A 70,568-nucleotide genomic window follows, 5' to 3' on the forward strand; every position below is an offset into this window, starting at 1 on the left:
TCAATTCTGTTTGTGGTGAGCCAACTCGTGTATGTGAACCGAATTGGTTCATTTTGACATATTTAATTTTGTGTAGTACTCATATATTTAAAATCTAAGATTTTACTTAAAATGTTTAAATTTCTTGCTTCAAAATAAATAATTTAACACTTTTGTATTTTATATAAACGTGTGAAAAATTATATAAACGGAGTAAATAAAAGTTATTCTAAACTAACAATTTCAACCACTTTCATAGAAGCAAGAGGAAGAATTTAATAAAAAAAAAGAACATAAAGAAATATTATATTTTAAAATATTTTAATTCTAAAGTTAATAATGTATGTTAAAATGGGTTTTAACCAACGAGTTAATCTGACTCAGCATAGATTTAAGTTGGGTTGAATTGAAAAAAAATATTCAGAGAACTCACTAACATTTCTTTTACCAAATTATATATATATATATATATATATATTTTGATACTTTAATCTTTAAATATAATCTTCATATTAAATTATTCAAACAACCGATTTATAAATAATTTGTTCTAAAATGTATAGTTTTTCTATTTATATTTTGTTGAATAACACGACAAAAAATGTGTAATATTAACTATATTTTTTTGGACTATATTGATATTTTATTAAAAATAATTCATATATATTAGTAGTGAGTATGATAAAGATATTGGTTCCTGATTTTAGTATTTTATCTCATAGGTTACTTAAAAGTTTATTTAAATATTTAAATAAAAATAAAAATAATTTTTTTATGTAAGTTGGTGAACCAACCTACTTAACTCACCAACGCATAATAAATTAAATCGGATTGCAAAATTTCTGATTTACCATAAAATAAGTCGAATTAAATTTACTTATTTTCAACTTAGATCGTGGTGAACCATGAGCCTAGTCGATTTTCTTAGACATGTGTACACAAAACCTATATGTTTTTCCTTTGTCTTCATTTTAAATCTAAAAATTTGAACAGAAGAAAACTGTGTTTTCGTAAACAGCGTTAAAGGTAGTTTCTTTCTTTTTCTTTTGATTTCCCTCAAGACAAGCAACGTAATATTCTTCGTGTCTCCTTCGTTTCTTGTTCATTCTTCTTACCGCCACACACACACACACATACTTCACTATAATGGTTCCAACACCACAACCCACAATCAAGATCTCTCACTCATTTGAGCCAACAAAGCAAACCACATTGATTGCTGTTCACTTCACTTCTCAAGCTCCATGTTCCATTTGTCATGCGTGTTTTCTTCTGAATCGTTAAAGGGGGCAGAAAACAACATCTTCTCTTGCTTTATGAAAGAAGGAGACAATGAATACTTCATTTTTCGGGATTAAGCTTCGTGTTTCTTGGGACGGTAACAACACTGTCAAAAGGATTTTCCCCAGAAACAAGAGATGCACTGTTTCTGTGATACATGGTTGTTACCCATTGAGGCAAACTTTTAAATTTTGTGGACAAAATGTAGACTTGTTGAGGAAACGCCATGGTTCCGCAAGTGGGTGGAGGAGGTTTAGATGTTTCAAGGAAAAGGAACCACCTTTTTCTTTTAGCGTGAGTTATTTCACACCATTGTGGAAAGAGGGGCTCTTTTTGGTGAGGGCCTCTGTATACACTGCTGTTATCTCTGGTTTGTTATTATTGCTTTGGTTTGGAAGGAACAAAGCCAAGGGTTTCGTTGAAGCTAATATCTTGCCCTCTGTTTGTTCAATTATCAGTGAGTGTATTCAGCATGATGTTTGCTTTGGCAAGGTTACAAAAATCTCGCCATTGAGTGTAACATTGGAGTCGTGTTCGTTTGGGCCACGTGAAGATGATTTCTCCTGTGGCGAGGCTCCCACTGTTAAAGTTCGTTTTCACCCTCTTTCGAGTCTGTGGAGAGGGAAATTTGTGTTTGATGCAGTTTTGTCACATGCGTGTGTGATGGTGGTGCAGAAGAAGGACTATAGTTGGTTAGGGATACCGTTGTATGAAGAGGGCACTCAGATGCGGTTGTCAACGGAAGAAGGACTTGATCACCGCACTCGGGTGAGGAGGGTTGCACGTGAGGAGGCTGCAGCAAAACACGTGAAAGAAAGGGATGATGCAGCCATGGAAGCTGCAGAGAAGGGTTACTTTATGTCTGAGGAGAATTGTGGTCCATCCAAGGGTGATGATGATTTAAAGGAGATAGGAACTCATTCATCAGAAGGAACAAACTCCAAGGGTTTTTTCTGCATGAAGGAGGGGGAACAACATGGTCATCGTTGTGTGGACACAGGTGTCGATTATGACATGAAACATGCTGATTTGGAGAAATCATTTAAGGTGAAGTTCCCCGGAAAAGGACTAAAGTTTTGGTCCAGAATCATTAAAGGGCATGAAAAACAAAAATGTAAAAGAAAGGCTAAAAGGAGTGACATCAGTGCATCTGGTATTGCTCTTAGGAAAAGAATTCTTGAACAAGGTGCATTTGCAGCAAATGCATATTTTCGCAGTTCATATGGGAAGTTTGAGCAGCCTTCATCATCTTCTAGATTTTTTCATTCTAGAGATCGTGATACGCAGTTGGTAAAAAGTGATGTTGACAAAAAAGCTGTATCTTTTGCCAGTGCTGATGATAATAGAAACAATGATAACCAAAATGGAACACAATTCAGAGATCTGGAAATCTGGTCTCCTTCATCAAATGAAAATATCAATGGTCATTCAAATGATTTAAAATTTTCCAGTGATCTTCCTTCAAAAACAAGTGAGAGCAAACACGAACATTTACAATCTAGCAAGGATGTCGCAGAACATGCCAATGCAGATATTCGTACAGAGAAAAAGGAGGAGTTGGGACATCACGTTGCACAAAGTCCAATTGATGTTAGTGCAACTAAGGGCCAAAGAGATTTGATTTCAGTGAAGCAAACGTCTCAGTTGGCTACATATTTTGAAGTTCCGTTCAAGACTTTGATTAAAAAAATTGGCTTCACCTCTTGTTTTAGAAATATTGAAAAGAGGAAGTCTGAAATGGGTCTCAAAGTTGAAGATACTGTTTCAGAACATGTAGATAGGGTAGATGTTCAGCAGTCTGAAGGCCTAAATAAAACTCTTCCTGTTACATTTGATTCTGTTCATGTTAGAGGTGCAACCGTCATGCTGCTTGCATACGGGGACAGGGAAGTCAGGTGAGATCTATTATGACTTATTATTATTATCACTTATTATGGAAAAGAAATGATGTACTAACTTATATTTTTAATATGATACAGGTGTTTAGAGAGGTTACGCTAATTAGTAGAAAGAGAGATTGAGTTAAAACTGTGTTCTTGAGACAACACAAATGCTTTATTTATAGTGAGAGAAAAAAAATCAACATACTAAGAGATTTGGCATCCTTTAGTAATGAAGATACGATGTAGTAATAAATAAAAACGTTCCTAATAATACGTGTATAATTTGGATATTCATGATTATATAGAATTTGCTCTTTTTTCTATAATTATAATACTGCCCCTCAAGCTGGAACATATAAGTTGTCAGTGGCCAACTTACTCCAAATAATCAATCCTTGGTCCTCTTAGAGACTTGGTGAATATGAAACCCTTCACTAGAGTTGATGCTGAACTTTTAAATTTGTTAGCATCTTGATAATCTTCATATTTTTGGATAAAAAGGCGAGATGTCAACTTTTTTTAAGTAAAATATTCTTTTATTGATTGTAAGCTTGTGTCAACTTTTTTTAAGTAAAATATTCTTTTATTGATTGTAAGCTTGTGCCTTGTAGGTGAAGTCATAGTTGTAAATATTGAAGAGCTGGTTTAATATTGGAATTGAAGTCTTATTTTGAAAATTATGATCGATATCAATTTAATTGTTCTCTATGCTTTACTTTCAGGGTGATAGAGAATGTCAATGGCCATACGAAGTTTCATAACCACTACAACTGTATAAATTTAAAACTGAGTGGAAATTGCAAGACTTGGAGATCAGATGATAAAAGTGAAGGTGATGGCTGGTTGTCTGTTGACGTTTTTGTTGACTCTGTCGAGGAGAAATGGCATGCTAATTTGAAAACTGACCATCTTTTTGTCCCGGTAAGGTATATATATAGTAACCTGGAGTTTCAGTATTTCGTCATCTTCCTTAATTTCAATTAATTTGTACGGCTGGCATGTAGTTTATGTCTGGATCATGTTCTATGCAGCTCTTTGAAAGGATACTAGACATTCCAATAACATGGTCTAAAGGGAGGGCAAGTGGTGAGGTGTTTCTCTAACCAAAGTTTAGTTACTTTCAAATTCTATTTGGAAATGTTGTAATGTTGATTTTAATTTCAGTTGTGATTAAATTTTAGTGTATTTGCTGAGTAATACTTGTTGCTGATTCTCAGGGCTGCTATAAACCTAAATGTGCCTCCTAAACTAGAATAATTTGTTTGAGTAAGACCTGAACAATGGATTTGTTTGCTGTGCTTCTTTCCCTCCTTATTAGCTTTTATCTGTCTCTCAACAAAGTAAAACATAGTGCTTTCAACGACGTATTTTGGTTTACCTAGATCCTAAAGGACATGTTGCTCTGCATCAGATTGGAACTATGATTTATCATTGGTGAGGCTAACTGAAGCTTCAGTGTCCCTGGTTATTACTCTGCTCATATGGTTATCTAGAAAATAGCTTTCTTTTGGTTATAATTCTTTCAAGTGTATTATATGTTTAATACTTAAAAGCTTAAGGAGTGTTATGCCCATTTATAGCCTTCTCTAACCAAGCATGCCTATATTGTGGAGGTCCTTTGTAACTTTTACCTGGATATGTCAATGGAAGGTGCTTCCCTTGTACAGATTCAACTACATAGTTGATTATTATATATTGTATTTATGTTGTTTTAGAAACACATACATGTTATATCTTTTGGCTTAGGTTTTGAAAATTCAAGGATCTGATGTTACAACAAGTTCTTCGTACTTTTGATAATTATCTTGGCAATGACAGGCTGCTGCTTCCTAATAACTGGATTTCACCTGCTTGATATATTGATTCCCTATATTTAGGTTCACTTGTGCATGTCGAAGGGTGAAGCTTTTCCAAATCTTTATGGACAGCTTGATGTAACGGGGTTGAATTTCCAAGTGTCGGATGCTCCATCTTGTTTTTCTGTATGTCTTCCTCTCATCTACACTAGGATATCTTGTGCAATTCTTTTTTGCCATTTGAAACTTCTTTTGTGGTATATTTTTTATCCTTCGTTATATATGCATTGTATTTTATATTGCTCAACAAAAGTATGCTTTATATTTAAAGATGCACTTGAGAAAAATAAAGAGAGAGCAAATATATTTTAGAGAGCTCATTCAATGAAAGAGAGAAAAGGGGTAAAGACACTTGTCGGACCCTAGGTACTTTTATTTATAACTCAACATTTTAATAAAGCCTATTTTAACACTCTCGCTCAAAATGGAGCACACAAATTATATGTACCAAGCTTAAAACAAGTAAGTTCAATTTGAGGCCCCTTCTAGGATTTTGTTAACACATTTGCAAGTTGATCATTGGAACCAAGAAAGGGAAGGGAGTAAAGAGGTATTACCAAATGTATGACCATAAGCACCTGAGTGAATTATCCACGGACTTTGTCTTTACAAATATTGTAAATGAAAGCTGTTGACAAACTATGATTTGTAGATGATTGTGCTAAGTTGTTGGATTTTAACCTCAAATATTATTGATATTCCTCACTAGAAAACTTTGGTTCAACAATCTTAGATTTCAAGATATTGACTGTCTTGTCAGAAAAGCCGTGGAAAGAGTATTAGTTTCTTTAGAATGACCATTATTTTACAATGCATGCATTGAGGACGACTCCTACCACTATCACCATGTCCTCATCTAATGACATGACCTCCTTTTCCACATGTAGATACCATAGCAGAGGATTTAGCAAATTCTTGATATTTTCTACCTTTGAGAGCTATAACATGAAGAAGTCGTGTTCTTAAGTTTTCAATGGTTTGAACTTCTTGACCTGTTAACATGTGATCCTGAATATAATCAAAATTTGGATTCATTGCATGAAGGATCGTGAACAACTTCCAAGAACATCTTCAATTCTTTAATACCAGATTAACCTTCAACAATAAAAGACGTTATATCACAATCTATTTGTTTAAGGGATGCTAGCTTGTGCGCAAAATCATAGAGCCACTAAGTGCCATTTGCAAAAATACACTAAGCTTTTTTAAGAGGTTGTGTATGTTTTTATAGTTGAGGGTTCCACAAATTGCCAGAATAGAGCACAAAGTTGAAAGTCCAATTTTTGTCATTGTGCAGTATTTTCTTATGAGAACTTGCTAACATCTTTTTCCGAGTGATCATAAAACCAAAAGCCAAGAAACCAAAGTTCAATAGAGGTTGTCCAAGATAAATAATTCCTCCCATTAAGCTTTTCTAACGTAATGATGGGAGAACTTGAGTCTGTTGGCTCATAAGCCATCTACGATAAGAAAAGAGGGGGTAAAGTGGAAACTCTACAAAGAAAAAAGGGAGCCAAACAATCCACCCGTGAGGAAGGGACAAATAGGGGACAACGTATCCAGCTGCAGCTGCACAATGTCACTTTGATGGTTGGAAGATGGCATGTTGGCAAAGAGGCTGTGCATGGTTGCGTGTGACTAGTTTCTGCCTTTGGGACCCACGGGGTTGGCCGTCATCCAAAGAGACTCTCCTGATTCGGTGATCTTCAGAGAAAACTGTGACAGTTTGACAACAGTAGATGATAGCAGACAATGGTTGGACAACATTTTCTTTTGCGGAAAAGACAGACATGCAAAGTGGGATCAACTTGCTCCAATACCAACTAAAGAGAGACTACTTTTTATAGAGCTTATCCAAGTCTCTCTTAGGTTCTCATATTTATATAGAAATGGTAGATTCATTTGAGATACATTGAAAGATAGAAAGATTAGAAAACAAGCATCTTTGGGTCCCTAGGTACAACTCAAAACAACTTTTTAATAAAGTCTATTCTTATAGATGCCTAATTAGACTTTTATTTATTAGTTTCTATATGAATATTAGAAGTGTTGTTTACTCGTTAAATATGTGACATTTTTGTACCAGAAATAATACTTTAGTTTTTGACAAACAACGATATTAATTGTGAAGAATGGGAAGAAAATAGCAACATTTGTATCTTATTTGATGTGATGCACTGAATGGATGTCTGAAATTATAATTTACATGGGATGAGGGATCATGTTTGGTACAAACCCTAGCTGTGTAGGTTTATTTTAGTTTTTATTTCTGCTAATGAGTAAATAGCCTGCCCCAATTCTTGGCGTGCGACTATGTATTTGTTGGACAATTTTATTTAATGCCAATTGGTTTTAGTTGAAATTTGACACGGTATGGCATCTTTGGAGGGGGTTTTTGGGAAGTCTCACATGTCTGTCTCAATTCTTATAATGTGACATATCTGTTGAGCAACTTCATTTAATACCAATGGGTTTTAGATTAAATCTGACACATACTAGTAACCGTTGATGACTACTGGACCTTTGGTCTCGTATAAAGTGCTTAGGCATATTGATCTGCAGCAACTACATATTTCTGTTGCTGGCACGCTTAAAATTAAAAGATGTTCTCTTCTCTTGTTTATGTTCCTGCACTTGCAGAACACATCAGGAAGTTTATGTTTTCGTGGTCAAAGTATATTTCTACATAATACAAGTGGCTGGTTTGGCAGTATTCCTCTAGAAGCATCTGGAGATTTTGGCATCCATCCTGAGGAAGGAGAATTTCATCTTCTGTGTCAGGTACTCCCTTATGTGTGTGTGCTTGAGTTCAAAATTATTTATTTATTGTTAGAAGATAGCAGGGTCACTAATAGAGGGCTTGGTTTTATACTATGACTTGACCTTATTAGTATTATAAATAACTGCATTAGGTTATTGGAAAATGTGAGTAAACTCTGATAACACATTACTGGCCGTCATTCTTGCATTTTTCTAGTCTAAAATTTTAAAAGTTGACATGGTATCAAAGCACTAGTGTTCACCTTGAGGAGTATTTCTCCATTCTGCTGTATTAGGTTCCTAGAACTTAGTTGTATGTTCTCCTTGATGTCTTTGAATTTAGAAAATAAAAATAAGAAAAAAATGTTGGACAAGAAAAATTAATTGTATTTCTTACTTGTGGAACCATTACAACGAGGGTAAATAAATTGAGATACTAGGCTGATTCTGTACACTGATTTGAACCTAAGAATCAATCGAGAATGATTCTTCATAAAAATAATGTTCATACCAGAAGAGAGAAATTATAGCATGTCCTGATTCTAGATGCACCAGAAAATTGCCTGGTTCTGTTTGATTGCACACTCATCTACGCTCTCCCTGTATTTTGGTGATAGATATCTTAGGGGATTTCATCTTAGAATTTGGACCGAGGACCTATCTCAACCTTACAAAACCTGTTTGTAAGGTGAGAATTGTTAAAACTATATAAGTTCTATTTAAGCCATATCTCTGGTCAACATGGGACTAAACCGCCATCCTTGAGACTACAATTAAGGATAACCCAAAGAAGTCATTAGTACTGTGGCCTAGGAGGTCCACCTCTTGGTAACTCTTTGGAGGAAATCCAAGTTCATTGTAAAGCAAGAACTTGCATGTGCTTACAAAGATCAAGTGCTGAAGCTAATACTAAGCTATGACTTTCACTAAAGGTGAATTCATATGTTATAAACAACTTTTAAAAGTTGAAATGTTGTGCTGTGAGAGCAAAGCTATGAAGCTAATTTGTGACAATCAGAGATTTCTTCTAACCCAATCTTCCATAAACAAACTGAACATGTAGAAATTCACTATCACTTTAATGAATACTTTTGGAGAACTTAGCACATACTTCGTCAGGTTCAAGTGGTCTGAGTGATACTGGACACTATATACTATTAAGCATTGGCTTAGGTTTGAGTCTTATGGATGGAAAAAATGTGGTTAGGACAAGGGATCCCACAGGTGCCCAGTCAGGTTTTCTGATAAAGTAGTCATTGGCAAAGCTGGTAGATACTTCTTACTAATAATATAGTTATGAAAAATTATCAGTTGGCTGATTTGTTCTCAAGGGAGGGGGACCAAAAATATTTTATATCTGCACTAAGCTCGATGCTTTTGGTCAAGGGGATGTGTTGGAATTATAGATAACTTGATTACAATTAGATTTAGCTCGCTTTAATGCTTATGTTCATTGTAATCTAGGAAAATAGTTTAATTACCCTTTCTTGTGAACAGTATTCTGTATTAGTTATTTCTGTGTATGTGTATCATTGAACTGAGTATGAAGCGTGCACTCTATAATGTTCACTCATAATCAGTCTTCTATTGTTTTTGTCTTCAACTATACTCTCCTCATTGAATTTGAGGAAAAAGTTACTGTTTTTTCATCTTCCCTAATACATTGTTGATCAACTTTCCAGGTTCCCAGTGTTGAAGTGAATGCGCTGATGAGAACTTTCAATATGAGATCTCTCTTGTTTCCTGTATGTTTTCTTCAGTTTGATGCATTAACTTAGACATGTTCAAGTTTTCTAGTAGGTTGAACGTTTCCATTTTTATATTTTTTTCTTTCTTTATGTTGCAGTTTTTAAATCTGAAAACAGTGCCATTAAAGTCATTCATAAACTTAGTTCATTGCTTTCAATTTTTCTGTTATTTTTAAATTGCGGTCCCACTGTACCATTATTTCTATATACTCACCATATTTCATAGCTAACACATGGCTTTTTCTAAAATTTAGGTTAGATTTTCCAAAGACTTTTGTGAAGCAGAAGCTGTCTATGACTTTCATAGAAGTTAAATAGATTTTTCAAAATTTAGACATAATGTGCCTGATGTCAATTTCCACTGTCTCCTAAAAAAGTAATTTGATTAAATTTGGTCCCCACAAGCGTCTCGTTCTTTTGTTTTAGTCCTTTTCAATTTGGTCTAAGCCAGTTCAATCTCAAAAGCTAGATCATAAGCTTTACTCTACAGGCAAAATGAGATCTCAACAAGCTCCTACTTGAAAACCTTACATTTTGATCCTTATATTTTTATAAAACTGATCTCAACAACCCTACCCATTCTTTAGCGGGTTGGGTCAATTGGATTAAGATTTTGAAAAACTTTCTTTTCTTTTATTATAAGTTGTAATTTTCAATTATCAACCTAATTAAAAAATAACACAATCTTCACAAAAATAAATTCAAGGTTTCGAGTAAGCCAATTAGTAAAGTCATAACAAGTTAATCCAAACTAATTCAAGACATGAAAAGAAAAACATAATGCAATTTGTCCAAAACACTAGTATTAGAGCGAGTCTCAAGTCACCCATACTAAACCTATTATCCAACCGCTAACCGAATTTAATTGGGTCAGGTTGGGTCATCAGGTAACCCGAGCCAATGAACATCCCTAATTTTTTTCATAATCAAAGTTTATTGATTGCAGCTTGCAGGATCAGTGACTGCCCTTTTTAATTGTCAAGGCCCTCTGGATACTCCTATATTTGTGGGAACTGGGATGCTTTCTAGGACATCCTCTTCTTTACATGTGGACACTCCTACAACTGAAGCATCTGAAGTACTTGCTAAAAGTATGGAGGCTGGAGCATTGGCAGTATTTGATCGTGTGCCTTTCTCGCATGTATCTGCCAATTTCACTTTCAACACTGATAACTGTGTAAGTTGAAAGTGATAATAATTTTGCACTCGGTGGTTCATAGTTTTGACTCGTTGTTTGGTAACACTTCCACTGCATAGCACAGATTGCTGATTTGTATGGAATCAGGGCGAGCCTTGTGGATGGTGGTGAAATTCAAGGGGCTGGGACAGTGTGGATATGCTCAGAGGTATATTATTACCTGTAAACTATTTAATAGTACTTTTTTTTTTTCTTTTCTTAGCCATGAAGTAGCATGCTTTTATTTAGCAAATAGTCACCACTTTCTTTTTCCAGTTTCCTAGAATGTATAGAGGTGATACCATGTTAATACAATGGTGGATCACCAATGTTTTACCCAATTTACAATGTTATATTTATTTCTTTACTTATTTATGTTGGAGAGGGACTTCTTGGAAGTTTTTGCTTAGCCATGTAATTTTTGTCACCATTATTCATACTCCTTTTATGATATGTTTTTTTAGGTAGGGGATGAATTTTGTCAAAAAATTATTTTCATTTTCTGTCACTTGTTTGCTATGGATACAAATTTATTCTCTCATACTTCATAGGTCATCCATAGTCCATATATGACTCAGTCAAGTAAAAATATCACATGAAAGGTAGTTATTCTCATTCTCACAAATCAGGATATTAATAGGTTTCATTGATTGGCTAAAACAAAATTTCAGAATGTGAATATCTTGTCCCATGTGTATGCCTCTGCACCAGTTTTCTTTACAGTTTTCCCTCACCCTGCTAGTGTGTAATAATTTGTTCTCAGGCTTTGGATGATGACAAAGCAATAGATGCAAACTTCTCAGGAAGTTTTAACCTTGAGAAAATTATGCTTCGCTATGTTCCCAGTTATCATCATTTGATGCCACTCAAATTTGGGGTTTTGAATGAGAACACAAAACTTTCAGGATCTCTTTTAAGACCGTAAGATTATTCCTTTATCACCACTCAAAATTGTTGATTATATTTACATTAGCAATGATTTCTCCTTTTCTTATTATCGACATTTCTTGTACTTCAAGTTGGGGCCTGTCCAACTTGTTAATATTGCTTTCCTTCTCAATTAGTTGTTTTATAATTTTTTTATTGCAGGAGGTTTGATATAAAATGGACTGCACCGACAGGAGAAGGGTCTCTTAATGATGCTAGAGGAGATATCATAATCTCCCATAATTTCATTACTGTTAATTTTGCTTCAGCTGCATTTGATTTGTATGTGAAAGTTCAAACTTCTTATTCTGATCATTTCTCTCTTAGAGAAGAGTTTAATGCATCGAGAGCCATTCCATTTATTGTTGGTGGAGTTGATTTTGATTTGCACATGCATGAATTTGAATTCTTTAGTTTGGTTACTCCTTATGTGATGGATTTTCCAAGACCTTTGATTTTGAAAGCAGCCGGAAGAGTCAAGTTTCAGGGAAACCTTTTAAAATCTAGTACCACTATTATTGAACAAAATTTTGACAAGAACAAGAAACATGTGAGTATGTTGGAGAAAGGAAATGCAGATAGTCTCGTTGGGGAGGTTTCAATCTCTGGTCTCAAAGTTAATCAATTGATGCTTGCACCTCAGTTGTCTGGGTCGTTGAGTGTTTCTCCCGAATATATAAAGGTGACGAATAAAAGTTTCTCCGCATAAAAGTTGTTTCATTTTGAGATATTATGAACTTAACAAACTTGCTGCCTGGTATTATCAAATTGTAGTACAGTTCTGTTTTTTAGGGATGGGGGGAGGTGTGTTTACAAAATCATGGACTAGGATTCTGTTAAAGAGATTTGAATTGAATAAATATGGGTGGGGATGGGGGATATAAGTTCTTGGTGAAGGTTTTTAGATTCGTGAGCAGTTAATTGGCTAATGATTAATGTGTTGGAAGAGCTGTTAACAAGTAATTGCTTGTTGACTTAATGAATCAGTTGAATGGTTAACTGTTCCTTACTGGCAATATTTTACCAAGATTCCTTTTTGAAATATCTATGGATCATTATGTTTGAAATTTTGATGGATGAAATCTCTAGATCTATTCCAGCAAGTGAATATGTTTCAATTAATCCTCTCTCTCCTGTCACACACAACCAAAATCGTTTTGAGGATGTTTGGTATATAAAGCCTGGTGAGAAGTTTCCTGAACCTGATTTATGTGCGAGTGTTAAGTTAATTTGTAGATTTTTGTTGGATCTTGCTTCTTTCGAAAATAAATTTAAAAGGTTGAATTTAGACTTCAGGATGAAACTCTCCCAGAGAATTATGCAGGCCCTGCTTTGCTTATGATTTTTGTCCTTTGGTTAAGGAAAGTGATTGATATGAACATAGTTTTATGTGTAGGTCAACTCATCCACATGTACACGTGAATTATATTAAATGGGATATTTCTCCTTTGTACAATTTATAATATTATTTATATTTGTATTTTATTTCAAAAGGATTTTTCCCCCTCGGGTATCCATATTTAAAAAATGTAGTTATTTAGTTAAGGGTATAGATGTTTATGTCTGTAAGTTTCAAACATCCTTATGAGAAACAATTTCAAATTGTCTGGCTTTATTCTACATATATGAGTTTTTCTAACTTCCATTGTTTATTGGAGTGTAGTTAAATGCCTCTGGTAGGTCTGATGAAAGTCTTGTGGTGGATTTTGTTGGCCCGCTACAGCTCAGTGGAGAAAGTGGTCTGAAAAGTGGAACAGTGTTGTCCGTTTCCCTTCATAAGGGACAATTGAGGGCTAATGTAGATTTTCGACCGTGTTATTCAGCTAGCTTAGAGGTACTTATATTCAAATATTAGATTGAATGATTGAATCTAGATATATTTGATTCTGTGCTGGCATATTTTTAGGCACCCTATGAGCCCAAACGTTAATGTTGATTTTTTTTTTTTTCATTTTTCTTGCTTTTGTGGGCTGTACTTTTAGGTATGTCATTTTCCACTTGATGATCTGGAGATTGCTTCTCTCAGGGGAACTATACGTAGAGTAAGCCATAATATTACCTATTTGACTTCGTAATGACTTATCATTCTTGTCTTTGCTAGACAGTTCTATGCATATTTTTATCATTTGACCCAGTTTTGTCTGGATTATACGGTTTTCAGTGTTCTGCATGAGTTATTCATCTGACTCAGGATCTTTTAGAGTAAATGCAAGAGGGCTTTGAGGACAATAAATGACTATTAGTAATTGATACCCATCCATCTCTAATGTTAGAAGATCAAGCATTGGTTATTTCTAGTTAATATCTCTAGCATACCTGCTTATGTAAATAAAGTCCTTTGGGCTTAAAGGATTTACTCAAAACAGTAGGCTCTAATTGGTGTCATGGATCAGCATCCAAAAAACTCATTATTTGGAGAAACTATAATATTTTTATTAATAAGGAGGTATCAGTGATGGTGGTAAAAGAAATGTACTTTTATTTAAGTATATAAAGGCATTACAATTTTTCTATTATTTGAAAACTGACATATACACCATAGTTTGTAAAGTTAATTTTAAAACAAAATTCCTAAAAATAGGGAGTGTATCTAACATGGGGCTTGTGGTGACTTTAAATTATTTTCTCCTGTTTACAATTACAATAAAAAGCAAACTGGATTTTTGACAAAAGAAAAATGGACATGAAATGAAGGAATCCCTTTCTATAGAGGTATGCGTATGTGTATTTTTAAGATAAAACATAGCAAAGCAAAGGTGCTCATAGAAGAATTGCATAAAATATAGACGAAAAATATGCAACTTTTGCCATTTCTATCAGATTTGTTGTTTTTTAACCTTTTGATCTCTCCCGTTTTCTGTTCATTCCTGCCTGAATAATACATGGTCAAAGCATGATTTAATAGTTAATGAAAATAATGTGGTACTTTTCAGCTAGTTGTCTTTTTCCTTTATTTCAGGGAAATATGCAACTTTTGATATGTTGCTACTTCATTTACTTCTGCCTTTTTCTGTTCAGTCTTGCCTGAATGATGACTAGGTTAATGCGTTATTAACGGTCATGAAATAAAAGTAATGTGGTTTCTATCTGGTTGCCCTTTTCTTTTTCAGGCAGAAATCCAGCTTAATCTCCCAAAAAGAAGAGGACATGGAATCATATCTGTACTTTGGCCAAAATTCAGTGGGGTGATCGGTGAAGCACTGGATGTGGCAGCTAGGTGGAGTGGAGATGTTGTGAGTACCTAAGTTCATTCTTTTAGATTGAGAAGTGAAAGCAAGCAATGTGACTGAATGCATGTGTCATTATACCCAATGGAGTGTATTGTTATGAGGAGAGGGTAACAATTACAACAAAAATAGTTGGCTAATCTCTATAATTCTTTGAATCCTATAATTGTTTTGTTAGCCAAAGAAATCTACAATATGTGACACATTCTCTCAAGTTGAAGCATGTATAAATCATATGCATTGAGCTAGATACAAACATAAACAATTAGAGTACCCCTCAAAGACTTAGTGAAGTCATTTGCTGATTAACTATTAAAGTTGGCAAAATTAGTGATTTCATTTTGTCAAATTCAATTTTATTATAATGGCAAAATTAGTAATAATGGCATTAAATAGTGGTTATGTTGCACTAATATCTGAACTGCACGTTGTGCTATGCTTGTTACTGATTGTCAGTTGATGCTCTATTGTTCAGATCACAATTGAAAAAACTGTTTTGGAACAAAGCCACAGTTATTATGAAATACAAGGAGAATATGTATTACCTGGCACTCGAGATTGTATTCCTGTTGACATAAAAGGAGATGGAATTTTAGAAAGGTTTTTGTCTGAGCGTGTTGGTAGTGTTATATCATCAATGGGTAGGTGGAGAATGAAACTTGAAGTTCCCAGAGCTGAGGTTGCTGAGATGCTTCCTCTTGCAAGGCTTCTATCTCGAAGTATGGATCCTGCTGTTCTTTCAAGATCAAAGGTTGTATTATGCTTTATATGTCTTAATTGACAGATTCTAAGTCAGTTGATTTAGATACTTTGCTTCTGATTCAATCTTTGTAACATGTAACTTGGTTAATTCAGAAGTGTAGCTGCATGGTTTATTTGTTACTCCTGAAAGGCGTGGCTATTATTGTTGTTTCTGATGCACTAATGTTGCTAATACTTTCTTTTTAGTTAGTAGTGTGTGTAGTTGAACCCGTTCAGTTAGGATACAGATTCATTGTTGCAAATATTGTATTGCTGAAACCTTTGTATGTGAAGTACTAGTTTTCTTGGAGGTTTAGTGGGGTCATATTGTTATTAAATCTATTTACTTTACTGGACTCAAAGAAAGTAAACCCAAAAGTAAGAAAATGCATACCTAATTCAACTTAGTCAACAAGAATACACTATAGGATTGAAGAACCTGAGTATATAAGTTTTATATCACTATGCTTCTGTTTCTAATCAGCCTCGGTTTTGTTATGATTGTAAATTAGTAGAGGTTTCAAGGTCAATAACATACTTGAAGTACGTTTTTTCCCTGTAATTGTCTGTTATATATGTTTTCAGGTAAGTATCTGCTGAAAACTTTAATGATTGTCAGTCATCCATTACATATCTAGACTTTGTGAAAGATTATATTTTATTGCTTGTCACCCCAAAACCTGCTGTCGATACTGTATACTTATATTTTAAGAAATAGAATTCTGATTGTGCATGTTACAATGTCCCTTGTAGGATCTTTTTATTCAAAGTTTACAGTCAACGGGATTATATTCTATGAGCACTCAAGAACTGCTTGAGGTATCATCGAACAATCATAATATTATACTTTATTTTCAAAGGGCACAATACTTCATGCATCCAAGTTTGTATTCCCAACATGAAGAGCATGTGTAATGTTTATTTATTGAGGACAGAAATTAGATGTACTTCTTCAGGTGTTATTCTTCAATCAAAATTGGGGTTTCACCTTGGTAAGCTATGTATTAAAAGTTTGCGATAAATTTCAATATAAATTACCAATGTAAAATGCCAACTCTAATTAAGAATAACACCAAAAGCTCCTAAATTGTATCTAAGTTTTGTACATATTGATTCATAACATTCATGATCCAAATGGCTTTCACTGCAAAATTTGTTTTTCTTTTTCTGTCATTAATGACATTTAACTTGCAGTTAATAAGGGAGCTTCACGTTCCGTCAAATGATGTTCTTGACCATCTGAGCCTTCCTGGTTTACTTGAACTCAAAGGTTGCTGGCATGGTTCCCTCAATGCCAGTGGTGGAGGGAATGGAGACACCCTGGTAAAAGTTTATTTGTTTCTGCATATTGGGAGTTAGCAAAATCTTCTACTTTTTGAAGATTGCCTTTCTATTCGATTTCAGGCAGAATTTGACTTTCATGGTGAGGATTGGGAGTGGGGAGAATACAAAACTCAGAGTGTCTCAGCAGTTGGTACTTATAGTAACGATGATGGTATACACCTGAAGAAAATTTTTGTCCAGAAGGATAATGCCACAATTCATGCTGATGGAACTTTCTTAGGACCTAAAACCAACCTTCATTTTGCTGTCTTAAATTTTCCTGTTAGTCTGATACCAACACTAGTACAGATCATTGACTCTACAGCAAATAATGTTGTTCATTCTCTGCGGCAATTGTTAGCACCCATTAAGGGGATCTTGCATATGGAGGGAGATCTTAGAGGAAGTTTAGAAAAACCAGAATGTGATGTTCAAATTAGGCTCCTTGATGGTGTCATTGGTGGAGCTGTTCTTGATCGAGCAGAACTTGTTGCCTCTCTAACCCCAACAAGTCGTTTTCTATTCAATGCAAAATTTGAACCTTTGATCCAGAATGGTCATGTACTAATTCAAGGATCTATTCCTGTTAATTTTTTCCAAAGTAAAATGTTACAGCAAGATGTAGAATTAGACAAGAATAGAGATACTTGGGTTTCTGAATGGGTGAAAAAGAACAAAGGGACCACAACCACCAACCATGCCAGAGACAAAAAAGTTTCTAGGCAAAGAAATAAAAAGGGTTGGAATACTCAATTAGTAGAAAAGCTTAAAGGTTTGAATTGGCAAACTTTAGATGTTAGAGAAGTCAGGGTTGATGTTGATATAAAAGATGGGGGAATGATGCTGGTAACAGCTTTAACTCCTTATGCCAATTGGCTTCATGGCAATGCTGATATCATGCTTGAGGTGGGTGTGGTGAATAAATTTTTGTGAAATAATTATTTTTACTTCTCTAAAGTTTTGTCATGTTGTTTGACCTAACAGGCCAGAGGTACAGTTGATCAACCGGTGCTTAATGGATATGCATCTTTCCGTAGGGCAACTATATCTTCACCCATGTTTCGAAATTCACTGACCAACTTTGGTGGAACTGTGCACATGAAATCAAACAGGTTATCCATCACCTCACTGGAGAGTAGGCTAGGCAGAAAGGGAAAGCTACTAGTGAAAGGGAACCTTCCTCTAAGAACTAAGGAAGCAGCCCTTGATGACAAGATCGAGTTTAAGTGTGAAGTTCTAGAAGTTCAAGCAAAAAATATTTTAAGGTTGCTTCTTTAACTTCTGGCACTAGCGATCTAAATTGTCTCGACTTATTAATGGATGTATCTAGCTGATGTGATCATTAAATCTCAAATATTATAGAATTTTGATAATATAACGTTTATTTTGTTGTATGTTATTTGCTTATGATTTTTATTTGAAAAACGTACTTTGTCAGTGGTCAGGTCAACTCCCAGGTGCAAATAACTGGTTCCATATTGCAACCTAACATTTCTGGAAATATTAAACTTAGTCATGGGAAAGTATATTTGCCACATGATAGGGGTGGTGCTTCTACTAATAAATTCCGATCATTTCAATCGGAACTTCCAAGTGGCGGCATTGATAAATCATTTGCTTCAAGATATATTTCGCGGTATTTTGGCTTGGAATCTGCTCCTCCAATGGTCAAGATTTCTCAAACTTCTGGCTCTGGTAATTCTTTACATGCTTGTTGGATTAGCATGTCGTCTCTACCTGTCCTTATAATAATTCTCTAAATCAGAATGGACTTGCCTATTATTGCAAATGTATCACTCTCATGCCTCTTTCTATAACATTATAGTTGACTCTGGATTTCTGCACCGTTACATAATCTAATGACTCTGCATTTATTAAATCTAAATCAGGCATATTTATTTTTTCTCAAATTATTTTGTTGCTGCCAACTATGTGAAGTTAGTATTGTGAATTTGTGATCAATGTAACTAAACAAACACTAGTGAAGCACCACCAAGAAGCTAAGACCATTCTATCCCAGATAAGCAACGTTGGCAAGAAACTATCCTCTCATGTATTACATTTTTCTCCAACCAAAGGCTCTGAGCTGCTTCATATGTAGCACATTTTGAACAAATTACTAGTATTAGCTCTGCGAATTATTGCAGCTATCCTCCCTCATATTTGTCACAAAATTGAAATCGGTTGCACCTTATTCTTTTCATAAACTTTCTCATATAACTTTTCCACAAGCACTTACAAGCTTAATTGAACTTGGACATACCTACTGGGTTTACAAGTTAATTTGCTGACTATTTTTTTTGCTATGCTATGTAGTTCATGATACATTTGGAGATGCCAAGATCAATCATTTGTGCAAGATAATGGAGAACAGAATATAAAGATTAAAAAATAATCAACCATAGTAAACACCTTATCTTATATTCTGATCTATAATATCCTCAAAACATCTAACTCATCACAATATGATTGCTTTGTCTATACATGTGCTTGTGTTATTTGAAAAATTAATCAAGTTCACTGTATGTTATTTTTAAGATTCATTGCTTTTTTTTTGGGTTCTGATGATATTTTACCTTGAAAAAAAACCACACGGAAGTCAATGAGTCAATTCAGGTAGAAAAGGACACGGAGGAAGTGCAGATAAAACCAAATATAGGAATCGGCCTTTCTGATTTGAAGCTTGTTCTTGGACCAGAGCTGAAGATAGTTTATCCTTTGATTCTTAATTTTGCTGTTAGTGGAGAGCTTGAGTTGAATGGTCTTGCCCATCCAAAATGTATAAAACCTAGGGGCAAGCTGGTATTTGAGAATGGTGAAGTTGATCTAGTTGCAACACAGGTTTATGTTTAATCTTACAACTCTTATGAACAGTAACCTGAGACTAGTTTTGTCTTCATTTCTTCCCTTACTTTATGGACCCATTGTTTAGGTTGATTAAATTCATTTAAATGCAGGTGAGGTTAAAACGGGAGCATCTCAACATTGCAAGGTTTGAACCTGATTATGGACTAGATCCAATGCTAGATTTAACCTTGGTTGGTGCTGAGAGGCAATATAGAATTCACCGTCGAGCTAGCAATTGGCAAGACTTTATTGAACAGGATACACTGTCACCAATTGAGGTAGATGATACTGCTCTCTGTCATCTTGTATTTACACATGAAATAAATCAATTATTAATTTACAAGCATTCTCAATGGCAGCACAACAACTTCACTCATCTCACAATTAATAAAAGAATGAAATATCATAATTGTATGAGCCAATTTAGTTTTTTTTTTTTTTACCAGTTCACTAATTAAGCATTATCAATTAAGAGTTATAAATTGTAATCATATTTGAAGCTTGAGATCCCATATCCTCCCTATTGGGTTTAGGGTTCAGAATCAACTGGTCCATTTTAGTGTTGGAACAGAACCTTGAGTTGATTAAGCTCAAAACTTTCCAATTGAAGTGTCACAAGTTACTTTTGATTGGGAACCACTTTGTGGACAATAACATTCACTTTCACAGCAAATCTCCATGTCCCAAAGCTTCTCTAATTAATTCAAGTTTTCAAGTTGGTTAATAGTTTCATCTGTGAAAGATCAATACTCATGATCTTTCTTTCTAGCAGCATGGTCTTGTTGATTGTTTCAAACCATGCAGGTTGCCAGAAGACTTGATAGCCAGTTAGCAGAATCCATTTTGGAAAGCAATGGTCAACTTGCCTTTGACAAACTTGTAACTGCTACTCTTGAAAAACTAATGCCACGAATAGAAGGAAAGGGAGAGTTTGGCCAGGCTAAGTTGAAGTGGGTTTATGCCCCTCAAATTCCTACTTTACTTTCTGGTGCTACAGTTGATCCTTTCACTTTACTTGCTGATAATTTAACGTTTGGTACTGACGTAGAAGTCCAGCTTGGGAAACGTCTTCAGGTAGTTATAATCAAGTTACTTCTTATTTCTAATCATTGCTTTCCAAGAACTGGATTTATTCTTGTTTCAGCCAAATTCTCTTGTCAATAAATCCGTATCAGTAGAGGGAAATTGTTAGTTGTAGTATTTCTTTATTAATAAAGCAACAAATGGCAAACTTTATTTTGAACTGATAGTTAAAATGTAATGGTGAAGAACATATAGTGTATATGTTACTACACATACATATATAGTGTAATTTCTGTGCTCTGTCTAATATATTATCAATCAGTAAAAAGTATAATAGGTATGGCTTTTTTAAGGTAATTATTGTGAAAGTTCACAAACTCACCAAACATGACCATTTGTAATTAGAAGACAGTATAAAATATCTTTATTCTTTGGTTATCATGTCCTCTAGTTCTTCTTACATCTTATTTGCCAAATTCTTTCAGTGTTGGAACTGCAGACACATTTCACTGGTAAAAACTTGTTATCATCTAAAGCAATTGTTTTTCTTCTTGCAGGCCAGAATCGTTAGGCAAATGAAGGAGTCACAGATGGCAATGGAATGGACCTTGACCTATCAACTAACAAGTCGCTTGCATCTGTGTCTAAAGCATGGCTCATCCAAATGCATACTTTTTGAATATACTGCTACATCCCAGGACTAACTAACACCAGCACCTTCCTTGGGAAAATTAGTCTTTATCTTACATGTTTTGTTCATAGGTTGGGACTTTTGAGGGTACTCTTTGTATTTTAAGAAGTATTTTTCACAGGTTGAGCTTGTTAAAGGGTAGCTGCTAATCTAAGGAATAGTATCCTTAGTTTCTTTTTGAAAAGAAATTCAATGGATGAAGAAAGGCATAGACAATTGGAATGAGGGATGCAGTGTAAGAGGTCGTTTCTTTCAACCTCAGAAGTAAAAAACCCTCGTACCATGTCAGAGATTCGGGGCAAGTGTAACATTTTTTTATGAAGAAAACTATAATAAAAAAAATTGATTTTACACTTTTTTTGACAAAATCCTAGAAGAGACTAATAATTATAAACATTTTCAAGTAAAAAAAAAAAAAGCTATACAATTGGTAACTCTAAATTAGATTCTTTTTTTTCCCAACCTTTCTAAATTAGATTCTTTTCTCCCAACCTTTTTAGGCATGTAAAAAGTAGCAGTTTCTCCTGAATCCTGAAAACTTTAGGTCCTTGGATTGTGGACTAATGGTACTTAAGCATATCCTGTAAAAGATATTTGGAAAGTACTTTCTTAAATTGTTTCTAAATTTCATTACTTTGGCAATTAATTGTTCGGGTTAAATTGAAATTAAGTAATTCTGATTATTTATCTTTAATTTCAATCATTCCTTTACTTTTATTGTTTCAATTTATTATAAATTCTAAATTACCAAACAGGAGAAGAATACAAAATATAACCGATTCCTTGTTTTTATTTTACTTTTGTAAATTTCAGAACTTTAGGTGATTAACAATTAACCTAAAAAGGGCTAAATATAACATTGAGACAGATTAAATGATAAGACAATTGCTTTTTCCTAGAAAGTTCACATAATATTACACCAACAGTTTACAGAATATATATATATATATATATATATATAGTAACGCAATCACAGTTAAAATTAAGATTTTAAAAGCTGTTTTATTATCTAAATTGGAGTGTTAAATAAACGATGTTAAAGTACATCTAGGAATGATAAAAAAGAATAGTAAAAACAGAAATAGAAGGCCTCATCTTCTGCTCATCTCTTTCAGAGAATCTATTTCAATTTGCCTTTTTGGACCAACAATTAAATCAAACATAAATTTCATGCCTAAAAAATTATCACATGAATACGATTGAAAAAAAAGAGTTTTCACCAAAATCTCCAGGGATCTTTGTAGGGAGGAACATAATTTTCTGTTGGGCTAAGGAGACGAAACGAACTCACTGCCTTTTCAAGGAAAGGCCCCAGCTGCATCAAATATATTCTATGGTTAGAGCCACACAAAAGATAAATTATTTTCAGAATTGTAGTAATACTTTGGGACATTTTGAATAAACTACTCCAAAGTAACATGTATCAAACTTCTTGCCCAAACCACAACTTGGTTCTGATATCTTTAAGAATTTCTCTCGTAAATTAGAAATCAGAGACTGATCTTCAAAAGGTGAAAGCTATTAAAATATGAACTTTAAGTTTAATTACTTCCAGAAAATTATGGAACAGATGATTTCATATGCATGCATTTAGGTAAAATCAAACCATTTGCATTCTTTTTACCTCTTTTAAACATACCATATTTTTTCTTTTTTCTCAGGTTGTACAATCACCTTTGATAGATTGAAGGAAAAAGTGTGACATGTTCTCAGTGAGTGTATGGATAGCCAAACCATTGTCAACTTAAAGAATTAGACATGCTTGATCATTTGATTAAGGCAGTGCAAGAAAAGTTCATTTTCTAATTCTGTTTTTATACTGCTTCTATAGGTTCTCATATATCATTTGAATGAATGAACATAAAATACACAAAGACAACAAAAGAGAGTGAGTGAGTGAATGAGTGAGAGATAAAACCTTTTCCCAACGTGGGCTGATGGTTGAAGCACTGATAGAGTAAAAATAACCTGCAAGCAAGTGCTTAGTAGTAGAAGAGAAGTTTTGAAATGCAACACCAAAAGAAACATCGGCATGTGAATTAGCTAATTGATAATCCCATAAAAATATAATGAAGAGATATTTCATGTTGTCTTGTTTTGTTTTTGGCCCCCATGGTAAGCCGAAACAAGTGTGACTCTCGGAATGAGAAATAGAAAATACAACATAATCATGTAAAAAAGGAGCATTGAAGCACTTTGTATGAATATACAGAGGATAGTCTCATATTAGATACACCAAGTTAGAAATAATCTATACCCATGAAATAAAATAGAAGATATACCATCTCTTTCAGCTGTTGAAGCAAGATAATGCCGGTAAGTGTTTGATTGATCAGTCTTCATGAAAAAAAAAAGTAATCATTACAAAAATATCACATCTTTCCATGAAAAAAAACTTCTATCAAAAGGCAGTACTTACTAGTCTCAAAGGTGCTTTACGAACAAGGTATTCATAATACCAGTACTTCTCACCATCAATCTGTGAGGAAAAGCAAATAAGCTCACTATGCATAAACTTCAACTTAAATATATATATATATATAGAGAGAGAGAGAGATGTATCAAATATTGGAAACAAAGAAATAAAGATTGTTTTGCGAGGCTTACTTCACTAGAATGGGTATTGAGAACCGAACTCTCTTCTAAACGCTGACTTGAGGTAACTCGCTGCAAAATCTTGTTATCAGAATATGCTGGAGAGGTAAACAGTATTTTAACATCTTGGAGCACCATTTCTCATTTTGTGGTCAGTGAAAATCCTCAATACAGAGAAGATTAATTTAACATGTTATCTTACTATCTATAACAAAGTGTTTTACCTACCATCTAACATTTATGACCATATACAACTCCCTGACTTCCAAGTAGGGATAATCCCTATTAACTGGTGAGTGAATGATAAATCTCTGAATTTTAATCAATACTCAGAACATTAGTAGTGGCACCTTGTGGTTTGAAATTTTTGTTTCATATAAGAATAGTGTTAACACAAAAACCTTGAGTAACAGAGAGGCCAGTTACCAGTGAAGATCTGTCAGCTAAAACTGAATCAGCAACATCCTTTGCAGTCCATGTACTCTTATCCTTTGATTTTATAAAGCTTCCATTTGGTGGACCTATCTGAATGTAGTACAGAAAACATGAACAGATAACTAAAATTCCTTCAAACAAGTATGAGGTTAAGAGAATACCGTGACAGAAATGATGACATTATCAATAAAGTCTACACGCTCGGACACAATGCGCAGGCGTGCATCGGCTGCATGAAATTTACAGAGAAATTTTTATCCATATAAGGAAAATTATGAAGCAAGCATCCAGTATCTTTATGCACAAGATCAGTATTCACTAGTGAAAATTTCTACCATTCAAACACTTTAATCATGGAGCTGGTGGCTATTAAATCTAAATGGCAGTTGTTCTATAACAAGCTCAAAAGGAAACATGACCTGTATCCTGAATTATTTGATAAGAGATTTTTTCCTAGCAAAGGAAAAGACAAAAACTTACGAGAAAGTGGTGCAGCTGATGAATATCGCTCTGGCTTTCGGGATTCTACCCTTTAAATAGATATGGAAAGAGTTAGCTTATATAATAATCAAGGAAAAATTCCAGACAATAGTGGAGTTGTAAGACAAATATAGGTATCTCAGATGCAATAGCACTAAATTCCATCGGATCAAGTTCACTGAACATGTTAATGTCTTACTGACATTATTAAATGTAGTAAAAACCATTAGATAAAGTTGAAAGTTGAAACTACCCATATCATTTTGCTTAATATAAACAAAGATATCTAAAATATGAGAAGTGCTTGTAACATATCTTCTACACACTTTTACAGAAAACTATAAAATCATAAGATTCCTTAAATAATAAGTAAGAGTCGCATTTTTTTGGTGATTTCTAATTCTAATAAATTGTAGTGAAATAAATTGTAGTGAAAGATAGTATATTGAAAAGAGTGTTGCTAGCATTCTCATAACATGCATCTACTTGGCATACCATTTGAGGGAAATATTGTCGGAAGGAGACTCAACAGGGTACTGATAAGAATAGGCATTTGTTTCATCAAAAAACGAAGCCATTGTGGGCTCTTCTTCAGCAAGAGCCACTGCAAGACAGAAAGAATAATGATAAAGCAAATGTGTCTATTGCATCACATAATAAAACACATGTCAGATGAAATCACACTAGTTCTTATAATCTCAAATTTTCTCAACAAGCACACAAATCACACAGAGGATGCAAAAGAGATACCTGAAAGTGGCCATGTGAGAGAAACCGAAGTCAAGCCTAACAACATCAAATCCCTTCTAAAAACCCGGTTTTGCGAAGTGGGTCTTAGAGCACAACATGAAAAGCGTAGTCTTTCCTTTGATAATGGAACATTGTGTTGGTTAAAGATAACTCTGTTGTTGTTTCTGATAAACAAAAGCAAATGGGTTTAGAAGAAAGAGAGCATATATAAACATAAATTAAAAAAAAATTAAAATTATTGAAAAGGGTTATGCAGAAGAACCTGAAGATAAGGTTATTAGGAAGCAGAGTAGAAGTGGGGAAGAAGAAGGAAAGGGAGAGGGAGGAAGAAGGTAAAACCATTGCTAGCTCTCAGTTGTGTCATCCACCACCACTCTGTAACATTATCTCACTTTCAACACTTCTCTTTCTTTTATTACAACTTTATTCTTCTAACATTAACATGTTCTCAACAACATACCAGGAAATAGGTTCATGGTAATATTTATCGGTTACTATTTTTTTTTTTTAATTTAGTGTTCAGAAACCAATTTAACTGCTGTTGCCATAAATATTTTAACAGTAATGCAATAATTTCATTGTATTATTCTGACTATTAAACGATTTAGAAGGTTACTTAAGTGGTTTTGATGAAACAACATTCTGTAAACAAAACATTGTAATAATATAAATAATAGTGAAATCTTGTTTGTAATCTCTTTATGTTTCTCTAAGCGGAAATTTTTATGATTTAATATTATTTATATATATATACATATATATATATATATATATATATATATAGTTATTGTAGGCATAATTTTACTTTTGGTTAAAAAACATATTTTAAGATGTTTATTAAATGTTAAAAATAGTTATTTCATTTTTTGGTGAATGCATGGTTCCATGAGAAAGAGATATCATCTACACAATGTGTGATTAAATTAATAGAATGGAAAAAAGTTATTTAAAGACAAAAAAAACACAGTGTGCAACAAATAATTGAAGATAAAATGATTATGCAGGTGACAAAAATAAGATGCAATATAAAAACGAAAAAGAATTATTTCCTTGCTGTCCAAATATAAGAAAAATAATTAAAAACTGTGTGTTAGTCTTAAACACAAACAGTTTTTAACTAATTTTACTTTACTTAATGAGACTGTTTTTAAACATCATTGTAGGATTTTGTTTTTTAATGATCGTATTCTAGTATAGATATCAAGTTTTTAACTTTAAGAAAAAATATTTTTAATGATTAGAAGTTCTTAATTCTAAAATAAAGAAAATTAATTGTTGCTAATTTTACGCCCAAAAGAAAATGTTAACAACTAGTGGTTCAATTTTAAAAAAATTGTCCTTTTAATTTTTTTTTCAAAATAATTTACATTCTGAGTTTTTAAAAGAAGCATTATTTTTTATTATAATATGTTTTCAAATAAAAAATTATTCTAAAAATTAATATATTTTTTATTTTTCATACGTGTACGTTGAAACAAAAATTAAACTTAAAATTGAATATTTACATATTTGTACATACTAAATTTAAATTCTACAAATTCCTATAACTCCCTTCTAAGTTTCAATTATTTATATTATATTATATATATATATATATATATATATATATATATATATATATATATATATATATATATATAAAGAATTTGTCACTAGTTCTGTAAAAATCATTTGTGTCACTAGTACTACCATATTTTATTGTTTTCAATAGAAATAATTATATTTTTTTTTTGTTTTTCATTCAAAACTTCATTTAATGTTAGTCAAACTTTTTCCTGACTCATATTTTAGATTGAAAATTATAATGTTTAAAACAAACACGTACTAATCTAGAAACTACCAGTACAAAATTACTCTTAACATTCTCTCTATGGTTCCTTATCTATTATAAGAAAGAAAAAAAATTAGAGAACTAACATAAACAAACCATTTCAATAATTAATGTCAATTTTACAAAATTTCCTTTATCTATAAACATAAGTTTTATGATTATAAATAATTTAAAAAGTATACCTTTAATATATGAAAACAAAATATTAAAGGAATTTTACTTGTATTATTTTGAACTAAAATAGTTAATTTTGTTTATAAATTAAGGAATTAAATAAATTTACGAAAATAATTTTTATTTCACTCACGACAATTATATTCTTTTTAACTAATGTTAATTTTAATTAAATGCGCATTTCCATGGATGGATTGGCGCGCCAACACAACACAAATTCCTATAAAAGCCTTTCCCTCTTCGAAATTTCTCTTCGCACTTCGTCTCATTCTTTAATCTCTCAGTTCAAAGTTTCTCGATCAACTGGTTTGTTCTGCTCTCTTTTCATTTCCAATTTCTTTTTCTGCTTTCACCACCAAGTTCAAATTTGTTTTTCAAGAATCAGTCTTTTACTTGTATTGCATTGGAAAAAGAAAATAAGAAACTTGATTTATTGGGGGTTTTGGAAATGGGTGTGTGCAAGAGTCATGATGAAATTTTCAAACTTTTTGGTTTCTTGTTGTGAAAAGACATTGCAACTTAAAGTTGATTCTGGATTTCTTTAGTAACGACTGGATTTACTAACTTTGTTGCCTGAATTTCCTTGTTTTTGTACAAATGGAGCTCCTAGAATCACATCTACAATGTCAGGAAAGCCTAATTTGAATGTCCCAGTCTCCAGGACTCACGAAGAACTGGATCACAAGAATCACGAAGAAGAAGGTTCCAAGAATCCCGAGGAAGGTTCTGAGAATCAAGTTGAAGAAGGTTCCAACATTCGCGAGGAGGAAAATCCTAAGTCTCGCGAAGAATATTCCAAAAACCTCGAAGAGAAAGACTCCAAGAACCATGAAGAAGAGCATTCGAAGAAACACAAAGAGAGTCCTTCCAAGAAGAAAGGTAAAAAAGATATGAAGAAGAAGCCAAAACCTGAGATCGATGAGACCCTTATTCAAATGCGTGTCAGAAAACTTACTGAGTCTTTGCGTCAAGGAGAGATCGAGCGAGCAGAATGGGTTTCTTCACAGATGACAAAGTTGCTTGAGGAAGAAGCTGAAGTGGATATTGAATATCTAAAAAGGTCATTTCCTGATATTTCTCGAGAATCCCTTAGAGATATATACAATTTCAATTGTGGTGATCTGGAAGATGCCATGGACATGCTCAGTATGCTTGAGGTATTTTTTTTCATATTCCATGATTTTGTTCTGGCTTCGTCATCTCAAAGTTTTGTGGCTTTATGCATTCGTTTTTTCTGTTTGGGTTGTGTATATTGTATGTTGGATGAACAATTGATTACGGTATGATGCTGAGTGGAAATTTATGTGAGATTATTTCTGGGTGGAAGAACATTCCTTGAAACTTCTCTCACCTATTTGTGTTGCAGTAATCTGTTTCCCAGTACAATTAATTGCCAGAATTATCACATATTGGTAACTTAATTTGTCAAAGTCACTTCTGAATGTAATTATTCAATTTATATGTTATATGTTCTACTTTTTGCTGTAATTTCTGTCCATTAATTCCATGTTTTCACCTTACAGAGTAATGAAATGCCGGATATGGATAATCCTGTGGCAGCAGATGATGCTTCTACTTCACCAAAAGAGAAGGAAGCTGAAAAATAAGGCAGTGCTTCACCAAATCTCAATAAAGCAATCAGCAAGTGAATAAATTTGTAACTCACTGCAGCATAAGTGTAAATGTAGGAAACTTTATCTTTGACAGAACACATCTATGGTTGTTTTTTGTTTGTTTACTTCTCAGCTGGTTGAATATTATTTTGCTTTTGGTAGCGAAAGTGTTAAATTTTTGATCGGATTACTCGAGCTGTGGGGTATTAACTGTGCACTTTCCTTTCCGAAATACTTTTGAGGTATCGCATTGGAGATAGTAGAACAAAAGTCACGAAGTGGCAATGCTATTCACCTCTCTCAATTCTTAATTTTTTATAAATCATCTCATATATGGGCATCTGAAAAATACCCTTTAAGTCAAAATGTTCAATTACTATGTAAAAATGTTTGTTGATTACTTTCTGAAAAGATATCATGGTGTTGATTGGGGGTTAAAATAAGAATGGTGTCATTTTTATAAATTGGAATATGTTATCGATGTTTGTTTATTGACTATAAAATGTTTCTACTCAATAGGGGGAGTTATTTTTCACACAATTATTTGTTTTCTCTACATTCCTTGTTTTTTATTTTTCAATGTTAGAATTAAATAAATGTTGAACTTTTTTCTAAAATGATTGAATACAAATAAAATATATGTATAAGAGTAGCATCTCAGATGTAATATTTCAGAAAATATAATTTTGGTAAATAAAAAAACACACCACAAAACAAACATTAAGTAAATTACACTAAAACTGTTCAAATGAATGCGGTTTATTTAGAATTTAAGAAAAATGTTTATGATTTTAAAGATTTGATAGTTATTGAAATTGAGCTGTGGTTTATTTTTGCCGTGGTTTATTTAGAATTTCCCGTTTAATTTCAACCAGCTCGTTGAAAAGAAAAGAAAGAATACACGTGCACCTCCATCCGTGGAACTGCATCCGAATTTTCCCCTGCAATCGCAAACCGAGACATGAATTTCTGGATTTTTGAAAATCGTTGTCATTTGATTTGATCGAGCATTTTTTGTTCTCTTTTCATGTCACCTCGCATATTCAATCAACCCTCCAAGGAAGTTTTAAACTTTGGTGGACGAAGGGTTGTATTTCGCAATCGGGTGTCTGTGAAAAGAGTGTTAATTTGAAGGTAATAATAGCGAGATATTCAAGTTTTTGTAGAAAAAGGAAACATGGGTGTGGATTACTATGATGTGTTGAAGGTTAACAGAAATGCTACGGAGGATGATTTGAAGAAATCATACAGAAAGTTGGCCATGAAATGGCACCCTGATAAGAACCCCAACAACAAAAAGGAAGCTGAAGCCAATTTCAAACAGATTTCAGAGGCTTACGAGGCAAGAAACCTTTCATGCTGTCTTCTTTTTAATGTTACTTTTTAGCCATTAGAATTTACACGCGTTATTTCATTTTTTTTAAATGCTAGTAATGTCAATGGGATTGTAAAAGGCAAATTCGTGATTTTTAAATACTAATTGTAGAGAAATGAAATTGATGAAAAATTTTAGGGGCATTGAAGGTTGTTCTTTGTGGATTCTGCATCATAAATTTCATGTTCGATTGTGAGCTTTATCAGTTTGATGCATGTTTTTCGTGAAACTGTAGATGTAATGGGGCTGGGTTTGGTGAATTCAGGTGCTGAGTGACCCTCAGAGAAGGTTGGTTTATGATCAGTATGGAGAGGAGGGGTTGAAAGATAAGCCACCGGACGAACCATCAAATAATGGGTTCAACCCAAGAAATGCAGAGGATATTTTTGCAGAATTCTTTGGAAGTAGCCCTTTTGGATTTGGATCATCTGGGGCAAACAAATCTAAGAGATTCCCCTCTGATGGAGGTACTACACCCTTTGGTGGATTTAGTGCGAAGGATAATAATTTTCGATCATATAGTACTGGACGAGGGAATGTGCTAAAGAAGCCACTCCCAGTGGAATCCAAACTTCCTTGCTCTTTGGAGGAATTGTACACTGGATCGACTAGGAAAATGAAGATCTCAAGGAAAACCGTGGATGCTAATGGGTAAGTATAATCAATCATCTTTAACTTAAGACTATGTTGATAAATTTCTGAGCAATGAAAAATTGCAGATGGACAGTTCCGGAAACAGAGATATTGACGATTGATGTGAAGCCGGGTTGGAAGAAAGGGACAAAAATTACGTTTCCTGAGAAAGGGAATCAAGAACCGAATCAACTGCCTGCAGATCTTGTGTTTGTGATCGACGAGAAGCCTCATGATGTGTTCAAGAGAGACGGGAATGACCTTATTGTGAACAAAAGGGTGTCGTTGGCTGAGGCCATTGGAGGAACCACAATAAACCTCACCACGCTTGATGGACGCAGTTTAAGTGTTCAAGTCACTGACATTGTGAGTCCTGGTTACGAGATGAGTATTCCAAAAGAAGGGATGCCAATAACAAAGGAGCCTGGTCATAGGGGTGATCTCAAGATCAAATTTGATGTCAGTTTTCCCACAAAGTTGACCCCTGAGCAACGAGCAGGACTCAAGCGAACACTCACAACTTGATCATTCTTCGAATCAAATCTTTGAATTTAGTCATCTATTTATCTTCGTACCTGTTCTTCAATGTTTCTCATATTTGTCTACAAAGCTCTTGGCTTTCTTACCATTTCTCTGTTTTTCTCCATCATTTTTATAATTGTTCATTGTTTTTACTTTTTTTCTGGGGGGAGGGGGTGTAATACGTGGGGCCTTCTGTTGCTGTACTTCTTTGCTGAAGATGTAAATATAATATAGGTTCTAAATTTCACGTAACGGTGGAAACTTAAGATTTGGGTACCTCTGGAATCGAATCATGCCACGTGATGGTGGATTCAGATGCTTAATACTAAATCATGATTCTTTCATATAGAGTAAAATGTTGTTTATTGAGACAGCAATACTGAATCTGAACAAAAAAATACACGAAACGAAAGGATATACGAACCACTTTCCGTACTTCAGAACTCCAGTATACCTTTTCTCTTGTACTTTTAGACGCACACATAAAAGATACCATAATTCAAACTAAGTCAAATTTATGCAAATATCCCCAAGATCAAGCAAGGTAGCAACTACGAGTAACACAGAGACTACGCGCATATTTATGTTTGTGTTCAAAACCACGTTCAAAGACGACCCTACATTTTCTCTCTCGTTTACATTTGAGAGTATTCTATAGTATGCAAACACGAAATCAGAATCACCCTGTACGATTGCTAAAGCAAGCAGGGATCGTTAAAACAGTCAAAGTAACGAAAGCGCAATGAAAATCTAGAAGTTACGTAAAAACTAAAGCATGAAAAATTGTTTTGTCCCTCGCATTTATTTAGCGGAACACCTAGTATCGGCAAACAGAAACAGGAGAAAAATGGTCATTTGTTTAATCTTCGAGGTGATGCTACAAAAAAAATAGCACGAGACCTTACAATAAGCTTACATACTACAGATAGGAAAGACATTACAAAATTAAAAGACTGCAAAAGAAACTAAAATCCCCTACTAGTTCTAGAGACATTTTGAGGCCAGGTAGTGCCTTGCGAAGGCGCTCCGTAGGGCGGTGGACCTCTTGGGGGAAGGTTGGTAGCCTGGGGAGAAGGAAGCCATTGAGGGTCAAAATTTCTTTGGGTATGAGTCACATTCATCGGGGGTTGCAGATATTGTGGTGTCATAATAGGCTGTTGTTGTGAACCCGGTAATGATTGATTCACAATGTGCGGTCGAAGATGAAAGTTATGCATTGTCTGTTGGGGAAGAAACTGATTCTGGGATGTTTGGGGCTGCCATTCAGGTATGTCATCATCATCATCATTCCAGGGTTGAATGGTTCCCCCAAATTTATCCTGCCAGTTTACTGAAGAAGGTGCACTTGCTTTGTTTTGCCCATATTTGTACACAAGTTCTCTCATTTGTTCTACAGGTCGTGCAGGTGGTGGGGCTGGGTTAACCGAATGTAATGCAACCATATTTGATAGTTCCTTTGGTTTTTGGGCCAAGTGTGGTGGAATCGAACTACTGGAGAAATTAAACTCCGGCAGGTCATCCTCGACTCGGGCGGCCGGTGGCCCAAATCCAGGAGGAACATCATCATCGTCATCATTCTCATTCTCAGTGGTCTTAAGGTCCGTAGGGGGTACTGCTTTATGGGTGGAATTGGCATTCACATTTATATCTTGCTGTCTCCTACTCAAGTATTGTTGTCTTTTAGAGCTGTGTTTGTGGTGAGTAGCAGTGGTGGGTGATATAGACGAAGTTAAATTAGTTTTTCTCCATACAATAATACCAATTAGACCATTATCAATAGAATTAACTGCCTCAATTTGTTCCTTTGGAAGTATGTTGCTCAGCATTTCAACTGTTTTCTTATGAGGTGGGCAAAAGTAAAGTTCTACTCCATGCACAGGCTCTGCAAATCCTACTCTCTCGTCCGAAATATACGACTCAGCCACCTGCGACCAAAAGTAGAACTCTCTTAAATAACAACAATCAGCGTCTATGTAGAGATGATAACCAAACTAACATAACTATCATTACCTCACGGAGAGTTGATTGCTCGTCCAACTCCTTGGAAAGGAAATGTGAAACCTGCAATAAAATTAAAATTTTAATTTTACTTTGTCTCAGAAAGAAAGTGACGCGAGAAAGTTTCTAATCAGCTACACAGATTTCCTACAGAAAAAGTAAAACATCAAACCGAAAGGAGTCTAATTCGGTCATTCAGCGTATTCAAATCAATTAGCCACACTGGTGTATATTTATTCAATGTTACGACATCTTTATGGTCCCGAGCATCTATCTCGTCGAGTCACAGTAATTTGGTCTTCCACTAAAAACAAAAGAATTTTGGGAGACTTTTCGCATTTTTTTAATACAGAATTCCACCTTCATTTCTTTACCCCTTTTTTTTTCTTGCGTCAAAATATTATATATACATGTATATTTTTGAAACTTTCGTAGCATATCGCCCAAAGGATGACATGAGAAACTTAGTTCCACCCACCAGAAAATCGTATTATAATTACCAAAATCGATTCAATCACGTAATACATATTCTAACAGTGACAATTTTTCAGAAGCTACACAACACATTTTCATGGTTTCATTACTTGTCACTGCAAAGAAAACCTCAACCTGCCAGTCTTACCAATAAGTCGTCATTTCTCATGCACAATCACCCCCACCACTTCACTGCCCCTTTATCCCATCAGCAAGCGAAAAAAAAGCAGAATAATTGTATAACTCAAGATACTTTAAATTAAACAAGTGGTATAAAGTAGCACCAAACTGCGGCATATTTCCCCCATTTTTAGTCACTTCTTTCTGTATGGATGGTGGTGAGATTAACAGACAATATTCAAACAAAGCTCTAGCACAACAAAAGGAAACTTGTGATACCATGATTGCACGACTCCTAGACAATCGAAGATCTTGAAGAAATTTCTCAAATGCATCTAGTCGAACCCTTCCCTTGATCTCGAGAAACCCAGGCCAGTCTTTAGCAGCAGTTTTCTCGCCACTTCACAGAGAATTATAATGTAGGATCAGTAAAAACCACTGAAAATAAGTATTAATTCTCTTTGAACAACACAAATAAAGTTCAAAACTATATTTTCCGATATAAATAGTGTCAAGTAGTCATCAAACCAAACCCATCAAAAGGGTAGTTCATAAACCGAAGTAATATAAACCAAAACCCAAGCAAACAAACTAAAAATCTATTGAACAAAAAAAAATTTATCCTCTAGGATTGGGTTGAGTTTCAAATCTAATTTTAAAAACCAAACTTTTATATAAACTTGCATAATTTTAATTATAAATTTTCCAAACAATTCATATTTGGAGAAATATATTAGACTACCACCTCAATTTATCTTTTCATGAGTTCATTATCACACTTACATCTCATTAAGATGTATTTCAACTTTATATTTAAATTAATTCTGAGTTTATGATACTGTATATTTATTGATTTGTTAATTCAGTACATGCTTAATGGCCACGAAACATGAGAAACTAAAAGACTTGGTTTCAAAAATATATAAACACAAGACTAATTAATTGACCTGAGCTCAACTTGAATATAAATTTTTTTGGTCCAGGGAAAACAACAAATCACATTAACGTATAAAACTTCTAATGCAAAATTACATGCAGGCTTAAACAAATATGTAATCATTAATTCCAAACAAAATTGGAAACAATGGAAGATGATTACCGAAAATGGGTCCGTTCTTAAATTTCACCTCTTTACTACATAGTTTAAGAATATTTGATTCATATGCTAGATGAAAAGAATGACACTATCCAACTCATGATCTTCACTCAGACCAAAAAAAGGAACAATCAAAACCCATATTATCCATGCATAAAAGTTCACAATATGTAGCAACTTATCATAAAGATATACGCAAACCATTAGTAGATTACCTCTTATAGAAGCTTATGACAGACTGAGTGGTAGATATATTGGGTTGAAGCATTCCCTCCCAAAGGCATTCACCCTTAGTGGGGACTGCATCCTTCATGTATTTATTATCATTACCGTATCGCCCTTCGGCATGAGACTGATTGCCTTTGAAATCAGTATCGCTGGGTGCAGGCTTCGCATTATCAATAGACATTTCCTTGGTACGATCATCAGTTGACTTCATGTCAGCTTGACTCCCACTGTATCCCGCCGTATCAGAAGAAATGGTCCCAGATTCAGCATCAGCCTTTTTCTCCTTTTCAGCATCTGAAGTTACACGTGTGCTTGGAAACTTCTCAGGTGTGACAACGGCTTGCTCATTTGGAGTTAAATCAGAAGATTTTGATTTAGATCCAACCCCTGAATCATCCTTGTCTAAAGCAGGTGTCACTTTCCCAGTTTCTAGAGGTAAATTTTCAAACGGTGGCTCAGAATGAAGAGATTCCATGAATTCATCAAGAGAGACAATTGGTGGAAGAAAATCAGGGTCCTTCAAGGCATCATCAGTCATAAGGCCCTGCATGGGATCGGTGCCATCAGTGGACGAAATGGTAATGGAAAATGTATCATCCTTCTGTAAATTGCGCTTCTCAGCATCACTGTTCACATCAGGTTTTGAAGAAGTGCCTTCCACATCCCTTTTTGCTGTTTGGCTTCTAGCCACTGAGTTTGTGCCACCTGAAACCTCCTCAATGGATACGTTGTCTTCATGTTCAACTTCCACTTGAAACTCACCTTTATGAGTCTTCTTGACCAAACGCCTAAAATCAACATCTGAATTAGGTAAAACCACCATTTGAGCAAGCTCCTCAGCCTTGGCTATACGCCACTGAGAGAGCTCTTTTGAAGCAAGTTCCTCTGCAGTCATGGAACATAATTGTTCAGGAGGAATTTGACCAAACATAACCCTTTCTCTAAGTTCAGGGTTGTTGCGATCTTTTAAATTAAATAAAAGCGACCTCCCTTTCTCTTTGTACTTCTTATTCACACCTCCAAATAGTTTAAAGAGTTCTGCTTCTATTTTTGATGCCAAAAGTTCAGGTAAAGGGGCCTCCTCCCTGCAACCTTCACCTTTTTCCTCAGGTTCTGATCTCTGCTCTATATTAGTTTGACTTTCCCTTTGATTTCCCACGTCCACCATATCAGATAATACCCAGGAAAGACCATTTCCCTGCAAAAGATCATCTTTCATAAAGAAACTGTCACTAAAAGGAACATCATCAGTAGTCAAAGTGTAACATGACTGGAAATCTTGCTTATCACAGTTCAAGACTTGCATAGAAGTCAGTATGCTTTCATTGTTTGATGCATTTGTGGATCCTGCTTCATAGTCCTTGTATTTTTCAGGAAAATCTTCTTTGAATGATGTACTCTGCATGTGCTCTGTCTCCACCCGGCCAACTGAATCAACCTCAGCAAAAGAGGAATTAACTGATTGAGAAATACTTTGCTCCAGTGGAGCATTGATGGATGTAGGTGTTGATCCGGAACACTGAGAGTTGTTCTCTAATTTACCTTGAGTATTGGTAGCATCATCAGTTGGTCTATTATTATTTGGAATCTGCGGTTTACCTTGTTGAGAAACCAAGGCCAGAGCAGCAGCTAATGACTCTCTCATCTTGGACCTAACACTTTCAGATGATTCAGTTTGCGCCTTGGAGGACTGCTTTATCTGGCTATTCTGACTTTTAGAATTCACAGACCGAGGTGTACCGGCTTTACCGGAAGTGCTATCCAACTGTGTTTTTCTCTTACTAGAAGCTGCCGAATGCTGTGTCCTGGAGGCATTTGACGGGGATTGCATCTGCAGAGAACCTCTATTTGATGCATTAGGTACTTGCTGCAACCAAGGTCTGTTTCCCATTTGTGCAACACGCTTGTTAAAGGAACTACTGGATGATAGTTCTGTTGGCGCCTTGCGCTTGGGAGTTGTTGGCTGCTGCTGCTGCTGAGGCCCTGCGCTATTTGGAAGCCTCCCCATTTGCATGGACTGTCGGTTTGCGGAAAGAATTTGATGCATTCCTGGATTACTCGGTTGTGCTTCTACTCGTCCACTCTGCATGGTCGAAAGGGGCATGCCCTGAAACCTAGATTCACCAGGCACAGCTCTCAATAACCCAACATGTTCATTTGAGCTCCCCATAGGCTGTGAAACAATATCACTGGACACAGGAACCAAAATCCCCATTTCCATCTGTCTCCCTGACGAATCAATCTTGTTCATAAGCGGCTCTAACCGAGCCATTTGCATACTGGGCATAGGCTCTGAAACCAGATTGTTAGACATTCCCGACTAGTACCATTAACCATAAATTTGACAAACACACCTGAAAATGAAACAGTTAATAACACGTCACACACCCTTAACCAATAAACCATCAAACAAGCCACACAACAAACAAACGACAGATATCTAATCTAACCTAATATTACAGCAACCACAACGACAGTCTCGTTCAAAAGAAAACACAATAGCAGCCCTGGTGTTGAATCAATCAATTGCATGGTGGAACCCAGCATCAGAGCACCGATGAAATCAAATTCCGAACAACGATTAATTAATCGATTGATAAAAGCTTTAATTGAATAAAACCTAAAAAGAAAAACAACTCTTTCCAATTTTCTCAGAAATGAATTATTGCAATTCAATTGAATGTCGTACAAGCGAAAGAAGTATTATAAATGGCACAAACAAGTGTTAGAAGCGAGAAAAAGTAGAAAACCAATCGATAGAAGGAAAGGAATAGAGAATTATGACGTACCTTGATGAAGCAATGTTGCGATGAAGTGAACGGAAGTGGTATGTATGAGCGGCGCTGAAAGCTGAGTGCAACAGTGAAAACCCTAAGAGGATGTTGAACGGAGAAAGAAAAAAGACGATAACGAAGATACCCAAAGAAATAAACAAGTCACACAATATTAACCGCATCTCAACTTCCTGATTCGTCTAAAGTTTACCCGTAAAACGCATCGTTGCATTGTCGTTTTCATTCATTTTTATATTACATTTTAAATTTTACCTAGATAGAAATTAAATACTTTATGCAGAGCGGTTAAATTAAAAAAAAAAAAAGTTTACATTTGAAAATAGACGAAATAAAGGGTATAACTATTTTTTTAAAATAAATAAAACTATGTGATAATTTTAAGCATGTAACATTTTTTTATAAAAATATACTAATTATAATATTCATATTTTTGAAAGGTAAAATAAATACATCTACTGTATAAACTAAATAAAAATATATCTTTATATATTATAGATTAGTTATTATCATACTATAGTTATTACCAAAAACGCAAATGGCATGGTACATACGTTACTGTATTTTTTCAGTGTTTTCTTATAATCTTTTAATAAATAAATATATAGTACTTTTTATTTTATGTAATTTTATTTATTATATAGAAATATAATTAAATATTATTTATTGTATACTATATTAAATTTATGGTATAACAAAATAATTAATCACAAAGAATTAATTTTTCTAACACTTAAAATTAATTTACTTATATTTAAAGTATAGATAGTTTTTTTTCAATCTACATATTATTTATTCCATTTCTTTTACTTTAATGTATTTTAGTTTATTTAATTTTCATTCTCTTTTTTTACATTAGTGAATTTTATATAAAAATTTTAAAGGATTATTGAAGATAAAATAAAAAATAGAAACTTAATATTGTTTAAAAAGAAAGTTAAACATACTATCTATGATAACTATATACTAATCCTTTGGTTTCTCTTCCAACTCTTGTGATACTATCATCTTGAGCTCTTAATTGCTCTCCCATATAAAATATATAGACAATGATATTTTGATTATTAAATTTTGATAATTTTTCATATAACATGATATGACATATTTTAAATGGTTTTAAAAATTTGAGAATGAAAAAATAAAAAAATGAAAAACCACTTAAAAAATAACACCTAAAATTATAAGAGAAAGTAGTCAAAAAATTATTTTCCAAAATATATATACCATCATCGCATCTGAACAAAAAAACAAGAGATACACAAATGCGAGGTAAGTTAATACAAAAACAAAAAATAATAATGAGAATTAATATACCTCAATTAGTAACGTACCAAACTAATTATGAACAATCTCAACATATATTTGGTAGAAAATAAGTTCTTGAATCATCTTCTCTTATTTTTCCATATATTATTACACAAATACTCACTCAGTGAACATTTTCTTCAAACACCAACCTAAAACTCACAATGTATTTAAAATAATAAGCTTAATATGAAAATAAGTAATAACTTATAATAGAGATTTTTAAAACATTTATGTGCCCAAAATAAATAATTTAATCCTTCTCATTCTTCCATATATATCACTCCACTACTTGAGCCTAGTAACCCATTCAACAAATACATTTCATTGTGATGAATCGGCCCAAAAACGCAAATAGTTCACATTCATAAATTCAAACAAAGTGTCAATCCACATGGTTCAGCCCAATGGCTCGAACAAACATCATTCCAAAGCGATTCAACAACAAAAATAAGTATAGACTTTGCTTTCGGAAGACTAGTGTATTGAATAAACTTATAAGACTTTGCATATGTCATACTTACCACCATCTCATTCGTTTCTACAACTTGTTATCAAATGGAACTCACTTATCTCATCCAATAATGACAGGGTTAACCTTACTAACTCACTAAGTATGATTCTCTCTCATATCATATTGTCTGTTAAGTGAAGTCTCATTCGACTCTCACCTCCTATTTATTTTCCTCTATGTTAGTTAGATACTACTTAGTCAAGATAGTCTCATATAGCAAATCTCCTTCAATACACTTTGACTGACCCTATGTTAGTATTTTCCCCTTGGAAACAACTCATTTAAACTACAATATCACAACCAAAATTTCACATCATACGACCTGTCAAGTGAAGTCTTCTTTGACTCTCACCACCTAATTATCTTCCTCTATATGAATTAGATACTAGTAGAGTCAGAAAAGTCTCGTATAACAAATATCCTTCAATACACCAATACACCTTGACTGAGCCTCGATTAGTATTTCCCCTTTGGTAATACCTAATTTAAACTACTGTATCACAACAAAATTATTTCTTCAAACAAATGTACATCGACGGACACAACTCAATCCAATCATCATTTCAAAATGATGTATGAAAGCATCATAGATTTATCTAACATAAAATTTGTAAACTCTACAAATTTTTTGAAAAATCCACGTTTGTAATCGATTACCAAATAAGATAACATATGTATCCATACTCCTCATTAATTCATCCATCAAAACTTTCGAAATCACAGGTTGTAACCATGTAACCCAAATCAAACAAAACAAATTCATAAATTTCTCAACAATAGATAATTTAATAAACTTCATTCATATTCATTCATAATTCAATTTCTTGTATCTTCAAAATCAGATATTCAGATTCAGACTTTGATATGTTTGTACTCTCTTTAAGTCTTACCCTTCATATAATAATAAAGTGATAAGTATAATCATCTCACTTCATTAAAGACACTCAAACAACAAATTCTAAAGAAATCACTTAGTTGTGCAATTACAAAAATCACATTCAATCAATATAATTTATACTCATCTAACTCTTCCATCACTACTTTCATACCATTTTCATATTGTAACAACATCAACCATGACTCAATATATCCAAACCAATAATTTCACCCCCTCTTAGGAACTTTACGATACAAACCAAAAAAAATCTTTCTCACAAAAAAAATCACATATTTTCTGTAATATATTTAAATAGAAAAAAATGAGTATTATAATAATAATACATATAATTCTCTTATTTTTTATAATTTATTTCCAGGTTATCATAGATTATACCCTCTTAAGTGGTAACTCTATTAACTATTAATTTAGGTGTACATAGAGGAGGGAGTGAATGGATTATATATTAGGAAGTTAATTTTAATATGTTGTGGATTATTAATTATTATAATAATTATAAGTTATGCCATATTTACTGTACTACACAGTATTCAGACTAAATTCATTAAAAGTCTTTTAGTTTACAATTATATATATATATATATATATATATATATATATATATATATATAACAAAATTTAATTGATTCGTGGTAGAAAGTTATACTAAATTCTTGTTTTCCACATTACATATCTTATTTGGTAAATTCATAATATTTTAAAAATTAATCTTATACTATAAACTTATCAAAAAATATATACAAAATTTATAATAATAATTTTAAAATAATATGTCACATTAATAAATGAACTCACAAATCATGAATTCAATGAAAGTTTGTACAATTATACATGGTGTGTGAGAACTCCCACGTATGTTTCTCATTCATGTTATTTTAGTATCTGTTACTTAAATGATCAGTCAATTAGGAAATCTATATTAATATACAATTCAATTAACGGTCCACACAAATTACAAATCAATCAAATAAATTTATATTCATTTTGGGTTTAACTAGAATCTACTGATAAAGTTGAAAATTTTAAATTGAGTCTTTACTAAATTTGTTTAATTGAGTTCTCAAAATATTAAAACTTTTTATTAAATCTTTGTTCTTATATTTTCCTGTTAATTATATGATGTGAGTGTTATGTTACATTACCATTCTACTTAAACTATCGTTATATAATATTGAAATACTTTAATGATGACGATCATCTCAAAGATTTATTGTATTTAAAAAAAATTATTTTTAAAACAAATAAAAATTATAAAATATAAAATTAAAAAAAAATATCAAATTATGAAATATAAAATTAGATAATAATAAAATTATTAAATTATTAAATAAAAAATAAAAAATATGATTTCATAAATTTTAATTATCTAATTTTACTGTTCATATTTTTATAATCTATTTCGTAATTTTATAACGTCATAATATCATAATTTCAAAATGTATACTATTTTAATCTTATTATTTTGTAATTTTATTATTTTGTAATTTTATAATATATAATTATATCATTTTATATTTTATAAATTTATAAATTTATAATGACTTAATTATAGATATAAAAACACTACTGGAAAATTAGATAATTAAAAAATTATGAAATTATATATTTTTTATATTTTTTATCATATAATCTTATAATTTTAATTTGCTTTAAAAATAATTTTCGTTGAATATAATAAATCCTTGAAGGAGATATCGTCGTTTATAGAGTTGTCAAAACGGGTTATAGAATCGGACCCACCATATAACAATCCGATTTTCTTAATCATGCCCTTCATAAATATAATTAAAATTATAACTTATAATAACATCCGTCTTTATAGTTAAATTGAGTTACAATTACAATCTGATGGTTTATTTCAAAATATAGTTAACATAATTCATAAGTAATACAAAATAGAAATTAAAAGCTTAATACAGTTTTTTCATAAGGCTAATACATATTCTCTAACTTATTTCTATGTTACTTCTTTGGTGAATAGCTTTAACTCCATTATTGCTAGTATCTCCATCTGCTCCTAAATTTGTTCTTGTATATACACAATATCATTAATAATTAATTGAAAGATATCGTAATTTTCACCAAAATCTTAAATTAAAGTCAGTTAACTAAAGTCCAAGTATTAAACTATAGAGAAATTTATAGACTCTAAATTTTTGCTTCTGGAAGACTAATATATTGGACAGATTCGTAAGACTCTGCACATGTTATACCTGCTACCAAATCCTCAATGGAAGATAGTTCGGAGTAAAGTTGAAAAAGGTATTTTGTGTTGTGATGGATAAATCATTATGCCCCCAATTCAATTTTCTTTATAAGAAGATGAACATACACCCTTAGTTATTAATTTTAATATATATATATATATATATATATATATATATATATATATATATATACACACACACTTATCCGTTGTTTGTTATGTCTTCACATACCACGGGTTGGTCACTTAGTGAGTCCAAAAAATTCAAACTTAGTCTGACTCACAACGAGTTGGTGAGTTAAACGAGTTGACTCACTTAATTAAAAAAAAATACAATTTTTTTTCTATCCTAAAAAAAATGAATTGTAATTTTAATTAAAATTTAAATAAATTTAAGACATATTATAGATTCATAGGTTCACGAGAGCTACCTTCAACCCAAAGAAATTGTACTAAAAAAATTACATTAAGTTGATAACTGTGACTGTAGTGTATCGTTTTGTTTTTTTATTTTTATTTTATACATTTTACACAATTGTATTTATTTTAAATATCTATATAAAGTTTAAAGTTGTATAATTTATTTTACTCCTAAAATGAAAAAGTTATAGTAGTTTGGAGAGAGAATAAGAGAAAATACACTTTAGGGTTTTCACTTTTTACTATAATTTAATATTTAAGATTTATGTGTGAGTTAGTAATTCAATGTGACTCACAACATGTTCAACTCGGATGAATGAATCCATTTTTGACCCGTATTAAAATTTGTAATTTTTAAAATATTATTACGAGTAAAAATATCATAAAAATCAATCTCAATAGCGTAATCAATACCTTTTAAAAATATTTTAAAACATATAACTTTTGAAGAATTCAAATAATAAATCTAAAACATGATTTATTCAAATATCCTCTTTTACTCATTTTAAATTAGTCTTGTTTCCTTAACTCATAATATCCATGTTTATGTTCATATCAAATCCATTACTATTGGTAAGAAAATTTATATAAATTTATTTTATTTATTTAAACTATATTTAAAACTCTATTAAAGAAAACTCTATACTTCACATGCTTAACCTAATTACTATATAAACTTATTAATAACAATATCTAGCCCAAAATATTCTAAAGAATCAGTTATTAAATAAAATCCAATTATGCTCAAGTTAAAAATATTTAAAAAATTTTACATCCTACCACAATCCCTCTCAAAAAGTAAAAAAAAAAAAAAAAATCATTGAACAAATCACTTTTACATCTTGTTGTTTGTGTCATGTAGCTCTATCAAAATATTAAACAAGTGAAATGCTCAATTTCAAAGTAAATTTCAAAATCGTGCAATAAGATTATTCTAAAATATATAGATTTAAAGTAACATATCCAAACATAACAATTTTAATAGTGGTAAAATAATTTGAGAATATTTTTTTTTTCAATCGACCTATTAAAATTTATGAAAAAAATCGTGAGATAAATTTAAAAAAAAAAACTATAAAATAAATAAAAACTTACCTTTACAAAAATCTGATTGATACAAAAGTTTCTACTCTTTGGATGCTTTCAAATTTTTACAGAGATGAAGACTGAAGATGGAATTTAAAGAGAAGAGAGAAAATTTCTTTTGTTAAAAAGAAGATCATGTGTGTGTTTTTGTGTGGGGTTACACAATTTTTATGTTAAAATATTTTATTGAAAAACAAATAAATAACAGAAAATATTAATAAATAAATATCCTAATAAATTTTCACAACAAACAGATTTAGTTGTTTTCAAAATAACGCTTTGAAGTAGTAATTAATATTTTTGCTGATTAAAAGAAAGTAATTAATATCCTTTCCATAAACAACTCCAACATTAATTATTTAATTAATGTAAATTTTTATACTTCATAATTAAAATTATGTAGTCTTATTAAATACAGAAGAACTGGTATTTTTCTATTTATCATTAATTATTAATTATTAATTATTATCATTACTATTTACGAGTACATATTATCTATAAAAATAATTAACATATACTAATAGTATAAAAAATTATGAGAAAGGTTATAACTAAGGTGATTAATCAAGCATTTTGGTCGAAATCAATTATTAATAAAATAGACATATACTAAAAATTGTTAAAATGGTATGGTCAATATTCTCAAACTAAGAGGAGGTGATTTGATATTTAAAATTTTAGCTTGATTTAATATTTTTAAAACTAGTTTTTAAAGAAAACTTGTTAAAAAGATCAACACAATGTAATATGATGTTCAAGTGTTAGATTGTTTATACCATAGTAAAATAAAGTGAAGGAGAGATAGAACATACAAGCAGAATGATTTATACTTAGTCGATTCCTTAGAATCTACATCAAGTTAAACTCAACTAGAAAATTTTTTCACTATGTCTCAAAAGAATTAAAAGATTAACAAAACACTTGGTAAAATTTAACTCTAGACATAATATAATTAACAAACTATTCAAGAAAAATTCTTATACAAGGCTACACACACTTGTAATAACATAATCATACATTTAGTGATTTTCAGATAACAAATATGAATTCTAAAAGCCGTAATCAGATTAAATACATCTGTTCAATCAGATTTCATTCCATATTGCTAAGTCAAGACCCATTGATTAACTCCAATATTGAACAATCTTGAGAAGTTTCAACAATTTCCTTCCTTATGTTCCAAGAAAGCTTTCAAATAATCTTTTCCAAAATAACTTGTTCAACTTTCATGCAATCAAAATACCAATTTTAATGATCAAATATCAATTATGGTATTTTTAATAGATTATATTATTAGCCTAATGGATTAGCCTTCCAATCTATTAGATTATTAGTTTAATGGATTAACTTGACAATTTTCAAATACTTTTCAAACTTTTGTACCACGTTGGTTCATAATGTATTATACACAAGTTACAAGTTAAGATAAGTCTAATGAATTTTAATTTGGCCTTATTCTAAGACATATTGACTTCTATCCTATACATCGGAGACATACATGTCATGGTATATTTTTCCATTTAGGGACATCATCGAAAACAACTCTGCCACAAATTTCGGGACAATGTTCTAGGGACAACAAAAATGATAAAACCTTCTTTAACATAGGTACAATTGAAAACACATGTAATAAGACTATATAGGATAGTATGATAATAAAGAAAAACAATAAAGTTAATTTGTATTATTTATTACTGTAATTAAAAAAATAAAATAAATAAATTTTCCAATGTTATTGCAAATATTTTTTTTTGTATTTTATAAGTAATTTTATAATTAAAAATAACTAAATAGAAAAACAATTAAATTTAAAAAAAATTGATTGAATAATAAAACCATTATTTGTAGTTAAAATAAATTATTATTATTTTTTAAAATATGAACATGTGTTTTTTTTTAAAAAAAATATATATAGTTGTGATTGATTGTATAACACTTATTTTAAAATCATATATAAATGTTTTATTATCTGTTGATTGTATAGAAACTTTATCTATAATAAATATAAACAAAAAATTTATTTATATAAAATAAAATTGCTAACTGTAAACGGTAAATATTAAAAGATATTTTAAGAAAATTGTTATTAAAAATTATTAAAAATTATGATTTAATTATTCAATTTATCTATGAATATTTGTGAGAAAAAAATATTTGCATGGTCTACTTCCCTTAATTGAAGTAACAGACATTATAATAACTAAAATAAGAATAAGAACCAAATTTTAAGTTTAGATTGTAATTTCTTTCTCTTATAGACCAAATTGTTAAAGTACTGAAAGTTTCCCATGCAAAAGACAAATATCTAACGTTAGATATGCTTCTTATCCTGTCATAACCAATTAAAGAAATGATTTAGAACATAGACAAGTTAAATAAAGCAAATCTGCACAAGATTCCAGGAAGTACAATACCATAATTATAAATTCAGTAGAAGAACTCACTCATCATAGAAAAAACATGAAGTGAGTAATAAATAAACTATCTAATTAACTAATTTCGATAAACTTGAAAATAAGAATGCCATATAACATATGACTAGTGTTAGTGGTGAAGTATTGTAGCTTATAGGAACCAACATTGATGCATGGGGAAGAAAGACCAATAGAAAATATATAGTGATTGATTCCAAAATTATAGAATACAATATGTTTTCTAAGACAATTCTATCCATAGACAAATTTGAAAAATTCACTTTTATGAGAAAGGTGTTTTTTCATAGGAATAAAAATTGTTCTTACACAACAGTGTTGCTAGAAATTGGACAAACAAATGTATCAATATATCAATGCTATAATGTTATAATGTTTTTTTGGAGCATGTGAATAAATATTGCATAATACTTGTTGTATGTTCTCCAAAAATTATACCCTCTTTTTTCGTTTCTTACAACCATAACTCCACCTTAACCAACAACTAAGTTGTTTTGCTCATTACTTTCAATTTTCTTCAATTTAAACTTACAAGTTAGAACAAAATAATCCAATGCGATCTTTCATCCAAAAATCCTTCCAATATTAAATCCAAGATACAATGTTATTCTTTGAAACTCAAGCAGACAAATTCTCCAAGCTTCCCTGAAATATTCATCAAGTTGTTTTGAGCTTTGGTTCACGCCCAACTTCTCCTTTATTCAAATTCACTAAGAACACCTAAGTGTTAACAAGATAATAAATCATAAGAGATAAAACTTTTCACTCTAGTGTCATATAAGTGTTGACTCAAACTCTTGTCACTATGTCTAGATTAAAAGCATTTAACTGATAATCATAATATATATTTTTTTGATATAAAAAAAGACAATAACCTAAATACTTTTTTTTATTAGCAATTTATATATATGTATTAAAATAATGAAACACTTGGGGTGCTCCAATCTTTATACAAAAGATATGTACATAATTTTAAAAACATAACTCACATTACAACATTGTACCAATAAAACAAAAGGACAAATACAAACAAAGATTAATAACCCAACATTTAACCTTAAACCCTAAACCCTAATATAAGCAAGTTTGGAAACACTCTTAGATCATAATAGTTAATATGCATCTTAAAGCTTAACTAGGATAGTAACCTAAATACTTTGATTTTAATTGTAACTTAGTCTACCTAACTAAGACATAGAAATTGATATCACTAACAACAATCTCCCCTTCAATAGTTGTCCAGTTGAGAATCAAAATTATATAAGTTTAATTTTTATACCAATTTTTAGATTAAGAGTTTATCCCTAAACCAAAAATTATAGTTAATAGTCAAGACATAACTATTTCTATTTAACCTACATCAAGATATTCAATGTCACTTGGACTAATAGTATAAGAAGTGACATCCTAAAAATAAATAAGAGAATGATTCACCACTTAAAATTTGACATACTACAGATAAAAATTAACATATATTTTTATTCAAACAAGTTATCAAGTTTAATATAGAGTTAAAAAAAATGTGTTCTTGTATAATAACATCATATAAAAGTTAACCACAATACTTACCAATAGAAAAATGTACTCACATTTGTTTGTTCATTCACAAGTAATTCACCTTATTCACTTAATTTACTAATAGAAAAATTTACTTACATTTGTTTGTTCACAAACAATTCACTTTATTCACTTAATAGTCAAGTTTGTAAGATTTCGAATGAAAATAACTTTTAAATTGTTTATTGGATCATCATTTTGTTTGTAACATTTATGTCAAATTTGTCTGTGATATACAATTTGAATTCCTATTAAATGGTGATATACAATTTTATATTATTATTTTTCTTGAATTTCCTTTTTGTTATTTATATCTTTCAAACTTTCATAAAAGGAAGGAGTTCTTGAAATTTTTTTTTTCTTATCCTAGTCTTTATCTTCTTGCCTCTTCTTCATATTTCAATCTTGTTTTTCTTTTATTTTCTATTTACAATATAATTAAGTAACTTGTAATTAAATAAATTTTGTATTTAAGTAATTTTTTCATCAAAATTCAGTTAACATTGGCTTGTAACAATAACACATTTATATTTATAACATAGACTAGCTCTTGAGCAGAAAATTCAGTATCAGTTCTAATAAATGTGTGGTTGTAGTTTTCTGTGAAATAAAAAATCACTCAAAATTCATCATATTATATATATACACTAGTAATGGATTAAAAAGATATTTATTTATTAAGATGAAGCAGATTCAGTTCATTAAATTGCTAATAAACCTAATTACAAGTGTGTACCCAACTGTGCAGTACTTGTTTGTGGTCTCTCCTAATTTTGGTTTAACTAGTTCCTAGAAACCACATAATGATAATAATCATGCCTAAAAATCAATAATCATAAAATTAGGAGGTAGTTATAAGTATTTAGATAACTTATGAATTACCTACTAACGAATAATTTGAATAATTCATATGATTTGGTGTAAAGAACGAATATTTTGTTAAATAAATGTATATATTTAAGAGATAAAACTTAAAAGCTTTTCAGAAACAACATCAGTTAAAAATAGTCATCATAGATTGGAGTGAAATAATTGTTAACCAAGATAATCATTAATGCGTATATTATTTTCATATATTTAGACACTCAAATATACTTTTCTTTCACTCAAATTAGATGTAATCATCACTTTAACTGATGACATATAGCTAAAAATACTTTTGTTCTAATCACAAAATTAAGGAGATAATTTATCTCTTAATTCTATGAAACTTAATTAGAAATAGTGTAAACTTAAAATGAATTTTAATAAGATTTGAGGTGGAAAATTCTATGATTTACATGTCAGATTAAAACAAAATCAAATACACTAAAATTTGAGTAGATAAACATATGAACTAGCAATTGATTAGATAATTTTTAAAACAAGATTTACATGATTTGCTATTATTATAACCATAATATCCAAACAAATGGATAGAAAAAATCATACAACTTATCTGTAATTTTCACATATGCAAGAAACCATGTCAAGTCCCTAGTTTTACAGGCTTTTTGCCTTTTCCTTACATAGACACAGTTACACGTGTTGGTGTCTAAATTGTACTCTAGTTTCTGATTTTATTTTTTTCCTCCTTCAATTATTATCGATATATCTCAAACCCTAACAAAAAAAACCAAAATTATTGAATAAAATTAAATTCATAAAATGATAGAAATTATAGAATATTAGAACAAGTGCCACTACTGTTTGGTGATTTTGATTAAAAGCCCCTAAACAAGATAAAAGAAGTTAAAACCAACCATTGCCTCATTGTAGTTTTTCTTGTTTATTTCTGAGTTCCATGGCGGTGGATCACATTATCCAACAACAGAAGAAGAAACAGCTAAAGAGGTTTCATTGTCCAAAAAATTCACAGAAGAAAACTTCTTGATCTACATCTTCACACATTCCCTCTAACCATGTGTGTCCTATAGAGAGAAATTAGAAACTCCTTCTTTCCCACATTCAGCATTTTACAATTTTTTTTTTTTCATTTTTTCTCACATTCCCGAGAAAAAGAAGATCCGAAACGGCCGAGTTTCTAATGATAAATGTTAATTATTCTTCACCCTTCTTGTAAGAAGAAGCTTTTCATTTGCATTCCTGAAGCTCTCTCTTTCACAATCTTCAAGATTTGATTTTTCTCCCATGCATGCGGCTAAATCGCAATTTTTTCTCGACCCTTTTGAATTTCCCGTCTCAATTTCATGCACCCGTCTCACATTGCTTGTAATTTCTCCTGCTTTCCATGACTGAGATCTAGGGTTTCACTCTATGCTCCTTCCTCATTCTGCCATTCAAGCAGAAACCATTGATTTTCGTGCCACATTGATTTGTCTTCTTTAATGGGTTTCGTCTAAAGTTTTCAAATTTACCGTTTTTACCTTCCGGGTCGCCATGCTGAAGCAATTCCTCAGCAGACTCCCCCGCAAGACACCGAAATCCGACTCGGACGAGTCATGCCGAGCCGACTCGTCGCGCTCGGACGATTCCCCACGCGCCGCCGGCAGACACAATCGCACGCACGGCGTCGCGGCCGCTTCGAACGCTGCGAAACGGACATCCTCGTCTGCGGTCTTTCCGGCGAGCACGGTGTCGGTGATAGAACCTCTGGTGCCCTTCAAGGATGTTCCAAGCTCGGAAAAGATGAACCTTTTCGTGAGCAAGCTGAGTCTGTGTTGCGTGTCGTTCGATTTCACGGACCCTGGTAAGGACACGGTGGAGAAAGAGGTGAAGAGAAGAACCCTTGTTGAACTTGTTGATTTTGTTTCCTCTTGTGGGTCCACGAGGTTCGGTGAACCTGCTATTCTCGCTGTGTGTAGAATGTGTGCTATTAATCTCTTTCGCGTTTTCCCGCCAAATTATAGGTCCAATCGTGGTGGTGAGAATGATGATGATGAGCCATCCTTTGATCCCGCTTGGCCTCATTTGCAGCTCGTGTATGATTTGCTGCTCAAGTTTATAACCTCTAACTGTCTTGATGCTAAGGTGGCCAAGAAGTACATCGACCATTCTTTTATCTTGAGGTTGTTGGAGTTGTTTGATTCGGAAGATCCTAGGGAGAGGGACTGCTTGAAGACCATTATGCATAGGGTTTATGGCAAGTTCATGGTGCATAGACCCTACATAAGGAAATCCATTAACAACGTGTTTTTTAAGTTTGTGTTTGAGACTGAGAGGCACAATGGGATTGCTGAGTTGTTGGAGATTTTTGGGAGCATAATTAGCGGGTTTGCTTTGCCTTTGAAGGAGGAGCACAAGATCTTCTTGTGGAGGGTTTTGATCCCTTTGCACAAGCCCAAATCTATGGGGGTGTACTTCCAGCAGTTGTCTTACTGCGTTACACAGTTCGTGGAGAAGGAGCCTAAGTTGGCGAGCATTGTCATCAGGGGATTGTTGAAGTATTGGCCGATAACGAATAGTCAGAAAGAGGTGATGTTCCTGGGTGAACTGGAAGAAATTTTGGAAACAATTAACATGGTAGAGTTCCAGAGGGTCATGGTACCGTTGTTTTGGCGGATTGGATGCTGCATTAACAGTATGCACTTTCAGGTACGATTTTTATTCACTTATTAGCTAATTCTAGTTATTTTCATGCTTTTATATAGGAATGAAATCTATGCCTTTCAACTATAGTTTGCATGGTGCTATCTATTCTGGCTAAGCACATTAGCAAACGGATCTTTATAGTCTCTCCAAGATGTGGAGTAGAACCCTTATAATACAGGGATGCGTTTCACACCCAGCTAATACAAGATCAGTGTCATTTTTGCTGTGTTGGAAAGAACAATCTATAAACACCAGGGGGATTTGTGAAGACACAAAAATCCTGTCTGAATCAAAGGGCATACTGTTTCACAGCCTGGCTTTTAGTATAAGTACTCAACAGGCTTCAGAACCTGGTTTATCCATCCTTAATGGAATTGATTCAGGAATATGTACATCACAGGGTAGGGACTAATAATAATGCTTAATAACTTCAGGTTCAAAGTCCAAAATGTACTGCACCTTTGTTGGGAGATTTTTCTGCCAAGGTTATTATTGAGTTGATTGCATTAATTTTGTGTTAGAGTTCACTTTATAGGATGTGAAACTGAAAGTAGTTTGTATTCCTTCTTGTTTGATTAGAGCTGTCCATGTTTTCTTTAAGTATGTTTGGCAACTTTCTTGTCTTTTCAATATAGGGACTGGCATGGCAACTGATTTAGTTTCTGCAATTCCTCTCCATCTTCATTTGTTTTTGTATCTTCTGAGAATCACTTGTTTCCTGTGACGTTTTTCTTAACTGCTGAAACATAACCCTTTTCTGTTCAACATGAATTGTTTCAGGTAGCTGAAAGAGCCCTTTTCTTATGGAACAATGATCATATTGTGAATTTGATTGCTCACAACCGACAAGTGATCCTGCCAATCATGTTTCCAGCCTTAGAGAAGAATTCTCAAGGCCACTGGAGCCAAGCAGTGATGAACCTAACTCATAATGTTAGAAAAATGTTTGCAGAGATGGATGAGAAGCTATTCCTGGCTTGTCATTCTCAGTTTAAGGAAGAAGAAGCACTGCTAAACGCAGCTGCAGAGAAGCGGAAGGAAGCATGGAAACAACTAGAACATGCAGCCAGTCTTCAGCCTGTGATTGGAAATACTCCAGTTTTAGTGTCTACAATTTGATAACCTGTAACTTATGTATGCATGTATCTATGTCAGAAATTCAATCCCTATCCCTTTCATCCTGATATGGTGGAAAAAAACCGCTAGAAAAGTGGTAAATGGCTGTTATCTTTAAGGTTCCTACATGCATTTGATGCTTCTGGCAGCCAGATGTTGTACCTTGTAAAATGCTTTTGATTGCCACTGTATGGTAGTAACTTATCTGCCTCCTTCTGATAAGTGATGTGAAGGACTCTATGCAGTGGATCAAACCAATTTCTGTATAAGCCTATTTCCAAAATCTGCTGTGCTTCTGAGCCTTTCTCCTTAATCACCAGTAATTGCCATACTAAGATACTGTTAATAAACTAATGAATTATATACATTTGATTAAGGTTCCACCTCTTTAAGACTTGTGTTCCAATGTCACGGTCATGTAACAATTTTTTGTGCATTAGGAAGAAGATACTAAAACGGAGATGGAATCTGCACGTGGGAATGATATAAAATTAAATGTTAGTTTTTCTAATGTTCTTGCTTCAAATTGAAAAGTAGAAAACAGTATTTTTGTAAAGTGCGACATTTCAATCATTCACTTCTTGTCTTGTCTAGTTCTTCCGATGAAAACTTTTATAAATCTAAAGTTCGTTGAATACACGCTTTTATAATAATGACATGGTTATTGTTTCATTCTGATTTCATTTTTTAATAGAAAGGCTTAATTTATAATGTTAATTACCAGAAACTAAGTACAGCAAAAACATAAAAAATTGCTCGAAGATCATTGAAAATAAAGTAGCTTGTAATTTCAGTCAAACTATATATACAATTTTGAAAAAGATTAACCAGTGACCACAGTTGTTGGATCAGTATTCACGGAAGAGAAAATTATAAATTTGCGGCCCTACCAGCGAAAAGCTTCTTTTTCTTTGGCGTCAAAAGCAAAAGCTGGACTTACATTACAGTAGCTACTTGGGTCCAGTATATTCTTTTTTCATGGACCTACACTAGAATAAGGTGGATCTGAATTCCTGAAACGTGTTTTCAACAATTGGTTCAAATTTCAATAATTCAAGATTAAAATATAAAGCAAGTGCATGGTTTAAGACACTCAATGTGGATGACTTTAGATAATAATTGCAAATGTTGTACGATATATAAATAGAAAACAAATTGTATGTAATTTAATTTGCATTACATACAGAAACGTTTGTTTCAGTACAAAATATTGCGACCAACTATAGGGCTTTGTTGCATCATGACAACCTTAAAATGAAGCCTACTCGGTGTTAGTACATCAACTCACTCTTTGAACTGTATCATCCGCAACAATTTTGTTTTACAAAGAAATCTGGAAGAACCAGAGTATGAGACCATCTTAAACATGTAACAATCACGGAACAAACAGCAATAGGTGATTGATGACGAAAAAGAATGGTAAAATATATGCAACTGATGATGATTATCAAGCATCACTGTGCCGGAAACTGTGAAGTCATCCATTAGTCTTTAGGGAACAGCCAAAAACATTTACACTTGGGCCTCGAAGAGTGACTGCACCGGTTTTGGGGACAAGTTTGCCACACAATTGAACTGTCACAGGAAACAAAAGTCACTGTCATTTAATTATCTCAACACCCTTTTTCAGCAACGATAAGGACATGCATATTATTTTGCCTGTTCAAACGGGGAACAATAAACAGGTAAAATACAGCAGAATATGAACCCCTTAAACACCCCATTTTCCCAATAATGATATAACTTGACATAGATTAAATAATACAGATGAAGCCTATAAATTGATCCTGCCATTTACCAAAGCTATATACTTTATACAGTTCTTTTTTGTTGGAAAATTTCAGAATTCATTTTTTTACAACATATAGAAAAAATCCATGTTTTGGTCTCCACATAAACATATATTTTTCGTTTTGATTCCTACGTAAAAACAACTCTAACACTGCTACAACTTCAACAAATGGTATTTATAACATAACCATTAACATATATTCCATACTGGACATGTTTGACACTGACAAAAAGGGTGCCTGGAAAAGAAGTACAATAATATTATGTATGTCTTGGGATGTTTAGCAATTTTGGTGAGGCTGAGTAGTGGAGTTAAAAAGTTTAGTCAACTGAAAGAAGAGTGGGTGAGGTTTTTCGAAAATATTTACAGAGAATGAAGTAAACAATTAAATTGAATTGAAATTTTCTTGTAAGTTCAAATGAAGTTGTGTATTTAAGATCTATAAAAAAATTTGATTGAACTTCTTTAAACATTGAAAATACACAAGTTGATTTCATTTTAACTCTTTTTTCTTCTGTGAAGTTTATCTGAACAGAATTAATTATTGCACAGAATTCCAACCTTCTGTAGTTTATACTTATCGCGAACAGCATTGAGAGGACAGCCTTTGGAATTAAGTTGCAAATCTTGCAGTTCAAGAACAACAGTTTTGAGCTCTGAAGCTTTGTAGTTTGTATAGTGCTCCAAAGTTGGATTCTGCAAATAAATGCATGAGACTTTTTAAATTTGTTTACTTCTACATAAGGATCAAAGGTGAATAGTTAAATCGCAACTAAGCAATCAAGAGTTCATACCCATGGATGTTCTGAATCGTTCAGGGTCCATCTGGCAAGGAACACGGCAGATGCAGCTACAAGAGAAGGAAGAAACTGGAAGAAGCTATATTCAACAAGAGCAAGCTCTGCTAAATAATTTGCCAAGAATTCCAGTTCAACACAAGGAGCCTGCATAATAGAATGAAATTACCAAGTTCATTAACATTTTTCCTTTTTGCATGATGAAATAACCTTTCCAAAGTGTAATAAATTGTGGATAAATAGTGTATAACAACTCTAGTACCTTGTAAGAAGATTGTGCTGCTTGGATGAATCTCCTGAAAACCAAGAACATGTCAAGAGAAAATTGTTATTACAGTAAGATAACTCCTGAAAAGATAAATGCACATGCCTTTCATTTTTAAAATTTGAAATCCCAAAAATAACTCTCAAGAAAATCTTAATGTCTCTGTTTAGAGTTCTTTCTTTGAGGAATCAACAAATGAATCGGTTTTAACTTCTGTCTACTATTTGATTTGATACTACACTAATGCCACTATAACAGGCTATTTAAAACCATGTAAATGTAAATACAACATACATACCTCAGAAATGTTTTGATTGTGGGAACAGATAACTGAAAATGAATCACATTCAGTACTTCTCTCTCCATTTTGAGTACCTGTCAGATAAAGCCAATTAGGTGTTATATATATATATATATATATATATATATATATATATATATATATATATATATATATATATATATATATATATATATATATATATATATATATATATATATATCAATCATCATGAAACTACACAATAAAGAAAAAAGATAAAAGATTCAAGACGTGCTAACAAATACAGTACCTCTTCCTTTGTGTATGTGTTATCTGTGATGAAGCAGAATTCTTCCACTCGAGGTGGGCACATCTCTTCGTACTTTCTTCAAGTCACAAAAGAAAAAAAAACACATCTAAGATCAATTTTTAATTTTTATTAAAAAATAATAATAGACATGATATCTGAAATTATTATACTTATCAGCATCTCCAAATACACTCAATCAGAATCAAGAGTTGCATGAATAATATTAGACTTCATTATGTATTTATGAATGTCTAAACAAATTATCATTAAACAGATTACACTGTCAAAAATTAGTAAATACTCACATTGTACATTTTAAGGCATTTCAGATTTATCATTTTAAGGAAAAGCATCATCAACGTGTGTGTAACACCCAGCATCAATCTTAACCAGAACCATTACAAATTTCGGTACTTACGATGCAATCAGCATGCTAGTAACACCCAGCAACTGTAGCCTTTGCTTCTGAATAAATTTAGTTGAGAGATACCGATCAATGAGGTTCACTGTCAGATAAAGAGCATCTGGAACCAATTTGTATTCCTCAGAAACCTGAAATGAGAAAATAATAAAATTACAGATTGTGAATTTCAGGAGCATGATAATGAATTGTAAATATTCATCTTATTCCCAAAGTCCTATAATTCAACCACATTTGAATTGAAATGCAGTAGATAAAATTCATCGTATGTACTCAAGTTTACAAATCTACATAATGCTGCCACCATGAGACTAACCTCCACAAGCCAATCTACCAGAATTCCACGCATGCTTGGATTAATATCTGTCTGCAACTTCTCCATGTAGTTGGTCAATGGTTTCATTTTAAGCTGAAGTGATTCACCAAAACTCACTGTCAATATTGTTGTAGTCAAAGTTTTCTTCTCTTAGCATTATAAGAGTGTTACTTTGTAAAGTTCTTTTAGCAACCAATATTAGCGTTACATTAACTAATAGTAGAATAGAAACCCATCAGGAAAAAAAAAACAATTACATCACTACATCACAAACCTCTGTGACTCGAATGTTGTTGTACATGTCAGAGGCATAAGAACTCCAAATTTGAGGATCCTTTAACTCTGAATCAATGTCCACTATATCAAGGGAGTTTGAGGTTCCTGGCTTCTCAGAAATCACTTCTACATCTGTATAATCCAACAAGAGAACAAAAACAGTAATTACAGGATCCTAGCTTAGATAACTATTTTTATTCAATATCAAACGAGCAATCATGTAACATAACACTGTAACTCTTTGAACTAGAAAAATCTTTATATAAAAATACTAGTGTTTGCTTTCTCCAACTATAAGGATAAGAGATGCAGTTCATAGTAACCTATGTATTTGCATGATCAATCAGAGTTAGAGATTTAGTATATCATATTACACACCTAAAGTCTGTTGCATACGGGCAGTAGCACTTGAGATTTTAGACAAACCATTTTTTGAAGAGCTCTGGAATTCTTCGGACTTCACAGAATCTTGCATTGACGGCTTGGTGCCTGGCATAACACGTTCACTTATGGTGTCATTGGATTCTACCATCCTTATTGTTGATAAATCTTCAACCAACTTTGCTCTAACATTCTCTTGTGTTGATGAGAGTTCAGACGTAACACCTGAAGCTCGTTTTGTGCTTTTCTTTCTATAAACTCCTTTGGCCTACACAATAGATGGTCAACCAGCATCACCAACATAACCTAATGATCTTCATACTTTCATGTAGATGAACTTATACAACTTTATAGAATTATAAATATTGTTTTATTATGAGCAAATAAAGGATGCAGGATCAAATGTTTTTATACTTTCTAAGGAGAACAATTCAACAGAAACAAATGTTTACTTCCCATATCACAAAAATTGTAAAATATTCATACTTTGAGCTCTATCTTTGATGACAAAGTGAGTGGTGCATGCTTACCCTAAATTTTGATGCATCAGTACACTTATCATGTGATTCTGCGCAAATATTTGTTACATCTGTCAGAACTGCCCTTCTCTTATTTTGGCCAAGAGCAGGAACAACCACAGAAGTTTGATCTCCAGAAGCTGCTGCTCTTTTGGAATTTGCTCGAGACATGTTTTTCTGTTCATTTTTGGAGGAAGGTCTTGAGGGGGGAGGAGGAATTCCTCTCAAGGCTCTAGCCTTTGCTCTGGTGAAACGTATTGGACGTTCTTCATCTTGGGCACACGCTTTACCTACTTTATCCATTGCTTGTGCCTAGAAGAAGAGCAACCCAATTGTCTCAAATGAAAATTTAGCTCATACCTGTTCTTCAAACACAAATTTAACATCCATTCGTCAGATAATACCAACATTTAAGAAAAAAGTACATAAGAATAGCCTAATGTTATAACATGAAGCACAATAAAAGGCTTAATCTTTGACTTGATTTTGTTTGAAACCACAAAACATTGAAATGGTAATTGTTCCACTGTGACTACACTCCCTACACTCCCCTGTTAAGCCATAAGTCAAAACCGACAAAATTCTTCAAGGTATGCCCCAGATCTTTTTTCTTAATATTTATTCTTTCTCGTGGCATAGTTTTCTCCAGCGTTGAATGAAAAATGCTGATGCTGACAAGTTGTTGAGAAAAGGTGTATGAACACGCATTCACTCAACCCTGACAGAAATACAAAAGTAACCACTGAAAACAATTTTCAAACAACACGCGATCAAAAAAAAAGATCCCTCATCATCTTCATTCTCTTCAGTATTTCACTCGACTCAAATCCGAAAAATTATCAGAAAAACACCCACATGCTTAAAATCTCACGCAAAGGAAAAAAGTTATCAAATTTACGTAAATTTAACAAAGTAATGCAGTTGGAACCAAGATCCATGTGGTAAGACAGAACATCCTTAACAGACTGAAATAAAAACCTCAAAAGAACACTATACTCATAAACAGAGTATAGATTGAAGAAAGAAACAAATAATTATAAAAAAATGGTACAAGGTTTGTTACCTTTGAATGAGAAGTGAGTGTTGAAGAAAAAGCAAAGTGGTCGAAGAAGAATGAGAATGGTTGATATATTATATGCAGAGGAGCGTCAGTGAGAGCGGGCGGGATAGGGACACAGTTCAAAACTTGAAAAGTGGCGACCTTTCAACTTTTCTCATTACGTCAAATCAACTAAGTAATTGAAATTCCTGAAAAAGACAAGTTTTGTTTGTGTAATAGTTATAATTTTCCACATTTATTGCAGAGGTAAAACTAAAAATATTATTAATTGTTAATCACAATAATCTTATGAAATGTTTTTAAATTTAATTAAAATGCATGTATAATGTAGAAAGTTATACTTGAAAATGGCTGTGTAAACTGGTTTTATATTATCATTCAACTTTTAATTATTACATATTAAATTTTGTAATCATTACTTTAAAATCATGTCAAAATTGTTTCCATTAAGTTGGATGATCATACCCTAAACATGAAAATTGGAAATATAGTTTTTCTAAAAGGACAGATGCATAAAATGTTAAATAAGATATTTGATAATATAAAGTTGGGTTCTATAAAAATTGAAAAGAAAATATACGTAAGTTAACATTTTTGTAAGGAAATGTTCGTAGTGTAATGACTGTCATTTAACCAATATTATCAAAACTTATTTTAATAATATTTTTTTTCTACGTATAATTATTATTTTTATTTGAAGAGTGATTACAACTAGTTTGTTTATTTTTTGGTTTTAAGATTGATTACAAATTAAAATTCAAGTGAACATTTTATATAGATAAATATTTTTTAATAATTGTTTACTCATTTAAGATTTATAAATAAATGGGACAATTTAACAAGATTTTCTTTCCAAAAAAAAAGAATTTCTTTCTTTAAAAGTTAAAAAAATGTTATATAGCTTTAATTTAAGTTAATATTTTATTATTAATTATTTAGTCAGTGTTATAAATTGACGTTTTTGTTTACGTGCGTGTAAATTACCTTAATTATGATTTGTTTTAATGAAAATGTCTAGTATAATTGGATTTACATTCTTAAATAATTTTTTGAAATATTAAAGTAGTTATTTTTTTTTTTACATTTTGACTTGTTTTATATAATGAATAGTAGAATGTATCCAACTTTTTGCAGTAATAAAAAAAAATAGTTAAAGCAATTATAAAAACAGTTCTTATGAAGTAGTTCTCAGTGTGAATCACACCATTCTCAGTTGTTATAAATATTGTTAACAAAATAATTTAATTTTTAATTATACAAAGGTGTCTCACCTACAAAATTTTGTAATTTATTTTTATAATTTGATATATTTAACCATTATTATAAACATTTTTGTACCAATTTGAGTTTGGACTAAACAAATGCAAGCATTTCTTATAACGAGTAAAAAAATGGATTCTAATTAACAAATTGGGACGTTTTTTCTTTGTTTATTATGGACTCTTCAAAAATAAATACAAAAAGTTAATATTCATAAATAAACTATACAGCAAATAAAAAACACTAAAATTTTTAAGTAAACGTGTTTATGAATCTATAACAAGAACTCGCGTACTAGATATCCAATCCTTTCGTATTTTATTATTTTATTATTGTCTATAACAATATATGTTATATCCTTGTGTTAGTGTACTCGTATCATCTTATTTTGTTATTAATTATATTTAAAAAAAATATTGGTTTTAATAATTAACTATTTAATATATATATATATATATATATATATATATATAAATATATAAATTTCTAGTCAATTTTCTGATATATTTTAGAATATCGTCTCTCATATACATTCATTTTCTATAACAATTTAATGTTATGATATAAAATAATATAAAAAACGTCTTGATTTTTAAGTAAAATATAATTCTTTTTAAATAAAATGTTATAATCAAAGTTAATCATTGAATAAATAGTAACATAACACACGTACGTGTATATATATAAATAAGAAAAGACCTAACGTATATTTATATATATATTTTTTTCAATTTTAACATTTCTTTTAATATAATTTTTATTAACTGGGTTACATGCTCCTCACTATCGTTTAATAAACATGTAGGTTTGGGGGTATTTTATTTTTAAATTACTGAAATGTGAAATGGAGTATATTTCAAAAAAATTACAAAAGTGAAAAAAAGTAGTGTTAAGGTGACATGTAAATTAGGGGTAAAATACAGCAATTTTATTTTTAAATTATTAAAATGTGAAATGGAGTAAAAATTGTGAAAGTGGATAAATCATGTCAAAATAGTATGACTTTAATGTGAAAAAATCAAGATCACACGATGTTAGTTCAAAATATTATTAAAGTTGAAGTTATACCTAATTAACATGATTTCGGTCTTAATTTAGATTAAGAGGAAGAGAATGTAACACAAAAAATAATAGTCTTTACCATTTGAACAAAGAGATGCGAAAGGTCGTAACCAAACGGTCGTAATAAAATTTAAATTAATATATATATATATATATATATAATAACATAAATAAAAATAATTTTATTATATTAATAATTAAATTTAACCTATAATAATTATTACTTTAAATTATAATAATATTATTTATTTATATCTTTCAAATAACATAATATAAAATATAATATTTTATTTTATTTTTTATTTAAAAGAGGTAAATTTGTATTTCGGTTGCTCTTAATTTCTATTTAACTCGTTAATTTATCAAGATAAGCGGGATGAGTTAAAACAATTGATAAACATGAAACACTCTATCCTGTCAAAATTTGACAAATTAACATAAAATCAAGGTATAATTACCAATTTGTTATCTCAACTTTTTTGTTAAGTTTAATTTTGTCTCCATACCTTTGGTTTGTTAAATTTAGTATCTCAATTATTTAAAAAGATTCAATTTAGTCATCTCCGTTAAAAGATTCAAAATTTAAAACTGTCCACATGATAGCTTACAATCATGACACATGACAGTGGTAATAGTTATTTTCAATTTAATCCTCTATCTAAATTTTTGGTTCAATTTAGTACCTCAATTTCTTAAAATGATCCAATTTCGTCCTTTACAATTTGAGACCAAATTAGTAACTAAGTTTAATTATACCTTATATATACATGTTAAAATAATTGTTTTAAATTTATACATCAATTCACTACACCTAAATATTCAAATTATTTTATTTTTTACGAGTGTAAAAAATTTAATGTGTAAAAAATGTATAAAATAAAATAATTTAAGTATTTAGGTTAAATGATTTGATTTATATATTATAAAAAGTTATTCAAACATGCATATATAAGTTTGTAATTAAACTTATTTACTAATTTGGTCTTAAATTGAAGATAACGAAATTGGATCATTTTAAAAAATTAGGGTACTAAGTTGAACCAAAAATTTAAATAGATAACTAAATTGCTATTACCACTACCACATGTCATGGTTGTAAGTTGTCACATGGCACGACGATAAATTGACACGTGACAGTTTATAAATTTTTACAAAAAAAATTAAAAAATAAAAATAAAAATAAAAATTTCACGGCTTGACACGTGTCATGTACATACATGATGTTAACTCCAACTTAACGGAAGACCAAATCAAATATTTTTAGATAATTTGAGTACTAAATTGAACAAACAAAAAGTATAGAAACCAAATTAAACTTAACCAAAAAATTGGGGTACTAAATCAATAATTATACCTAAAATCAACTTTACGGTAACAAAACCTGTTTTACCATCCCTAATCACAAAATCAACTTAAATTTTTTTATGGCAACATCTTATATTGTTAGAACTTAAAATTATGTTGAATTTAAATCGGTAAATAATTATTACTGCTAAAATATTTTTAAAATGTTAATTAAAAATAAAAAATGTTGAAAATATACAATTACAATTAAAAAACACAGCATACTTGTGTACTATTTTTATTCATTTTATTATTGTTTGAGAAGAACTCGAAAACTTGTGTTTGACCAGTTTATTTCTTCTAAAATTCATTTTTAAGTTAAAGCTAAAAGAATTCAAATGGACCTGTAAAGGTTGTTTGTGAAATATTCTTAGCTAAAGTTTTCCTTCCTAGACAAATGTTTTTTAGGTATATTTCTTTTATACAACTTAAATATTGTTCCACTAAAAAAATATATTATTGACAATTAAAATTCGTCAATAATACTTAAAATATATCGGTAAATCAAAATTATATATAATTAAAAATAAAAATATATAGGTATATTTTATTAGTAATTTGATACAATATTTTTTTATCAAAATTTGTAGGATGAAACTAATTTTATTTTTTTTGAATGTTAAAATTTGTAGGATCAAAAAGATATCAAGAAATACATATAAACATAATAACACAAGAGTTTATTTTTTGGTCAAAAGATAAAAAAAATAGAGTTTGAAAAAAAAATAAGTGGGTTGCGAGTTACGTGAATCTAACTCAACTCGAACTCGCATAACTCCTGAGATAAATAAGCTAACCCCTTTTTGTCTATAATTGGAGAAAATTTCAAATTTTCAACCCAATCCGATTTAATTACGTGATGAGTCAAGTTGGCTCACAAGTTCTAACTCATTTGACATGTTTACTCAATACACTTGCCGAAGTGCGTCATAGTGCGTTGTCCTCACTTTAGCTTGGTCGTTTCTCCTTTTGGTATTGTTGTTGCATCTTGCCCTCCACCACTACCCTTCTTTCACATCGAATTACAAATAGCAACGAAGTTAGTCCCTAACCCCTAACCTATTATGGTATTTTGGAATCTCACTTGTGTTTTGTTTATTATGCTTGTAAAAGAGATTTATTTTGGGAAACAATATTCGTGCAAAAACCAAGATTAAAAGGATAAATTAATTTTAAAATTTGGGAGGCGAAGATGTTGAATGTGGACGAGAGATTTATCATTCTTTTTATTGATGGATTTACTGATAAACGAATTCATTGATAATGAGATATTATATTATTAACAAATTTTTTTGACAAATTTTAAAATATGAAGTACCGACAAATTTTATCAAAAAAAAATTCATCGATAATTGAAATATATATCAATGATAGATTTACAAACAAATATTACATACAAAAACACATCCATCAACAATATTCATCAATAATATACATTTTAAAATCTATGAATAAAATACGTTGACAAATTAATTTTACCAATAAATTTATTTTCATTGATAATTTAAATTTTTTTGTAGTGAGTTATCTAAGATAAATTAATTTGATGATTTAAACTATATTATAAAGTAAAAACATTGTGAAAAAAATATAATTTACATAAAATCATTTTATTAATAAATGAATAAAACAAAATTAATTTGATGATTTAAACTATATTACCTGAATTAATAATATATATATATATATATATATATATATATATATATATATATGTATATATCACATCGAAGGAGATATATGGAACAAGTTAATCTTTGTATCAACTACTATAATGTGCACATTTTAGCCTTTCTTTCAACAGGAGAAAATTTGTTAGAAGATTTAACCATTAAAATCATACTTTCAGAGTTTATGGAAAGAGTTTGTTAAAAAGATTAATTTCTAATTGATTAATCGCTCAGAACCAAAAAAACACATAATGAAGAGAAGGTAAAATATAGAATAGAAGGACCTTATTTCGAATTTATATAAAAGAATCATCCAATTTCATCAAAAAATACATTATATACTCTAATAACACATTGATGCTACGAGAGTGCTAACAGAAGAAGAAGCACAGATAAAAAAAGAATCATATGCTATTGTTGCTCAAAACAGTATACTTTAAATAAACATAACAAAAAGTGAAAGAAAAACTAACTAAAAGAAAATACAAAATCCATTAAAAACTAAACACACACTACAACACTAAGAAACAATATGTTAATCAGTAATGAATACCTCATTGATATCTATGTAACATATTATATTCTTCCTTCTCTCCAAGAAAAAAAGAAGTAGAGAATCCTTGTTATGACTTTGACAATTCCAGTAAAACTTGGTTCAAAACCTCTCTACTCTTGAATCTTGCACATTACAATATTCTAAAGATATGCGTTTCAACATGCCTCTGCTGAGAACAAATCTTGCTTGCTGGTTTAGACTGGTGAATCCAATTTGTGTTTCCATAATGAAAGAGTTTTGGTTTTGCCTTTCAACCAATCATTCCAAAGGGATACCACAATCTCATCAACAACAAGCAAACCTATAATAAAAATTCTCCTTCAGGCTTTAACATTGATGAAATACTTGTGCAAATTATAACCTAAATCGATCCTGAAGGAGAAGAAAAATACATTATAAAAGTAAAACAAATTACCTCAGAAAGATCAACCACCACTTCAGTGGCCACAGATTTCAAATTCGAAAGCTCGAGGGCTGGGTGTCGTTTCAACAACATTTCCGAAGATCAGATGTTTTAGAAAAGCTGAAATCAACCTTTGAGGATTTTAGAGGAAACGAAAATATATATATATATATATATATATATATATATATATATATATATATATATATATATATATTTAACCAAAATAATATTTAAAAGAAAAAAAAAATGACAAACAAGAATCGAAAGGGGAAAAGCAATTACCAAATTTAAACCCATGACGTAGAAATGAAGTTGAAGACGACGATGAATGAGAAAAAAGCTTTATAATAATAATGTCTATTACCAACAACAGCTGCATCGTTCCTCATTATCGGGACGTCATAAACGAGACTCATATTGGGCCAGAAGAGCCCAAAATGCCTCTCACAAGTTGGGCCGGGCTTTAAATTTTCATCAAACAAAGCAAAAATATAGGTATCGAAAGTCCTGTTAGGCATGAGAGGTGTTCCAACCCCAGAATTGACGTGTCGTATGAGATTTCCATTGTACTCAGAAGCAGCGTTCGGGTCAACGCCGATTTGGGCCGGATCACAGAAAGAGGGCCAGCCCGTTTCGGCAATGACAATCTGAACATCCTCAAAGCCCAAAACCTTGAGCGCGGAATAAACAGCATCGAGTTGCGCGTCCAACATGTTGGTGTATCGGAGATTGGTGTTGTCGTCGAATACACCGGAATTGGTCCGAAAGAGTGCATAATCAAGGTTGGTGGCAGAGGATCCGAAGAAAGGGTAAGGGTTAACCATGAAGGGTGCATCGGAATCTTTGAGAAAACTAAGCATTGGTTTGATGATGTGCATGTCGTAGCCTTGTCTGAACTTGGCGGTTGAGGGAGGGCTTGAGTTCGACAGAATGCCCAAAGAGTGTGGGGTTGAGACTTTAACGTTGTTGGCCAACGATGCTGTGACGAGGGCCGCGTGAAGGGTTTGCATGGCGGGTACAAGGTTGCTGATGAGGAGTTTGTTGGCGGTGGAGAGCACTTCGTTGCCGACGAGGATTCGGATTAGTTTGGTGGCGGGGAGGAACGGTTGGACGTTGGTTTTGACCCATTGTTGTGCGAAGGTTAAGTTAGTTATTTGGGGGATTTGGTCGTTGGGGACAGTTATGGTTACTTCTATGCCGGTGTTGGCAAAAGCGCGTAGAATTTGAGGGTTGGCGTCGAAGATTCTGACTCTGTTGATTGTGGTGGATTTGGAGAGGAATTTCGCGACCTCGGAAGGTGGAGGAAGGTTGTTTGCGAGTGTTCCATAATTAACACCGATTTTTGCGGTTGCTTGTGTTTGTGTGAGGTGGTTAAAGATGAGATGAAGAATGAGAAAATAGTTGAAAATAGTTGCGTTGAGTGTTGAAGCCATGGTGGGTTCTTAGATGTGATAGAAAAAAGTAGTAAAATGGATAATGGTTGGTTAGTTGAGTCTATGATGAAGTAAAAACTTGAGATGCTTTGCTTTGGGTTCCGGTGAGGAGACATCTTTTTGAGGTTGCTTTGAATCTTCCCTTTCTTTCATCACATACTGTCGAAGATTACATAAATATTCATACTGAATTTGGTGTAAAATCATTAGAGACATTAAAAGTCTCGTATGCACTTAGAATTTTAAACTTTGAAAAACTTTGAAAGTAAATCTACTACTCATTAAGTTTGAACCCTTTTGTGGTATGAGTGGAAGAAAATAAAGTAGGGTTAGGGAAACTTGTTATAGAATTCATAGTTTATATTTTATATTAACCAATGAGTGTTACGAAAGTAAAGAGGGAAAGAAGGGAATAATCTTTCCTTGGGAAGAAGATGAAGAAAGTTTTGTGAAATTGTACGTAGAAAGACTCTCGTAACAAGCAATCTTGGTCTCTTATAACAATGATTCCTTCCATCATTGAGAGCAATCTCAAGAGTGTGTCATTTTCTTCTTGAAAAATATAAATAAAATAACACTTCTTTTAAGTATTGATGGTGTAATATTATTTAAGAAATATTTTTAGCCTATTCAATGATATTTTATTCCTACATACATATTTTTTTTTAAGAGTAATGTTAAGCCAACACTGATAATTAGGTTAAAATATCTTTTTGGTCTCAATTTTCGTCAATTTATTTTAAATAAGTCATAATTTTGGTTTTGTGTTCAGTTAGATCTTAATTTTCGTTAATTTTGTTCAATTGGGTCTTTTTTTGCTAACACCATAAATCATTAACGGCCATGAACAGTGATTGCCACGTGTCACTTCATGATTTTTTTTATTTTTTTTAAATGTACACGTGTCAACCCAATAGTGTGCCACATGTCACTTTGTGATTTTTTTAATTTTAATTTTATTTATTTTTTAATTTTATTTTTGAATTTTTTTTAAATTTTTATAAATGTTCATGTGTCAACCTAGTAGTGTGCCACATGTCAAATTCAATGTTCTATATTCAATTTGGTCCCAATATTTGTTATTTTTGTTCAATTAGGTCCCAATATTTTTTAACATTAATCAATTTGGTCTCTCTCCAAATTAAACCAAATTTAATTTTTATATTAAAATTCACATTTTTTATTAAATTTTTTTATATAATATATTAAAATTCACATCATTATAACTTTGATATAAAAATTAAATTTGGTCACATCTTTGATAGGGACACAATTGGTCAATTTTAAACAAAAATTGGGACTAAATTGAACAAAAATAACAAATATCAGGACCAAATTGAATATAGAACTTTGACACGTGGCACGCTACTGGGTTGACACGTGGACATTTAAAAAAAATAAAAAAAATTCAAAAAAACCATGAAGTGACATGTGGCACGCTACTGGGTTGACATGTGTACATTTAAAATAAAATAAAATCAAAAATAAAAAAAACCACGAAGTGACACATGGCAGACACTGTTCATGGCCGTTAATGATTTAAACGGTGTTAGGAAAAAAGACTCAATTGAACAAAATTGACGAAAATTGGGACCTATTTAAACACAAAACCAAAATTAGGACTTATTTGAAAAAGCTTCACGAAAATTGGGACCAAAAAGGTATTTTAACCCTAATAATTTCAACTACTTTGTTCATTCCTTCGTTTTAAGAGTGACTAAAATTTATGTGAAAATTTTATTTCATAAATATTTTTGTGATATTTAGTCATTTGAAATTTAAATTTAATAGAGCAATTTAACATAATTTTATTTTAAAAAAATCCATTAAAAGTTTACAAATATTTATTTATATAATTTTAAATAAAATTGATATGTTACTTTTAAATCAGTATAATCTATAAGTTAGTATTTGGGTTTACTCGTGTTTGTTTTATCAATATTGTGGTATAATTGGATTTAAATTCTTAGAACGTAAAGTTACTAGTTGTTTTATGCATATTACATTTGCATAGTATAATTAGACTTTAAATTCTTAACCTTAAGTTCTTGAATTTATTAAAATGATTTATATTCTTATTTTACATGTATTTTTCACTAACTCAAACGTTATATATCTGTATATCTATTCTTTATGAGGTAATAAAAAGTAAGGAACATAAGAAAAATCTGTGGAAGAGTCATTTAAGTATATTATAGATGTTTTTGAAAAAAAATCATTTTTTAATTTAAATACAATATATTTAGAGTGTGTATATGTTTGCATATTTTCTTAATATTTGTTTTGGAAATGTTAAAACTTTTAATTGTTATCTCAACTATACTACTTTTTTGTACTGATGAAACAACTTTTTTTATTCTTATTATTAGTGAAATTGAAAAAAAATTATTTGTTCTTTTGTTGATTTAAAAAATTGAGGTTTCTTTTGTTTATTTTGTTGGGACTGTTTTTCTTTATGTCATTATTTGTGGTTGAAAACATATCGGGAGTGAGTGTAAGTGCAAGTTTAAGGAGAAAATGAGAGAAAGGTCGGAACTTGGATCCAAGTAAGATAGTGTGGGAGAAGATGAAGAGGTTGAGTGTGGTAGGAAAGGAAGGAAAATATATAGTTTAAAAGTAATAGATTTTAAGTTAACGATGTTCATTGTCCCAATCAAACATACTTTTAAGTTTATATTTGATTTTTTTTATATTCTTGTAATTGTAATAAAGCATTGTAAGATTTGTGTTTAATTATTGTTTTGGAGAGTGTGAGTATATTTGGGGTCAAGGGACATGAGATGATAGTCTATGTG

At 31.7% G+C, this 70,568-nt stretch overlaps 8 protein-coding genes across 13 annotated transcripts; 4 read left to right on the forward strand and 4 right to left on the reverse strand.

Annotated features, from left to right (window-relative positions):
* The first annotated feature begins 1,004 nt into the window (after window positions 1-1,004).
* On the forward strand, window positions 1,005-21,793 carry LOC114196207. The gene is made up of 23 exons (XM_028086772.1): window positions 1,005-3,155; window positions 3,866-4,064; window positions 4,175-4,234; window positions 5,021-5,125; window positions 7,640-7,780; window positions 9,442-9,504; window positions 10,454-10,684; window positions 10,770-10,853; window positions 11,448-11,605; window positions 11,774-12,293; window positions 13,275-13,445; window positions 13,594-13,653; window positions 14,722-14,844; window positions 15,314-15,589; window positions 16,333-16,398; window positions 16,774-16,902; window positions 16,984-17,808; window positions 17,887-18,167; window positions 18,341-18,597; window positions 19,502-19,743; window positions 19,860-20,027; window positions 20,554-20,823; window positions 21,330-21,793. Exons 1-23 carry the CDS (start codon window positions 1,312-1,314, stop codon window positions 21,474-21,476), a joined length of 6,420 nt encoding a protein of 2,139 aa, XP_027942573.1. The 5' UTR covers window positions 1,005-1,311; the 3' UTR covers window positions 21,477-21,793.
* A 646-nt stretch (window positions 21,794-22,439) lies between these two features.
* On the reverse strand, window positions 22,440-26,158 carry LOC114162670 (psbP domain-containing protein 5, chloroplastic). Its single transcript, XM_028046624.1, has 11 exons — window positions 25,986-26,158; window positions 25,724-25,887; window positions 25,469-25,577; window positions 24,974-25,023; window positions 24,655-24,722; window positions 24,485-24,583; window positions 24,071-24,130; window positions 23,883-23,942; window positions 23,746-23,800; window positions 23,382-23,431; window positions 22,440-22,778 (listed from the first exon to the last, which is right to left on the reverse strand). Exons 1-11 carry the CDS (start codon window positions 26,063-26,065, stop codon window positions 22,680-22,682), a joined length of 894 nt encoding a protein of 297 aa, XP_027902425.1. The 5' UTR covers window positions 26,066-26,158; the 3' UTR covers window positions 22,440-22,679.
* A 1,787-nt stretch (window positions 26,159-27,945) lies between these two features.
* LOC114164471 (trichohyalin-like) lies at window positions 27,946-29,531 on the forward strand. The gene is made up of 3 exons (XM_028049159.1): window positions 27,946-28,034; window positions 28,332-28,885; window positions 29,252-29,531. Exons 2-3 carry the CDS (start codon window positions 28,352-28,354, stop codon window positions 29,333-29,335), a joined length of 618 nt encoding a protein of 205 aa, XP_027904960.1. The 5' UTR covers window positions 27,946-28,034; window positions 28,332-28,351; the 3' UTR covers window positions 29,336-29,531.
* Window positions 29,532-30,181: 650 nt separating this feature from the next.
* LOC114162750 (dnaJ homolog subfamily B member 1) lies at window positions 30,182-32,123 on the forward strand. Its single transcript, XM_028046715.1, has 3 exons — window positions 30,182-30,683; window positions 30,982-31,367; window positions 31,436-32,123. Exons 1-3 carry the CDS (start codon window positions 30,519-30,521, stop codon window positions 31,872-31,874), a joined length of 990 nt encoding a protein of 329 aa, XP_027902516.1. The 5' UTR covers window positions 30,182-30,518; the 3' UTR covers window positions 31,875-32,123.
* A 574-nt stretch (window positions 32,124-32,697) lies between these two features.
* LOC114195947 (death-inducer obliterator 1) lies at window positions 32,698-38,727 on the reverse strand. 2 transcript variants are annotated; one of them, XM_028086400.1, is made up of 6 exons: window positions 38,577-38,723; window positions 38,238-38,294; window positions 35,775-38,141; window positions 34,743-34,863; window positions 33,882-33,932; window positions 32,698-33,796 (listed from the first exon to the last, which is right to left on the reverse strand). In XM_028086400.1, the coding sequence occupies exons 3-6, from the start codon at window positions 38,099-38,101 to the stop codon at window positions 32,837-32,839; spliced, it is 3,459 nt and encodes a 1,152-aa protein (XP_027942201.1). In that variant the 5' UTR covers window positions 38,102-38,141; window positions 38,238-38,294; window positions 38,577-38,723; the 3' UTR covers window positions 32,698-32,836. The 2 variants fall into 2 exon arrangements, with proteins under 2 accessions (XP_027942201.1, XP_027942200.1); XM_028086399.1 differs by lacking the exon at window positions 38,238-38,294 and having other exon boundaries at window positions 38,577-38,727.
* Window positions 38,728-50,733: 12,006 nt separating this feature from the next.
* On the forward strand, window positions 50,734-53,927 carry LOC114164548 (serine/threonine protein phosphatase 2A 57 kDa regulatory subunit B' kappa isoform-like). The gene is made up of 2 exons (XM_028049262.1): window positions 50,734-52,531; window positions 53,309-53,927. Exons 1-2 carry the CDS (start codon window positions 51,377-51,379, stop codon window positions 53,645-53,647), a joined length of 1,494 nt encoding a protein of 497 aa, XP_027905063.1. The 5' UTR covers window positions 50,734-51,376; the 3' UTR covers window positions 53,648-53,927.
* Window positions 53,928-54,763: 836 nt separating this feature from the next.
* On the reverse strand, window positions 54,764-60,173 carry LOC114162502 (cyclin-A2-2-like). 4 transcript variants are annotated; one of them, XM_028046420.1, is made up of 12 exons: window positions 60,046-60,173; window positions 58,995-59,342; window positions 58,510-58,732; window positions 58,082-58,215; window positions 57,808-57,900; window positions 57,489-57,622; window positions 57,071-57,146; window positions 56,797-56,873; window positions 56,496-56,529; window positions 56,231-56,380; window positions 55,998-56,132; window positions 54,764-55,219 (listed from the first exon to the last, which is right to left on the reverse strand). In XM_028046420.1, the coding sequence occupies exons 2-12, from the start codon at window positions 59,283-59,285 to the stop codon at window positions 55,157-55,159; spliced, it is 1,410 nt and encodes a 469-aa protein (XP_027902221.1). In that variant the 5' UTR covers window positions 59,286-59,342; window positions 60,046-60,173; the 3' UTR covers window positions 54,764-55,156. The 4 variants fall into 4 exon arrangements, with proteins under 4 accessions (XP_027902221.1, XP_027902218.1, XP_027902220.1 ...); XM_028046417.1 differs by having other exon boundaries at window positions 58,462-58,732; XM_028046419.1 differs by having other exon boundaries at window positions 58,462-58,732; window positions 58,995-59,347.
* A 5,803-nt stretch (window positions 60,174-65,976) lies between these two features.
* On the reverse strand, window positions 65,977-67,909 carry LOC114164316 (glucan endo-1,3-beta-glucosidase). 2 transcript variants are annotated; one of them, XM_028048951.1, is made up of 3 exons: window positions 66,623-67,909; window positions 66,350-66,457; window positions 65,977-66,235 (listed from the first exon to the last, which is right to left on the reverse strand). In XM_028048951.1, the coding sequence occupies exon 1, from the start codon at window positions 67,771-67,773 to the stop codon at window positions 66,628-66,630; it is 1,146 nt and encodes a 381-aa protein (XP_027904752.1). In that variant the 5' UTR covers window positions 67,774-67,909; the 3' UTR covers window positions 65,977-66,235; window positions 66,350-66,457; window positions 66,623-66,627. The 2 variants fall into 2 exon arrangements, with proteins under 2 accessions (XP_027904752.1, XP_027904751.1); XM_028048950.1 differs by having other exon boundaries at window positions 66,350-66,468.
* Window positions 67,910-70,568: the final 2,659 nt, after the last annotated feature.

This window comes from Vigna unguiculata, chromosome 9 (genome assembly GCF_004118075.2).
Source record: "Vigna unguiculata cultivar IT97K-499-35 chromosome 9, ASM411807v1, whole genome shotgun sequence".
NCBI classification, from domain to species: Eukaryota; Viridiplantae; Streptophyta; class Magnoliopsida; order Fabales; family Fabaceae; genus Vigna; species Vigna unguiculata.

Excerpts from the sequence above, each read along its gene's own strand:
- LOC114196207 (XM_028086772.1), top strand. The coding sequence starts at position 1,312 with ATGAATACTTCATTTTTCGGGATTAAGCTTCGTGTTTCTTGGGACGGT. Across the intron at positions 11,606-11,773 it reads TCAGGATCTCTTTTAAGACC|GAGGTTTGATATAAAATGGA; the intron begins GTAAGATTATTC and ends TTTTTATTGCAG. Across the intron at positions 19,744-19,859 it reads TTGATCTAGTTGCAACACAG|GTGAGGTTAAAACGGGAGCA; the intron begins GTTTATGTTTAA and ends ATTTAAATGCAG.
- LOC114162670 (XM_028046624.1), bottom strand. The coding sequence starts at position 26,065 with ATGGTTTTACCTTCTTCCTCCCTCTCCCTTTCCTTCTTCTTCCCCACT. Across the intron at positions 25,578-25,723 it reads TCTCACATGGCCACTTTCAG|TGGCTCTTGCTGAAGAAGAG; the intron begins GTATCTCTTTTG and ends TCTGTCTTGCAG. Across the intron at positions 23,432-23,745 it reads TTCAACAGCTGAAAGAGATG|GTTATTTTTACTCTATCAGT; the intron begins GTATATCTTCTA and ends ACTTGCTTGCAG.
- LOC114164471 (XM_028049159.1), top strand. The coding sequence starts at position 28,352 with ATGTCAGGAAAGCCTAATTTGAATGTCCCAGTCTCCAGGACTCACGAA. Across the intron at positions 28,886-29,251 it reads ACATGCTCAGTATGCTTGAG|AGTAATGAAATGCCGGATAT; the intron begins GTATTTTTTTTC and ends TTCACCTTACAG.
- LOC114162750 (XM_028046715.1), top strand. The coding sequence starts at position 30,519 with ATGGGTGTGGATTACTATGATGTGTTGAAGGTTAACAGAAATGCTACG. Across the intron at positions 30,684-30,981 it reads AGATTTCAGAGGCTTACGAG|GTGCTGAGTGACCCTCAGAG; the intron begins GCAAGAAACCTT and ends TGGTGAATTCAG. Across the intron at positions 31,368-31,435 it reads AAAACCGTGGATGCTAATGG|ATGGACAGTTCCGGAAACAG; the intron begins GTAAGTATAATC and ends GAAAAATTGCAG.
- LOC114195947 (XM_028086399.1), bottom strand. The coding sequence starts at position 38,101 with ATGTCTAACAATCTGGTTTCAGAGCCTATGCCCAGTATGCAAATGGCT. Across the intron at positions 34,864-35,774 it reads GTCATAAGCTTCTATAAGAG|TGGCGAGAAAACTGCTGCTA; the intron begins GTAATCTACTAA and ends TTCTCTGTGAAG. Across the intron at positions 33,797-33,881 it reads AGCAATCAACTCTCCGTGAG|GTGGCTGAGTCGTATATTTC; the intron begins GTAATGATAGTT and ends TTTTGGTCGCAG.
- LOC114164548 (XM_028049262.1), top strand. The coding sequence starts at position 51,377 with ATGCTGAAGCAATTCCTCAGCAGACTCCCCCGCAAGACACCGAAATCC. Across the intron at positions 52,532-53,308 it reads TTAACAGTATGCACTTTCAG|GTAGCTGAAAGAGCCCTTTT; the intron begins GTACGATTTTTA and ends GAATTGTTTCAG.
- LOC114162502 (XM_028046417.1), bottom strand. The coding sequence starts at position 59,285 with ATGGATAAAGTAGGTAAAGCGTGTGCCCAAGATGAAGAACGTCCAATA. Across the intron at positions 58,733-58,994 it reads CTGATGCATCAAAATTTAGG|GCCAAAGGAGTTTATAGAAA; the intron begins GTAAGCATGCAC and ends TCTATTGTGTAG. Across the intron at positions 57,147-57,488 it reads ACTAGCATGCTGATTGCATC|AAAGTACGAAGAGATGTGCC; the intron begins GTAAGTACCGAA and ends TGTGACTTGAAG.
- LOC114164316 (XM_028048951.1), bottom strand. The coding sequence starts at position 67,773 with ATGGCTTCAACACTCAACGCAACTATTTTCAACTATTTTCTCATTCTT.